Genomic DNA, 57,215 nt, shown 5'->3' with positions numbered 1-57,215 from the left:
CACACCTCTGGTATCTAATGCTTAAACCAAAAACAAACAGAAGGTGAGTGCCACTACGAAAAGGCATTGAAGCTTAGGGATGGCTATGCAGAACGAAACTAAAACTGAACTGGCAAGTGAAGAAAAACAGAATGCTGGACGACAGCAAAGACTTACTGTGGAGCAAAGACGGCGTCCACAAAGTACATCTGAACATGACATGACAATCAACAATGTCCACACAAAGAAAGAAAGAAACAACTGAAATGGTTTTGATTGCAAAAACTAAGCAGGTGCGGGGAATAAATTAAACTATGACGTTAAAATACCAACAAAACAGGAAAAGCCACCAAAATAGGAGCGCTAGACAAGAACTAAAACACGACACACTGGAAAACACCAAAAAACTCTAAATAAGTCACGGCGTGATGTGACAGGTCGTGATGTGCTCAGTGGCCTTGTGGTTAGAGTGTCCACCCTGAGATTGGTAGGCCGAGTCATACCAAAGACTATAAAAATGGAACCCATTACCTCCCTGTTTGGCACTCGGCATCAAGGGTTGGAATTGGGGGTTAAATCACCATAATGATTACCATGCGTGGCCAACGCTGCTGCTCAATGCTCCCCTCACCTCCCAGAGGGTGGAACAAGGGGATGGGTCAAATGCAGAGGGTAATTTCACCACAACTAGTGTGTGTGACTGTCATTGGTACTTTAACTTTAACTTTGACAGAACACCTACTTTGAGACAAGAGCTATAGTGATGCATGCTTGGTTATGGTTTGAATTCATATCCAACAATCGCCAGAACAACTTTTTACTGTCAGTATCGGCTGCTGAGTTTTATTTTTTAATGTTTTCTGCTGGTAGTGTGCCTCCGCATTTTTTCAATGAAAAAAATGTGCCGTGGCTCAAAAAAGGTTACAAAAAACACTCGCCTAGTGTGTGAATGTGAGTGTGAATGTTGTCTATCTGTGTTGGCCCTGCGATGAGGGAGCGACTTGTCCTGGGTGTACCCCGCCTTCCGCCTGAATGCAGCTGGGATAGGCTCCAGCACCCCCTGCCACCCCAAAGGGAAAAGCGGTAGAAAATGGATGGATGGATATATCTGGTGAATTGTTTTACCCATGGCGTTTCCCCTTATGTAATGCTTACTTCCCAGTTGTCTGGCGTCCTCTAGTGGTCACATTCTCCCTGCAGTGTCAGGCAGCAAGCAGGGGTCAGTGTTGCTCAGCTTTGACGCTGCAGGGCGAGTCTCTCGTTGTCTGTGGTAAACATCCCATCTTCGACTTCAACTACAAGCTTCAGGACTTTGGACCGTCGTTACAATGGCAGGTAAAAAAAAATACACGTTCTCTTTGTCACGTTTTCACAAACTTTTAAATCGCAAAACTGATGTTTACTCTTAATTGATGAACTCCAGATGTCCTGCTAAACTTCCGCTGGAAAGGGGATTGCAACACTTTGTTTTGCAGCTTTCAAATGAGGCAAAAATGGCGTAACGGAGGTATTTTTTGGATCGTTTTAGATGAAGTGCAAGTGCTGGAGTCCAACCAGAACCCACTGGTGACAGTCAGCTTTCAGAGAGACGCCAACAGGAAGCAGAAGTACCTGGAGGCTGAACCAAAAGCTCTCGGGGTCTGTGCATGTGCAAAATGCATGCTTTGATTTTGCTTTAATGCAGTGGTTCTCAAACTTTGTTCACCGAGTACCACCATAGATAGATAGGTCTTTATTGTCATTGCACAAGTACAACGGAACTTTAAAACCAACATTAAAATGCAGTAACATAGTACGCCTAAGTATTCATTAAAAACAAGGCAGAGGTTTTATTTCACAAGTATATATACTATTTTTGGCCACTATAGCATCAACAAACAACAATGATACTCCATATACATTACATATTTACAGACGTCTTTGGCATACCACTAGATGAAGCCTGTGTACCACAAGAGATGCGCATGCCAGTTTTAAAATGACTGCTTTATTTAATTAATTGTATTGTTACATCTTGGTTGCAGATAACCCAAATCGGCATGAGTGTGTTTCAGATTACTTCTACAAGTGTGTTTCACAACCTAAACCTTGGCACAAATGAAAAAGACATCACTTTCATCATTTTGTCCCTTCTGGTAAGTCAGAGAATTATCACATTGGATGTATAGATAAGTGACATCTGGTCTTACATTAAAATAAACCAGCTTGCAAAATACATTTTGAAATGGCTGGTCCTTGAGTACTTTATTACCGTTACTTATTGTAATTTAAAACATTGGTATGCTCGTACAACACTTAAAACCTTGAGCATATCTGTATGTGCAATCAAATTATGGAATGGATTAACCAAATAAATCCAACAAAGCACCAATATGATTCAGTTTAACAGACTGTTCAAACTACATGTGTTCACAAAGTACACAGAACAAGAATTATGATTTTTTTTATTGAGACAAATATTATTTATGTATTTAATATTAGTTTGCTTAAAAAGTTAAAGTTAAAGTACCAATGATTGTCACACACACACTAGGTGTGGCGAAATTATTCTCTGCATTTGACCCATCACACTTGATCACCCCCTGGGAGGTGAGGGGAGCAGTGGGCAGCAGCGGTGGCTGCGCCCGGGAATCATTTTGGTGATTGATGGTATATTATTTATTTGTTCACTGTTCTGTTACAGAGAACAAGGAAATTGGATACAATTGCTATGGTAGGAAAAGGGATAGGATTAAATAAACTCTGCTTCTTCCTACTCCTTTTCGGATGTGCTGTAATGAAACAACTGGAATTGTGTGATGCATTACATTGTATCGTATGCATGTTCGAAATAAACTGAAACTGAACCGAACTGAAACTGAACTTAATGTAATTTAATGTCTAATTTTTGTCCTGACAGGTGGTTATAGCTGGGAGTGTAGCTATTGCGGCAAAGAACCTCCACCTGCCTACGGTAAGTAGGTAATTTGCACATGTATCTGTTTTTTTGTATTACAGACAGTGGGAAATAAGTATCTTCTGATTTTGTAAGTTTATCCCCGATTAAGTTTGACGCCATTGTATTATATACTTGTGTCAAGGAACTGATCTTATGTCCATGAAGTGGTTTAAGTTGGTAGGGGAACACATATTTATTTCCCCTCAATGAAATACAAATGAAAGTACTTCATAATCCATATAATAATAATTTTGCAAATGTATTAAAAATAAAATAAAATAAAATAATCATATGTACATAAGTATATTCACAGCCTTTGCTAAATAATTTGGCATAAATTACAGCATCAAGTCATTTTGAATACAATGCCACAAGTTTGGCACACCTATCTTTGGGCAGTTTCACCCATTCCTCTTTGCAGCACCTCTCAAGCTCCATCGGATTGGATGGGAAGTGTCGGTTTTCATCCAGGATGTCTCTGTATATTGCTGCATTCATCTTAGTCTAGTCAGGGAGGTGACCGAGAACCCAATAGCCACTGTGTCAGAGCTACAGCATTCCTCTTTGCAGAGAGGAGAACCTTCCAGAAGGACAATCATCTATGCAGCAAAACAACAAATCAGGCCTGCATGGTATAGTAGCCAGACAGAAGCCCTTTCTTAGTAAAAAAAAAAAAGTTTGCCAAAATGCACCTAAAAGACTCTCAGACCATGAAGAAAAAAATGATCTGCTCTGATGATGAGACAAAGATAGAACTCTTTGGCGTGAATGCCAGGCGTCATGTTTGGAGGAAACAAGGGACAGCTCATCACCAGGCCAATACCATCCCTACAGTGACGCATGTTGGCGGCAGCATCATGCAGCACTCTAAAGAGGCATGCTGGATGAAAACCACTACTTCACATCCAAATTGAAGGAGTTTTAGAGGTGCTGCAAAGAGGAAAAATAGGCAATAAGGAATGGGCGAAATTACCCAAAGATAGGTGTGCCAATCTGGTGGCATTGTACAAAGTTTGTATTAAAATAACATTGCTGCCAGAGGTGTATCAACGCAGTATTGAGCAAAGGCTGTGAATACTTATGTACATGTGATTTTTGTTTTGTTTTTAATACATTTGAAAAATAAAAAATAATAATTTTCACATTGTCATTATGGGGTATTGTCTGTAGAATTTTGAGGACTTGAATGAATATATTCTATTTTAGAATAAGACTGTAAAATGACAAAATGTGAAGTGCTGTAAATACTTTCCGGATGCACTGTACAGTATGCTGCCTAGAACAAACTTTGCAAAGTGTTTTCTCGTTGTCAGCTGATGGCCTGCCTAGGAATGCAGATTGTGGCCTGCTTCGCCAGCTTCATTAACATAATCTTCTTACTGATTAATATCGATCAGTATTCAACACACTGCTGGTACTACTCTCACGGCAACCAGACCAGTGACAAGAGTAACTGCCATATTCTCGAGGTAAGTTAGCACCGCCGTGACAATGTCAAGGTGTTTGGAGCACAGGTTATTGACCTGACTTCCTCTCTGTTGCTGACAGCGCACAAGGAATCACCTATTTGCAGAGAGCATAATCATCCAGGTCACTTTGTTGGCCATATCAATCACTCTGGCCGCTTATTGCTGCAAGGTGGTCAACTGCTGTGCACCGGCTCCCAAAATGGTGAGTCAAGAGTGGGTTTGTTAATTTGCTCGAAGAAAGAGAAATAGCATCTCCAATTTAGTAGTCATTTGTAAAAATAAAAAAAGTTATATTAAAAGATAATTCAAAAAAAGAAAAGTGTCGGAAAAGGAGCAGGAAGAATATACTCGGATATAGTAATCTTAAAACAATACATAATCACCTGATTTATAACAATATTCAGTATATACATTACATCCACATATACTTACGATAATAAACCCTCTCATCATTGTAGCAAATACACTTTGTTTAAATACATTACACCTTTAAGACCATTTGTTTCCTTAGGTTTGTTGTACTACGTAAAACATGTTCTTTATATCTTTAAATTGTATGATGGTATTACCTGGTTTGGTTTCTTCGTAAAATTGATTCCACAGAGTCACCACACAAACTAATGCATGTTAACGCAAGGCCACTTCAAACTCAATTGCCATCTCTATCTTTGAACATTTTGGGAATATTTGGTGGAAGTAGATTATTTTGAGTTTTGACTGTTATTTGTGCAGTTTTTTATTTCACCGGACCAAAGAAGTTAATTATGTGTGATTTTACAAGTAGTACATTTGTGTGTCCTCAATTGTCAAAATTGTTTATTATTCCCAGTGCTCTTTTTTTCAAAATGTGCCTAACTTTTAGAATGTGCTCTTGTATGTGTTTGCCCAGACTTCCATGCTGTAATGAATATATGGCAATAAGAGAGTACAATACAGTGTGTGTAATGTCTTATGGTTCAAGATGTGTTTGTTTTTTCCTAAAATGTCAATACTTTTTGCTATTTCGCCACAGATATTTTACATGAGGTTTCTTGCAATCAATTTCCAACTTTAACATTAATTTGTACTTTCCGTTCTTGAACAACATGAATTAGGTTTTGTTCAAGTTTAGAGATTTATTTTTGTCAAACAAATATTTTAATGTATTAATTTCTTTCTCCAGCCGGTGATCACCTTGCAAACCCAACCTGCCGAGCAGTGAGGACGGACATCAATGAAAGATTAAGGATGTGAAAATGCATACCCTAACATGGCAATTTCAAGTGTTGCCTTCAGCCTCTGTGATCTTCCTGCCCTGCACCAAATTTTGAGAGCAGAGATCATAGCCTGTATACAATATATATACCAGCAATTCATATTTTTATATTCACAAAATTGTTGTTATTGTATAATCTGATTACTATCACCAATTTTTAACACTTTAAATAGTCACTGTGTATTTTACTATCGCTACCTGAATAATATTTTGATTATTTTGTTTCTGTAAAACATGTATGAATTATTATGATCATTGGAATAATTGCAAGCCCATACCCCATCCATATGATTTGTTATTATGTAAAGGCTCAAGGACATGTATTATTCCTATTATGCTCGTTTTTTTATGCTCAACTTCTTCCACATTTCTCAACCCATTCATTCAACTCCAACATTAAAATATTTAGCTCATTCCGGGCATACAGGCCTGGAAAAAGTCACACTTCTCATAAGTCCACATGTTTCCTGACAAACTCCCATTAAAAAAATGAATGAACAAGTTTTTGGGTCACACTTCTTACTTTTATATTCCTCAATTTGCGGTTTTCCCAGAAATCTGAATTTTCCAGCCCAAAAAAATCCTATTGAAATAAATAGCATTTTTCCACCCCCTTCTCAACCAATTCAGCATCAAAACATTCAGGCAATTTTCCCTGCAATTCCCAATTTGTTGTACAGCATTTTAATTCAGTGTCAGTTCAATTGCATTGAAACATACATACTGAAATTGTCTTGTCTAGTTTCCTTCTCTAATTCATACATATTGTTACTTTAAAGCTCCATATGCTCAGTTGACATCAAATACAACACATTTTAAAGTGCATTAAAACACAATTAAAGGGGCCCTATTATGCATAACAAACTTTTTTTTACCGATTGTTACTGATTTTGGGGTATTTTGGATCCCCATAAGTACCGAAAATGTGAAATCAAACCAGACGTATTTATAAAACAATCTTGTCTTCTTCCGAACTTGCCCCAAACAAGTAGTTTGGACTTTCAGACTGTAGTGACGTATTTTGCCTTAGTTACGTCAGCGGATATCTTCATGTATGGTAGAAGACCCGAAGAGCTTTGCACAAGTTTGCCATATTGATTCAGTTGTAGTCAAATTTCTTATTTTACCTGTCTTCTTGATGTGGGGCATACTGGCTTATAAATGTGCAATTGCGCATGCATGCTAAAATCCTCCGTAGTTGCTATTTCTAATTCAAACTAGCGTTCACCGTAGTCCTAATTTATATCTGTCAGTAGATTCGATATGGAAGCGCTAAAAACTACAACATGGCTGACAGGGTGGAGACGTAGTCAAAGGGGGCTAGGCCTGGAAGCGGATTTCGATAAGTAATTAAAACCGCCCACAAAACGACGCATTCTATTAAGACGGCCAAAATGCCGATCTGAAAAACATTATCAATGCAAAATTTGGAGCAAAGCACCACAAAGAAGTGTTGTAAATGCAGGGGGAAAAAATCATAATAACGCCCCTTTAATATGTAAAACCATGGTTTTAAAAGATATTTCAAGATCACAAGTATAAAAAATATATAATGGCATTTGATAGACATTTATGTACAATGCATTCTGCATAAATTGGAGACAGCAGTCATTTCAGTTCATTTCTTTCATAGTTGATCTGCCCAGTGATTCTAAGGAAGACACAAAGTCCGCAATGAGAACGTGAAAAGGTCCCCTAATCTCAGCGACATGACTGTGTGGAAGACAAAGCTGAAGTACCTTACTTGGGATCCAGATGAAGTGAACTCCTCCAGGTCTCCTAAGCAGCCTTGTTTGAGGCGGATGAGAGTGCCCCACAGCATGGAGCGCCAGCAGGACGGGCACTTCCCCACCACGGGCAGGAGGTGTGATGGCTCCGCCTTCAGGAAGTGCTTGGCTAGGCAGATCACGTGGCTGCTCATCCCGCAAGACGGGCGGAAGCAGCGCAGCTTCTCGGATGTCTGAGGAGGAGGAGATTGAGAGGTCGCTTGGCAAATGTTCATTATATCAATCCAGACAGGAAATGAGTAAAGCAACCTACCTTGACTGGTCCGTTACAAAGAAAACACCTGGAAGTCTCCAACTCGTCTTCAGGTTGCAACAGACCTTTCTTTTTGGCTCTCACGCCTCCGAAGACGACGGGAATGTGCAGAGGAGGCTGCAGACTGGCCTCAAAGTCCATCCTATACTCGGGCTTGAGCCAGCGGGACATCAGCGGAAGTCGGCTCCACGGCGCCACCCGCAGCATGTTGGAGACAACGCGCCAGTGGAACTGCAGACTGGACTCTTTCCTGGTGCGACGGGAGATGTGGGAGAGACGCCTGGAGGAGTGAGGGTTCTGCCACGCCCACTCAAACTGACAAAACACCATGGCGACAGTTCGGTTCAAACAATCATGAACTAATTGTCCCAAAAGCAACTCCATATTCTAAACTTCAGAGGGCTGTTTGCAGCCTTAAAGGGCGCCAACTTTCCTCCCTGCATCTAAATGTGGACAAGACAGCGGATTCATTTTATTGATAAAATTGATCACACTTTGGAATTTGGATTAATCATGGTCAATCACAGGTGATTACTCGTTTGCATAATTGAAACTGGCTTTAAAAAGCCCCCAATATTTGTATACAAATGCAATTTTAATGACAGAATGTCATCCGGGAACATTTTTAAACATTTTACTTAGATGCACGTCAGTTATTTGCACAAAATTTGGGAACAGTTTAATCTGAAGTTCTTTCAGAATGTATTTTGGAGTGAACTTTGCGAGCGAGCACACCAGTCGGAGTCTCCGCACTCATTTTTGCACTGACAAATTACTCAGTGGCCTAGTGGTTAGAGTGTCCGTCCTGAGATCGGTAGGTTGGGAGTTCAAATCCCGGCCGAGTCATACCAAAGACTATAAAAATGGGACCCATTACCTCCCTGCTTGGCACTCAGCATCAAGGGTTGGAATTGGGGGTTAAATCACCAAAATGATTCCCGGGCGCAGCCACCGCTGCTGCCCACTGCTCCCCTCACCTCCCAGGGGGTGATCAAGGGTGATGGGTCAAATGCAGAGAATAATTTCGCCACACCTAGTGTGTGTGTGACAATCATTGGTACTTTAACTTTTTAACTTTATTAATCCGATCACTGACCATATAGCGATTAAGGTAGAAGAGCTTGTACAGTCAAGACAAATTGCATGATTAATCTAAGTGTGTTCACGTGATTAATGTGATCATTTGTTTGTGATTAATAGCATGAGTTAACTCATTCATTTTGACAGCCCTAAAAATTAGTAATGTGAAAAATAGACACTTTAAAATGTGTTCTGTTAAACCACTAATGGCAACATACGCTGGCAGCAGAACAGGGGTTAGTGCGTGTGCCTCACAATACGAAGGTCCTGGGTTCGATCCTTTGCTCGGGATCTTTCTGTGTGGAGTTTGCATGTTCTCCCTGTGACTGCGTGGGTTCCCTCCGGGTACTCCGGCTTCCTCCCACCTCCAAAAACATGCACCTGGGGATAGATTGATTGGCAACACTAAATTGCCCCTAGTGTGTGAATGTGAGTGTGAATGTTGTCTGTCTATCTGTGTTGGCCCTGCAATGAGGTGGCGACTTATCCAGGGTGTACCCCGCCTTCCGCCCGAATGCAGCTGAGATAGGCTCCAGCACCCCCCGCAACCTCAAAAGGGACAAGCGGTAGAAAATGGATGGATGGATGAATGAATGTGGGTGTGAATGTTGTCTGTCTATCTGTGTTGGCCCTGCGGTGAGGTGGCGACTTGTCCATGGTGTACCCCGCCTTCCGCCTGAATGCAGCTGGGATAGGCTCCAGCACCCCCTGCCAGCCCGAACGGGACAAGAGGTAGAAAATGGATGGACGGTAACATAAGCTACCATAAGCTGGTGTTCTTACACGTATGTAACTTTGAGCAAGTTTCATTTATTCGAATGACTTCTGTCATAACATTGCAATTAACGATGCTTGACTATGTAATTTAACACAAATTCACTTACTCTCAAGGCAGCAATGTCAGAAGGAAAACCATGTATGATGAGGACCATCTCCCTAAACAACAACAAAGGATAGCATGCAGAATATCAGCGATATCAGTGATCATTAGTAGCGTAAATAAAACAGTAGAAAGGTGCACAATACCATGGTCCTCTCCCACTAGTCCTCTTTGCTCCTCCTTTGTGTCGTCCAGCATTGTGTTGTACGATCCTGCGCTCAGGATTCACCGTGAAGCCAATGTATATTCTCCCTTTAAATTTAGGGTTGAGGCAGTAGAGCATATACACGCCATAGAAGCTCTCCACCTCAGCAACCATTGCTGTGGCGGGGGGGAACTACACCAAAACCCCAGCACAAAACGTCATCGAGGCAACGATTTGAAAATATGCACCAGCTGAGTTGTCCGAATATTGTCACTTTTTGGGGCAAAGCCTAACAGAGTGACACCAGCATAGACACGACCATAACATTGTGCCGACCGTTTAAAGCTGTCGCTAATTATGGAAACGTTCAAACGACACTCCTACTTAGTAGTCCGTGAAACTGCCTGATGAGAATGAGGAAACAAAATATTTTCTTTTCGAGTACTAATAAATGTTGGAACAAATGATGATGATTAACACATCTCTCAGCCCTTTTAAGTTCACCATGTATGTTTATGTTCACGAACTTCTGATTTAAACTTCACCCACGTTGTCAGGCGTTCATTAGTTTGCTGTTTCGAACTCAGGACCCCGCAGCGAATTTAGGAACCCTGGCGCAGAGCAGGGATGACCACGCCCCGCGCTCCCGGAGCTCATTTGATTGGCCGCTGCAAACTCTCTCGCTTGTGCCTTCACTGCAACCTCATTATACTATTGGCTAAGTTTTATATTCATAAATGTAAGTTTCTCAATACCCGACCTGTTTTTTGTGTCTTTAAAAAAGAATTAAAACTCTACGTTCAAACATTCTCTACTTCTAACAACCAAAAAGCTGTGAAAACGATGATGCTGTGTTCCATATGTAAATTATTTACTGAATTGGTATGAGCCTATGGCTTTGCACTTTGTTTTATATATATATATATATATATATATATATATATATATATATATATATATATATATATATATATATATATATATATATATATATATATATTGCATTCTATTTTATTTACTTTATTGAGTCGACAACCCCCTGGCGCTGTTTTGTACTGTTTTTGTACTTATTTTGTACTTATTTTGATTATTATTTGTCAATTTTTTGTAAATGTTGCAATTTATTAATAAAGGTTTATAAAATAAAAAAAAAAAAAAAAAAATGCAACTCTACTTTTTTTCGTAGATAACATGCATAACTTGCAAAATGGCCGAAATCTGTAGTTTTTCTCACATAAATCTTAGTGAATGTCTAATATTTGATTACCTATATTGTTGCACAGTCTAAAAACACATATCAACTGCCTGTGGAACAAACTCCAATCATCAGGGTTCCTAATAGTTTGTGAGGGAAAACAGCATTACAGCTTGTGAAGAAGTTTTCACAACAAAGGGCCACATAGCGATAGTATAGACTACTAGAGCAGTGTTTTTCAACTACTGTGCCGCGGCACACTGGTGAGCCGTGAGATACAGTCTGGTGTGCCATTGGAGATTATCTAATTTCACCTTTTTGGGTTAAAAATATTTTTTGCAAACCAGTAATTATAGTCTGCAAATGATGTGTTGTTCCTGAGTGTCGGTGCTGTCTAGAGCTCGGCAGAGTAACAGTATAATACTCTTCCATATTAGTAGGTGGCAGCCGCCAGCTGATTGCTTTGTAAATGTCGGGAACAGCGGGAGGCAGTGTGTAGGTAAAAAGGTATCTAATGCTTAAACCAAAAATAAACAAAAGGTGAGTACCCCTAAGAAAAGGCATTGAAGCTTAGGGAAGGCTATGCAGAACGAAACTAAAACTGAACTGGCTACAAAGTAAACAAAAACAGAATGCTGGACGACAGCAAAGACTTACTGTTGAGCAAAGACGCCGTCCACAATGTACATCCGGATAAAAACAACTGATTGCTAAAACAAAGTAGATACGGTAAATATCACTCAAAGGAAGACATGAAACTGCTACAGGAAAATACCAAAAAAGAGAAAAAGCCACCAAAATAGGAGCGCAAGGCAAGAACTAAAACACTACACACAGGAAAACAGCAAAAAAATGAAAATAAGTCACGGCGTGATGTGACAGGTGGTGACAGTACACCTACTTTGAGACAAGAGCTATAGTGATGCATGCTTGGTTATGGTTTAAAGTCATATCCAACAATTGTGACAACAACTTTTTACTGTCAACGGAGTTTCGTTTTTTAATGATTTCTGCTGGTGGTGTGCCTCCGGATTTTTTCAACGCAAAAGATGTGCCTCGGCTCAAAAAAGGTTGAAAAACACTGTACTAGAGCAGTGGTTCTCTAATGGGGGTACGCGTACCCCTGGGGGTACTTGAAGGTATGCCAAAGGGTACGTGAGATATTTTTTTTAAATATTCTAAAAATAGAAACAACTCAAAAATCCTTTATAAATATAAATAAAAACCTATCTTTTTTCCCAAATAGTTCAAGAAAGACCACTGCAAATGAGCAATATTTTGCACTGCTATACAATTTAATAAATCAGAAACTGATGACATAGTGCTGTATTTTACTTCTTTATCTCTTTTTTTCAACCAAAAATGCTTTGCTCTGATTAGAGGGTACTTGAATTGAAAAAAATTCACAGGGGGTACATCACTGAAAAAAGGTTGAGAACCACTGTACTAGAGCATGCAGTTGGCAATCACAATTCAATCCTATTTAACAATATTAATATCGTGGTCTAACCTACCCCTAAAAGTGGATGTTCCTGCTTCCTGGCTGCTGGGAGTGTGTACATTTGGCATGATGACGACTGGCGAGTGTCAACTTTTCATCACATCTTTACCTTACGAATGCTTCCTTCATTCAGCAGGTGTCATATTGAACAAGACAGCGAGTCATTTTCCCTCAGCGACCGATGGGGGCATAAGTGGCGCGCTGCATGAGAAATCAGCGAGCGCAGCTAGAAGAAGAAGAAACGACTTTGCAACGACCAATCAAATGAGCTCTGGGGAGCGCGGGGCGTGGTCAGACCTGCTCTGAGCTAAGGTTTCTAAACTCGCGTACAGGAAATACAAGAAATATCAGGACATACAATCTTCCGTATGTACAATATGTTTGTTTGTAAATATATAATGTGTTTAATTAGGTTTATGCTTTAAATCAAACCAAGGGTGAAGAGTTAAAACGGGGGTATGGGGAGACGTGTACTTTCGGTTCTGGTTTGGCTAACAAAACGCATTGTGAATAAGCCGTTTATGCAGGGAGATGGTCCATTTTAAACAAAAATAATCAATTTACTTTTTCTGTCATCGCTTGTTTTGTTGTTCTAGAAATGGCCGTAACCTCCGATCATATCCGGGACAAACTTAAAAAAGAGCTTACGGCAGAACACGTGGTAGGTTTCTGTGTGTTGTTTGTTATTAGTATGGTCGTCATTCAGTGTGTCATTTTATCTATGGATGTTATCATTTATCACTGTATTCTCTGGGCATTCAGTGGATTGCAAGTGTATTGCTCAGTTTATTTTAGGAATAGGGCTGTCAACATTAACGAGTTAACTGATGTGATTAATCATTTAAGTGGATTAATCCTGCAATATAGTTTGACCATACATTCCTTTACCTTATCAGACTCTACTCGCGTTCTTCGATTGAACAATCAGAGGCCAGGTCTTTCAACAAGTCACAGGTGGAGAAAATCCTCAGTGCTGAACTTTGTAGAATTTGCACCTGGCTCGCTGACAAGCTATCCATACACTTGGGTAAAACGGAATCCATCCTATTTGGGTCCCACATCAACCTTAAGAAAGTCAGTGACTTCACTATAAAAGTGGGTGACATTGTTATCACCAGCAAAGATGAGGTCACCTACCTAGGTTCCATTCTAGAGGCTAATCTTTCCTGTGATAAAATGGCAACCAAGGTAATCAAAAAGGTCCACCAACAAACGAGATTTCTCTATAGAATCTCCTCTCTGGTCAACAAAAGCACCATGAAGATTCTAGCGGGAACTCTCATTCAACCCTTTTTCGATTACGCTTGCACCTCCTGGTACCCTAGCACCTCCAAAACCCTCAAATCTAGACTCCAAACATCCCAGAACAAGCTAGTCAGGTTACTTCTAGACCTCCACCCCAGATCACACCTCACTCCTACCCACTTCTCCAAAGTGGGCTGGCTCAGGGTGGAGGACAGAGTAAAACAACTTGCACCTAGTCTATAAAATCCGCTACACCTTCCTGATACCTAAGTACATTTTAAACTACTTCCTTAACGTAAATGACCGCCATAACCACAACACCAGGGGGAGCTCCACTAACCACGTTAAACCCAGATTCCGATCTAACAAAGGTCTTAACTCATTCTCCTTCTACGCCACATCAATATGGAATGCACTCCCAACAGGTGTAAAAGAAAGGGCATCTCTATCCTGCTTCAAAACCACACTAAAAGAACACCTCCAGGCAACTTCAACCCTAAACTAACACCCTCCCTTCCACATCCTACCTCCCCATTTTGTAAATAACCAAATGTAGATACTTATTCTTATGCTTTCTGATCTCTCTCTCTCAATATGTCCACTACTTGCTGTACATATCCTACCAAGTCAGTCCTACACTGTTCCAATGTCCATTTCTCTGATGATGCAATTGTTGATGACTGAAGTGTTGATATCAACCAAACCTAACCCCCTCCCCCCCTCCACATCCCACACACCGGATTGTAAATAATGTAAATAATTCTATGTACCGGTATATACTCTGATGATTATCTTGTGTGATGACTGTATTATGATGATAGTATATATCTGTATCATGAATCAATCAGTGGACCCCGACTTAAACAAGTTGAAAAACTTATTCGGGTGTTACCATTTAGTAGTCAATTGTACGGAATATGTACTGTACTGTGCAATCTACTAATACAAGTTTCAATCAATCAATTTATTCAAACAGGCCACAGTTATATGTTACAGCACTGGTCTCTCATCGGCTGCGTACGTAAGATCCACTGGCCAGCAAAAGTGAGCCCCCATCACAAATTGTTTGCTGTTCTTATATATAGACCTTGCCAGGATGGCATCTTTAGGGCCAGATTGGGTTCTCACGTTGGTGGGAGCGAGTCTTTTCAAAGGAGGGGGTGGGAATCCAGGGGCCAAAACAGTAACAGTCCTTGAGAAGATGGCCATCATGAGACACCAGAGTGCTGCCATTGTCAATACAAACAGACAAACAAAAAAAAGTACCCATTCTGGAAAGGCAGGCCAGATGTACGAAAGAGGAGTGAGGGAAGCTATCTATGTCAAGGTTGAAAAAACATCCCTGAACAGAAGAGGTGTCCTTTGAACCATTCCCAAGAGACTCTGCAATTTAGCCTCCTACAAATAACAGGAGTTAGAAACATTCTGGTCACAGAAGGTGACTACAGTGCAATGTGTTTACAACTGAATAGAATGATTCAGACTATTTTGGACTGGTAGTAGTCGATCCACAGCGATCGTTCTGCCACACAATACCTCAATGCTAACGAGGGAAAATTAGACTTCAACGACTGTCACTGGCTTTGACAGTCAGGATTGTAGGATCTTAGCAGTTGTTTTTCTCACTACGATAGGGCGAAACCATTTTTGCCTAGGCACACCTTCCAGGTTTGGGAGTATTATTATTTGGGGTTTTGGCACCAGTCGCCAGACTAGATCTGACCAATCTAAGTCTATGAGCATGAACTAAGGAGGCCGACTGAGGTATCGGCACCAGCCGTTAGACAAAATCTAGGTCTTATGAGCATGAACTGATGAAGCTTACAAGGATGAGAGGCAAAACGTCTTCTCAGACAACCCAAACAATCCAGCTGCAATCGATTGAATGCCCTGAGATGACAATGACCTGGATGAATGAGAACATCCATAGACAAATATTAGGCTCTTTTTCAAGTTATTTTAAATTATGCCAGCAACTAACAACCTGTGATTATTCATGACTGATCCAAATTTAAAAGTGTGATTAATCAGATTTTTTTTTTTAAATAAGACGTTTCACCTCTCATTCAAGTAGGCTTCATCAGTGCATGCCCATAGACTTAGATTGGTTAGATCTTGTCTAGATGCTCGTGCCAAAACCCCAACTATTTATCCTTCAACACAAGGAGGGATGTGCAAGAAGGGTTTGGCCCTATTGTAGTGAAAAAACAACTGTTGAGATGCAAAAGAGCAACCCTTTAGTCAATGCCAACGTCCGTAAATAAAATGAAAATCCCCCTCGTTAGCATTAAGGTATTGTATGGCAAAACAATCACTGTGAAACGACCACTACCATCCCCAAATCAATTGTTAGACTCACTAGAATCACCCACATAACATGCTACTATGGGGCGGAACCATCCTTGCCCGGCCCCACACTCCTTGTGTTGAATGATAAATAGTTGGAGTTTTGGCACCAGCTTCTGAACTAGATCTGACCAGTCTATGAACTGAGAAGCCTACATGAGGCGTAACGTCTTCTAAGACAAACTGAACAGTCCAGATGCGATCGATGGAATGCCATGAGAACATTTTATGTATTACTATTACATATTACATTTGGTGCTGATCACTTGTCTTGTGTTCTCCAGGATGTGGAGGACACATCACCCAACAGATGTGCAACTAGCTTTAAAGTGCTTGTGGTTTCCACCCAATTTGAGGGCAAGCCACTATTACAAAGACACAGGTACTACAACATAGCCTACACACGAATCACAGTGGCCATTTAAGTGCATTACTCTGTTCTATAATTGTTTAATTGCAAAATTTTGTTTAGAAAATGTGTAAAAAAACAAAACCAAGAGAATCATACAATATAAACAAATTAGATGATCAAAAATAGACATTTAGCAATTTTTATGGGTGTAGCCTTTATATGTTCTTTTTCACCATTTGCAGAGGTGCCTTGGAACGTATCCATCCTCTTTATATTGCTGGGTTGCATATCACATCACATCCATTTTTCTTCTTCGCGGCTTAATTCACATGATGGTCAACCGGCTTGAGCGTACCATTGAAATGAGTACATGTAGAGTTTGAATAGAAAATGCCATATTTCTGTTCTGCTCTTGGGTGTTCCAGTTATTCAAATAGAGAGATAGAGTCCCGAAAGAAGTGCTCATAAAGGTAATAAAGTCAGGGAAAAAACAAAAGTACATTGAAGAAAATGGCTTTTAGAAATACCACTTTCAATATTTGGTGGAATACAATCGGACATGCCTGTGTCTGCAGTGATCACTTTGTAAAATGTTTGTTTGAACATATGCTTTGTTTGAGAAACTTTCTGTGATTCAATCAAGTTTATTCTCTACTATATTAGTAGTGTTTGAGAGCAAAACCAAACGTAAAGAATGGACAAGAGAACGCATTAGTTTGTGTTCTTTTGTGGTTGCTATATAATATAACTTCGAAGACCTGCTTGTGCAAATAAACTATTGTCATAAATATTGTAATTGTTGGTTCAATCCACCGTATTTCTATTGTCTATTTCCATAACGGAAACTAAAATCGTAGTTGTTTTGCAGGAAAGTCAAATGTCGACAGGGATGACCACAAAGTGTCTTTGGTGATATTTGTTAGCATCAAGAAAACATCCTTAACAGTATTAATCAACTAGATGAATACATCTCTCAACAGCATATACAGAATCTTGATATTGGTAGCAAACAATGCTGAACAACAGGGACATATAAAGCTAAATAAGACAAAATATGAACTTCACACTATAAAAACAACTGCAGACATGAATTGTAGATGGGACTAATATTTGAAGCAAAAATCTTTTTTCTCAGTGTCACAATCTCAGCACTACGGCACTCGTTATTTTAATCAAATACGTTACTTTCATGGATTAGTGGATTAGATGTAACGACGTGATGTGCCTTCAATAGTTTCTTCTCTAAATCCATGTGAGTGTCGAATGAAGTGAGGCTGTAGCGAGCAGTAACGCCTTGCTGATGATGTATGGTTTAAATCTTTCAAAAATATTTTTTCTTAATAGTGTATAAGTCCACTCCATCCCATTTAAAAAATAAATAAATAAATAAATAATAAAAATAAAATAAAAAAATTAATGATCGCTTATATATATGCCTCTAAGGCCATGTCTACACTAAGTCGTTTAACCCCTTAAAAAAATAATTATTTAGCCTAAGTCTCGTTTCAGCCACACTAAACCAGCGTTTAAAAAAGCATATCACAATATCAACCTTAAACTTTTATTTTACATAAACACAACAGTAGCTGTGCAATATGACTGCACAGTGCATGAGTGCTGCTGTCACGTGACATTAACAAATGTATCTGTTAACAGGATGGTGAATAGCTGCTTAGCGGAGGAACTGAAAGACATCCACGCCTTTGAACAAAAGACCCTCACCCCAGAACAGTGGGAGAAACAGCAGCCAAAATGACCCAGACATGTAATGTGATGCATTACATACATAAAACAAACAAGTGCCCGTCCCATCAGTTGATTATGTGCAGACTATAGAAATATATTTCAATATCCTGTTTTCCCTTTTTTCTGCTTTTAAGATAATATGTATCAGTTCCTTATATTGGCGGTCCAGCATTTGCTCCCTCACATATTTGCTCTTTTTTTTTTCTCTGCTTTAAATTGTAAAATTAGAAAAGTATATTGAAAGTGAATTGACGGCGCTATCTGCGGGGGGGGAAGAGTGCTCCAGCGTTTTTGTAAGTGCAACACTGCATCCTGTCATTGTTTTTTTAATGTGCGAAACAATTTAAAATTTTATGGAAAACAGTAAGAGGATTAAAGTATAATCAATCAATCAATCAATGTTTATTTATATAGCCACAAACACTTCTAGGGCTTTTAAAGGTTGAATCCAGTGTTAGTGGACGCAAACAATGCAAAAAAAGCACAAAACCTCCAGAGTCCAAATAAAACCTCACATGCATGTGTGTGAATAGAACATTAACCAACAATAGCATTTTAATCAAAGTGAAAACCAAGCAATGACTGCTGAATATCAAGTAGATGAACACTTCACTGCGTAGTGCACTTGTTAAACCGAGCAGAGGTGTCCCTAATAGTGGACAGACGACCCCCTGCCTGTGCAACACATTAGCCTTGTGTACTTTGTTCGGTCAGGAGCTCCTCTTAGGGATCTATTGATTTCACAGTCGGCCATCTGAGGTTTGATGACGCCGCTGCATTCACTCACACCATTTTAATCCAAGTTATTAAGTACAAGGTAAACATTTTCATTGTGAATCCACAGCAAATTGCTGGTGAATAATCTCATTACTTTCACAATAATATTTATAGTATTTTACTTTAACTGCGTGGCTGTGATTTTACGGTTGATTACATTAAAGCTTAAAACTATCAGAACTGTGATTTTACAGCTAATTACAGTGCCTTGTTGTAACACAGTTAAGTGCCTGTTGTTTTACATATTTAATGTGAAAGTAATGTAATTATTAGCCGGTAATTTACTGTGAGTATACAATTATGCAAATTAATTTCTGGAATTTACCACATCAGGTAAAAAAAAAAAAAAAACAATGTTCAATTTATCATCTTAATTACAGTTCAAAACATGTTTTTGAAACATACAACCATCAAATAAATGCACAGAGTTCAAACACGTCAGAATGTTGCAGTGGAGATTTGAGGCTGTCTCCAAGTCAAAGATTGCAAGTTTCAAACAAGGTCTGCATGGTTCTGCAAATCATGGGAATCCCAATTTTCTTGCTGAAAACACAGCCAATGTTGGGGCCATGTGTTTTGGTTGGAAATCATTTACTTTTTTTGTTATCATTGTTGTTGGACTTCTCATTGTCTTGTTCTGCTTTAAAAAAAACAAACTTCTAATAGGAAGTCGCAGAAGGACAGTTGATAGGGAACTTTTGTTTTTTATAGAAATGAATAGAAAGACAAAATAATCCATCAAGTCAAAAACATAACAGACTCACTCAAAAATACATTTGTGCCTGAATAAAGAAAAGTCAATTAAATAATGATTGTGTCTCCTGATAGCTGATAAATAATAGCAAAAGTGATGGCACTGCCTTTAGCACCCTCTACAACCTGTACAAACAGCGTGCCAGCCCAGTCACATGTTGTATTTGGCTTCTGTACACACGTAAGTGACTGCAAGACATACTTGGTCAATAGCCATACAGGTCACACTGAGGGTGGCCGTATAAACAACGTTAACACTGTTACAAATATGTGCCACACTGTGAACCAACACCAAACAAGAATGACAAACACATTTCGGGAGAACATCCGCACCGTAACACAACATAAACACAACAGAACAAATACCCAGAACACCTTGCAGCCCTAACTCTTCCGGGCTACAATATACACCCTCGCTACCACCAAACCCCGCTCCCCCCTCCGTGCGTCGGTTGAGGTGGACGCAGCATACAACATGTGACTGGGCCGGCACGCTGTTTGTATGGTGAAAAAGCGGACGCGACAACAGGTTGCAGAGGACATTAAAGGCAGTGGTATCACGGCACACCCTTAATATTGTTGTCCGGGTGAAAATCGGGACAAATTCGGGAGAATGGTTGCCCCGGGAGATTGTCGGGAGGGGCACTGAAATTCGGGAGTCTCCCGGAAAAATCGGGAGGGTTGGCAAGTATGTTGCTAGGGCGGGATAGCAATTCAAAGAAGGTGAATTCATTAAAAAGTGCATGTTAGATTTTTTTAAGACATCTTTTCTTGCGGCCTAGCCTCACCCAGTTTCTGCATCCAGTGGCCCCCAGGTAAATTGAGTTTGAGACCCCTGCTGTAAGACCAGATGTTTTGCGCAGATTTTACGATGTTCAATGGGACATTTGTTACGCCAATTAATGACTGGGATGCTTGTAACTCACATTGCTCGCAAGTTAAAGCATAACAATTAGTCGAGAGACAGCTCTTATCTCAAAACACTTAAGTTTGGTCACACTTTAGTTGAGGTACCCCTGTATTTTTTTATGAAATCATTACTATTTAGAAATTTGCAGGTTGCAGGTTGAGTCAAGGTTGCAGTTTCTTTTCGATTTTTTTGTGTAGCCCGAATTCACATATAAGTTGAGCAGGGCTAAATTGGGGCCCCAAGGAGAATTTCACATAACAAAAAATCACACTTTGTGTGAAATTTTTTAATGCTATTTTTAAGCAACCTTGAATTGTATTCGATGCATGTTTTGTACTAAAACTAATTAATGGGAAATAAATTGTTCAATTACCTTATCAGTGCAAAATAACAAATTTAACATAATTTGCCTATCTTCCTGTGACAAAAATATAATCGCAACACTTTTGTTTTTGCTCCCATTTTTCATGAGAAAGATCTAAAACTTTTACCATATACACAAAATACATATTCCTCTAAAATACTGTTCACAAATCAGTCAGTGTTAGTGAGCATTTCTTCTTTGCCAAGAAAATCCATCCCAACTCACAGGTGTGGCATATTTAGATGCTGATTAAACAGCATGATTATTGCACAGGTGTGCCTTAGGCTGCCCACAATAAAAGGCCACTCTAAAATGTGCAGTTTTATCACACAGCACAATGCCACAGATGTTGCAAGTTTAGATGGAGCATGCAGTTGGCATGCTGACTGCAGGAATGTCCACCAGAGCTGTTGGCCGTGAATTGAATGTTCATTTCTCTACCATAAGCTGTGTCCAAAGGTGTATCAGAGAATTTGGCAGTACATCCAAATGGCCTCACAACCGCAGACCACATGTAACCACACAAGCCCAAGACCTCCACATCCAGCAGGTCCTCCTCCATGATCGTCTGAGACCAGCCACCCGGACAGCTGCTACAACAATTGGTTTACATAACCAAATAATTTCTGCACAAACTGAGAAACCATCTCTGGGAAGCTCATCTGCATGCTCGTCGTCCTCATCGGGGTCCCGACCTGACTGCAGTTCGTCGTTTTAACGAACTTGAGTGGACAAATGCTCACATTCGATGGCGTCTGGTACGTTGGAGAGGTGGTCTCTTCACAGATGAATCCCGGTTTTCCCTGTTCAGGCCAGATGGCAGACAGCATATGTGGCGTTGTGTGGGAGAGCGGGTGGTGGGGTTATGGTAAGGGCAGGTGTATGTTATGGACAACGAACGCAAGTGCATTTTATTGATGGCAATTTGAATGCGCTGAGATACCGTGACAAGATCCTGAGGCCCATTGTTGTGCCATTCACCCGAGACCATCACTTCATGTTGCAGCATGACAATGCACAGCCCCATGTTGCAAGGATCTGTACACAATTCCTGGAAGCTGAAAACATCCCGGTTCTTGCATGGCCAGCATACTCACCGGACATGTCACCCATTGAGCATGTTTTGTATGCTGTGCATCTGCGTACACGACAGCGTGTTAAAGTTCCTGCCATTGAAGAGTGGACCAACATTCCACAGGCCACAATCAACAACTTGATCAACTCTATGTGAAGGAGATGTGTTGCACTGCGTGAGGCAAATGGTGGTCACACCAGATACTAACTGCTTTTCTGACCGCCCCAAGAGCCCAATAAAGCAAAACTGCACATTTCAGAGTGGCCTTTTATTGTGAGCAGCCTAAGGCACACCTGTGCAATAATCATGCTGTTTAATCAGCATCTTGATATGCCACACCTGTGAGGTGGGATGGGTTATCATGGCAAAGACGAAGTGCACAGATTTAGACAGATTTGTGAACCATATTTGAGAGCAATAGGTATTTTCTTTATATAGTAAGCGTTTTACATCTTTGAATTCATCCATCCATCCATTTTCTACCACTTGTTCCTCTTGGGATCGGGGTACACCCTAGACAAGTCGCCACCTCATCGCAGGGCCAACACAAATAGACAACATTCACACATTAGGCCAATCTAGTGTTGCCAATTCTTATGAAGTGGAATTGATTTTAAATCCTACCAATATGTACTTTAATATAAATGCACAGGTCAATGTGTGTGCACAAGATTGTTTATCGCACTCTTCACGGAGTATTAGGTGTGCAGCCGAGTATGCCAGCGTTCGGTGCGTGTGCCGTGAATTTGTATGACAAATTATGTTGATTTTATTGCCGCAAAATTGTCCAATCGACATAACCTACACTCGGCCACCAGGACAAAGACTCTCCTGTCTTCCATTAGTGAAAGTGGTGGAAGTAATCCTAGCACACTCGCTCGCTGCGTGTGTAACACCTTGTTCACTGACTTGTAAAATTAAATCAGTGTGGGCACTTGCCTTTTTATCATGCTTTAAAAATCCATGTAAACGTTGACATCACTTAAAGGTTGTTCAATATGGAGGCTGTTAAAAACATGTATCTACCACTGTTACCATTGTTGCCCAAGGATTGCCCATTAAATATTAATGCATTATAAAGATTAGTTTTAAAGATAACATGCCTCTGATTACACGTGAGATGAACTTATGTTGAAACTTATGACCTGACTTTGAACAATGGCTAAGCGGCTGCACAGACCTTTGACTAACTTTTAGTTTGATGTGCAGTATCTAGTACAGCGGTGTCAAACTCATTTTAGATCGGGGGCCACATGGAGAAATAATCTACTCCCAAGTAAACCGGTAAAATCACGGCACGATAACTCAAAAGTAAAGACAACTTCAGATTGTTTTCTTTGTTTAAAAATAGAACAAGCACATTAGAAAAATGTACAAATCACAATGTTGTTGGGGTTTTTTTACACTTACATGTTGCGGTTAATAGTATTCTCTTTATTTGTCGTTATTTATACTTTTTGAATGAATTATGTGATAATGTTCATCAGTCAACTCATTGGTGTTCATTTGCAATCCATTTCCATTTTCTACCGCTTATTCCCTTTGGGGTCGCTGGAGCCTATCTCAGCTACAATCGGGCGGAAGGCGGGGTACACCCTGGACAATATAAAAAAAAAAAAACATCAAAATCAAATTACAGGATGTTTATTATCTAGTTTGCTCATTTTCCTCGACTGGTGCACTAATGTGTTGTTTTTTGTTTTTTACACATGTAGCATCATCTACAAAGATACAAAGAATTGCTATTGTGACATCTAGTGGTCACATTTAGAACAGCGGTTTCTTTCATTAAAAAATGTAGGCTCATTTTTATACCTGACAAACTCATCCCGCCATAAGTTTGACACCCCTGATCTAGTATCAGTATATAGGAAACAGAAATTAGACAGGCAAATTTTCTTCAATAGACTGTAATGGACTTTGCTTTGTCACTGATCAAATCTGTTTGGTTAAATCACTGGCCAGCACTATGCTCAGACGAGACTTGTAAAGTCATCAATAAAGAGACAGAGAAAGTCATCCGAATCAGAATTTGACTGTCGAAGTGCTTGCCCACACACGCTCCAGCAAAGGCTGGTGTTGTGTCAACAACAACCCAGAGAGTCTCTGTAAGTATATGTATGTCTTTGTGTTGATGCAAATAAATGTAACAAGTGGAATATTGAAAAGAGTGTCTGACAAAGTGTCTTCTCCCTCTGATCAAAAGGAACATGTGGCGAGTGGATTGAGTGCAGGTTATAGGAATCCGTCGCCGAACACCGCTGTGGCTCAAAAAGTAACGGAAGATGTGTTTTCAAGCGCTACAATCCAAATGACTTTCGGGATAAACCACCCGTCTCGTTTGGAATGAAATTTTGATCCGAATGTCCGTGATCGGGTCAGAATATTCCGAATGGCATGTTTACATGAAGCATTTTTATTCCGGTTAGGGTCTTAATCCGATTAAATGTGTCCATGTGCACATATCTGATGTGTATGTAAAGTGACAATGCTGCTCGCGCTCACGTTTTCGTTAGCGGGCCTTGGCGCTGATGTCCAACATGGCGTGCAACTCGCCTGGCTCGTATCCCAGCAGCCCTTGCAGGTTGCACACAAAGCGGTAGACGTAGCGCTTGCCCGCCGTCTTGCGGATGATGTTCTTGTCGTAGTAGTAGCGCAGGCCGCGGCTCAGCTTCTCGTAGTTCATCTTGGGCTTGTGCTTCCTGCGACCCCACAGCAGCGCCACCTGCAGCAACGAAACACTTTTGACCGTGTGTACTTTTGTTGTGGTCCGCGTGAGCTAACAGGTTCTACCTCATCCGGGTCGGTCAGCTTGAATTCCCAGCCGTCTCCTGTCCAGCTGATACACGACTGACAGCTGCGGTCGGTCAGCAGCTCCAGTAAAAATTGCCACAGCTGAATGGGACCACTTCCTGTTGACCCATCAACAGTCAGCTAAAATCAAGCGGGATCTTGACTCTCACAAGTGACTCACCAGTGTAACCAGCGAGGATGGCTGCCGGTATCACCGCGTTGCCCACCTCGGTCTTGTCTCCCACGTACTCCTTGAAGCTTTTGTACGGGTGTGCTAAAGTAAATATGTCTTCACACTGAACCCCGGTGCTGGTCCACATCAAGTTCCCGCTGGGAAACGTCTCTGCTTCGGAGTCGCTCTCTGGAAGGACAGATTTCATCAGATTTCATGCATTCAGTTATATATTAGAGCAGGGGTGTCAAACTAATTTTAGATCGGGGGCCACATGGAGAAAAATCCACTCCGAAGTGGGCCGGACTGGTAAAATCACGACACGATAACTTAAAAATAAAGACAACTTCAGATTGTTTTCTTTGTTTAAAAATAGAACAAGCACATTCTGAAAATGTTGAAATTATGTTTTTTTTTACACTTACATGGTGTGGTTATAAGTATTCTATCTTTATTCGTCGTTATTTATACTTTCTGAATAAATTATGTGACAATGTTCACCAGTCAACTCCATGGTGTTAATTTTCAATCTATCAAGATAAAAAAATATTAAAATCAAATTACAGGATGTTATTTATGTAGTTTGCTCATTTTCCTCGACTGGTGCACTAACATCATGTGGTTTATTTTGTACATATGTAGCAGCTTCTACAAAGATACAAAGAATTGCTATTGCGACATCGAGTGGACACATTTAGAACAGCAGCTTCTTTCATTCAAAAATTTTGGCTCATTTTTATACTTGGCAAACTCATGCTGCGGGCCGGATAAAACCTTTTCAGGCCCGCGGGCCTTATGTTTGACACCCCTGTATTAGCGCGACTGTACTGATAACTACTGAAGCGACAGTAGGGAAAAAAGAGCTGTCTCTAATTGTGCTTTGGGTTTCGAAAATTGGGGTTAAAACCCTCCCCACCACTTGTTGGTGTAGTAAATATCATAGTGAACCCCAAAACATGAGGTTTTACTTGCTAGCATTATCTTATAGCAAGAGAGCGACATAACTTTATTTTGCCAACCATGGAAATGTGACAGTGTGAGTTCCCTCCGGCTTCCTCCCACCTCCAAAGACATGCACCTGGGGATAGGTTGATTGGCATCACCAAATTGGCCCTAGTGTGTGAATGTTGTCTGTCTATCTGAGTTGGCCCTGTGATAAAGTGGTGACTTGTCCAGGGTGTACCCTGCCTTCCGCCCGAGTGCAGCTGGGATAGGCTGTGACCTCGAGAGGGACAAGCGGCAGAAAATGGATGGAAACGAAGAAAGTGAGTGTGGAGAAGAGTGGTGAGGAGAAGAGGCGGGTGATCTTCAATGAATTAAAGAAAGAAATCATCAAAAACATGACAGAGCGTGTAGCTCGCTAACTTGGTGAAGCAGTTGGTGTATCACTGCTCGTCTGCACCATACTGAAGCAGAATGAGTCAATAACACCAGTGAAGGACCTTAGAATCATTTCTAAACGACGAACATGTATTCATGAAAATATGAAGAGGCTGCTGGAAGGAGATACCGTACAGAAGTCCGCTTTCCAAGGTAAATGCTGTACATCATTTCATAAAACTACTGTAGTCATTTTGTACATATATTCTATATTACAGACAATTTATTTATTTTTTTATTTGGAAACAAATATATTTTACTTTTTTAAATGATCATTTTTATTTACTTAAGTAATTTTAATGTAAATCACATAGGGCCGTAACTATCAATTATTTTAGTAAACGAGTATTGATGAGTTTGTTCGATTAACTGAGTCATTGGATAAAACGCACTTTCTAGCCTCAATGTGTAATTTATGGAAAATAGTTAATGATTTTTTTCTTATACATGGCCCATTTAAATTGTACTTTTTAACAAATGTGCATAAATAAAGAATAAATAATTTTTTTTAAACTCCACCTCAAAGATCTCGGCACCCACCTACGTCTCTCATGTGCGCTCCATTGCAGCATCCGTGCGGAAACAGTGTATGCATATTTAAATTTCCGGACTCCATGCGGTCCGAATTGTATAATTTTTTATTAGTTACACTCATTAAACGATTAATCAAAAACAACATAATATAAGTTTAAGCTTTTTTCATAATTAATTTATCGATTAAAAATTATAGTTTTTGTATGATTTTCAGATTTGAGGGACAAATAGTGCAGCATATAATTGCACTTGACTGAAACGTGTGCATTATAATAATGGTTTACAAACACATTTGCACTAATACAACAGACTTCCTGGCTGGTCCAACATGACCAAATATCCCACATAAATCATTTAAGTATTCTTGTATTATGAAATGAGTTTTTGCCCTCTTCTTTGCTTTTGGAGTGCAAATTAGACCCTGAAAACAAAGGCATCAGTACCTTTAGCATGTACTTACAGCGGTGAACCAACCCTTATTATTCATTATCATTGCCTATTATAGTGTTTGTGCATTTTTACCGCTGTTTGTTGCTGTCTCAGAAGCCTGCTTGTTCCTGTTTGGATGTTGGCTTTTGAGCAGATAGTATTGATGCTGGGCTTCCTCCACAGAATTGTGCTGTGTCCTCTCAAGGTACTCCACTTGGTAGCTTTGCTTGTCTGAGATAATAAGCAAGGAATATTCATTGACAGCTTTTAAGTGCACACAATGTTGTGGAAGATATTCACCTTTAACGCTATGAAGCTGGCAGAGAGATGACTCTGTGCACGGGATCTGTGCAGCATTGCAGTCATTCTCTGCAGGTAAGAAAACACAGATGAGAGCTTTTGCATGATGGCCGAAGGTGTTGCCGCTTCTTTACCGCGTCTCATGATGTCCAGGTGCTCCCACAGGATCTCTCCAGCCGTGTAGTCAGACGTGAGGCCCAGAAACGCGTCACGGTCAAGGCCACACAGCTCGTGACCCTGCAGGCCCTTCAGGTCTGACCCCAGCGAATGCAGCCCAAACTCGGCCCGGCACCATTCCAGCCAGTGGTTCACCTCCCACTCGGACCATAAAGTCAAGTCTGGAGGACAATTAAACCCACCCCCCACTTTAAATCTGCTCATGGAGGCCTCTTGAAGGTTGATGAGGTGTTTCACCTTGCGGGAAGCGATGGGTGAGCCTCTCCTGAGTGAAACCGGCAAAAGTTGCGCTCAGGGCCTCGCATAAAACCTCCTTACTGGTTGGGGTTAGAGGGGGAACCTCCAGGGGGTCCATCTCTGTCACACACACACGCACTGATATCACATAATACCCCTTTAGCATGTACTAATCCCCATTTGAACAGGTTTACAAATAATAATAAAAAATGTAAAGAATAAAAAACCTTTTGGCAATGTATTTTTCAACAATTGTGTAAATCGTATATTTTGTACATTACAAATGCTCAAATCAATCTATATAAATGTATGCTTTAAAAAAAAAAAAAATCTAGTTTTGCCTTTTTGTAATAATTCACCTTGTATACGAATTGTGCTCTATAATTGTGCCTTACCTTGCCTATAAAATATCTTAACACCACACCTTAACTTCATTTGATGGGTGACAAAGCAAATTAGTATATATAAAATATCTCATTAGAAATGTATTCAGTTCATTTTTAACAATATGCCAAATATAAATTAGCTGCAGGCTGACACTATTTATCCTTTTTATTCGTGACATTTCATGGAAATTTAACCAGTATAACCCAGCAATACAACAATAAAACACAATGTTTGTAAAATGCAATTTAGAGATGTCAAATTGGTAATGTATATAAGATAAAGCCATAACAAATAAAAACAACATATGGCATATTTTTAAGACAAACTGTGTATAATAAAACATCACACTTCCATAACTCTATTCAAAGCACACACACACACATACATATGTATGTATATATATATATATATATATATATACATATATACACACACACACACACACATATATATATATATATACACACATACATATATATACACACACATATATATATATATATATATATATATACATATGTATATAAAATAAACTTAATTCATTGAAACCTATATATATATATGTATATATATATAATAAACTTCATTCATTGAAACCTATATATATATATATATATATATAACAGTAAAAAAAAAATGATACAAGCCTAACTTCAAAATATTTATTGATAAGAAAACCCAGCAATGACTTACCATAAGCGCTGCAATCCATGTCGGAGTGATGAGCAGCCTCAACAAACGTGGTGTTGGGGTGGGGGATCAGGTAAGACCTCCAATAGTTTGATGTGACAAACAGGGATGGTGGGAGAGGAGGGGTCATGCATTGACTGACAACTGTCAATCACTGGGTAGTGGGCAGGGAATATGTTAATGGATTCATTGGCTCCACCTGCACAGCCCGATTGTGGTTAGGATTGGGCTTGTCCGACTGCACCAATTGTGGGTTTTTTTAAGATTCTATAGAAACCAAGACATAATCCACATATGTCGACTAATTTTGTCATTTATTGACCAAGAGACAGTTTAGTATTACAGTACTGGGATTAAATACAGACACACACACGTGAGGGATAGACAGCCACATGCATTAAACGAGGGACACCAGAAGACAGCAGGAAATCACGTCGTCCTCCATGGAAGACCTACAGTAGACACATCACAGTGGAGTACACTCGGCGTTCTGGACTGTTTTTAAAAGGCTTAATGGGCAGGGAAAGGCAATGTGGTCCCAAACGCATTCACAACACATGTTTGAATACATGGATTAGTGCTACACAGTGAATGCTAACAAGCTTTATAAAAGAACTGCGCAGGGGTTTGGGGGTGCGTTAGAAGTGGGCGGGGCTGGGGGAGTCTGCGTGCACTTTAGCGGGGATCATCTGGGGCGCCCAGCTTCTCCAAACTGGGCTCGATGTTCCAGATCTCCCTGGCGTACTGGGAAATGGTGCGGTCGCTGGAGAATTTACCAGAGGCGGCAATGTTCCGGATCACCATCTTGGTCCACTCTTTAGGGTTCTGGCCAAAAAAAACACACAAAAAAACAGGATGAGGCTGAGCATGGCATGGGATGGGTGGGTCCATCCAAACAGCGATATTCATACAGAGATGTAAAATGCAGTGCACTACCAGTAACCACATGTTGCAAAAGGTTGAGTGTGCAGCGCTTGCCCATATATCACCCCCAATAGTCGCCATCTTAGCTACACAGCTGAAGGAGAGAGACAGACTATGCATTGCAATGCATTTTGTAGTGCTGCACTTGTATGCACACAAAACGATGTTATACTAAAAGATTTGCGTGTATTAAACATAGGCAAACTTGATAGCGCAAACTAACCTTGTGTGCAGAGGATTGTCTCTAATGAATGAGTGAAATAAAGAACGAAATCCATCTAGCTTTCTCTGTATTCATGATCATCTGAACGCCCACAATAGTAGGAAGAGGAGACACAAATATAATCATTTAGCACTCGCAGTGTGATTTATCAAGATTGAAACCGTTTAGCAGCCGCTGTTTTGTGCCTATATTTAGCGCGTTTTGAATATGCGTGCAAAATATTATTTTTGGGCGCGACCACCGCTGCTGCTCACTGCTCCCCTCACCTCCCAGGGGGTGAGGGTGATGGGTCAAATGCGGAGCGTAATCTCACCACACCAAGTCTGTGTGTGACAATCATTGGTACTTTAACTTAATTAACTAGCACGGTTACACACAAACGGCCTTGCTGCATTCAGAAGAAGGCGATACAATATGAGAGACTCTTCCGTGCTCATGTTGACGATCGACATATTTCTGGCAAATAGTCTGTCCAGAAATTCCATTTTTAAACTGATAAATTAAGGACTGATTTGGAGACACAAAAACAATGTCTGCTGGTGTTTCTTTGTTTTTAATAAAGGTGTTCCTTTTTCATATGTTGGCTATAACGCCTGTGTAGGAAAAAGAACAACTTATTGCAACATGCATTTTCATTCCAGTGCGCTATCGCAGTTACTGCTGGTGTTGTCGTGCAGTCTCTTAGAGTGCATCTTCAGCATGCTAAAAATAGGTTTGGTTGTCTAGACTGGGATTCTGTATTGCAGAAAGGGTGGTACAGATTATAGGATATAGCATTGTGGGGACTGGCTAGCCATTGTTGCTGGACAAAGTTTTTGTTTACATGGCTGTACTCTAACAGCGGTATTGTAAGAGAGCAATTAATTGGGTTAAAATGGATCGTAGTGAAACAAACTGCACCCTGTTCCAAAAGCTTGCCACATTTGAGCAAGTTGCCGAATTTGTCCCGTATGTCGATCGTCAACAGAGTTTTTACACAGGTGAAACATTTCGGAATGCCAAGTCGGTAAAGGCTCTTTGGGTATATGCAAAACCTTGGGATTTTGCATCAGAAAGAGATGTAAGTCAACAGTACTTTATGTCAAACTAAATATATTTCAAGTCTGAAATACACTTTGCATTAGTTTGGGAAATATTTAAAGTCTTCTCAGTTATTGATCTATGACAAGGGTTTAGGTATGTATATTAATTACCATACAGGTAATTTGTGCAAATAAAGATGTGAACATATGAGGTTGTGCACCGACCGGCAACATCATGATATCGCTTCTCACAGCAGGGAAGTCTTTTATAAACACCTGCTTTTTAGGTCTTAAACAAGTTAACCGTACAAGGTGCAATGCAGTTATGTAAAGACCACACAGATCTATCACTGTGTTTCTATTAATTACACTCACTATATACATCCATCCATATTCTACCGCTTGTCCCTATAATAACATTTAAAATACCGTAATAGTAATAAAGACATGAATAATAATATCAGGCCTGCTATACTCGGTTGTTTCTATCAAGCATTTGAGAGTCTTGTGAGTGTGAATGTTGTCTGTCTATCTGTGTTGGCCCTGTGATGAGGTGGCGACTTGTCCAGGGTGTACTCCGCCTTCCGTCCGAATGCAGCTGAGATAGGCTCCAGGACCCCCCGCGACCTCAAATGGGACAAGCGGTAGGAAATGGATGTGTGTTTTTCTTTCATTTGTTGGTTTCACCGTCTTTCAGTTAAAGACTGAAACAGCCTGACTAGTATTGTTAAGTCTTGCTCTAAAATTACCGGAGTAAAACTAAGAGACTTAAACTTCTTCTGCAACCAGCAAATCCTCTGAAAAGCAAAGAGCATTTTAGCCTCCCTGAGCAATGTCCTTGCAGGTGAATTGTCTGTTGCCTTCAGGGCGATGTTATGCCCTTTCTAGGTGTAAAACAAATCGCTTTTCCAAATTATTCGTCTCCTCTGCACTCAGACTCTTAAACTTTTAAATTCTTCAGAGGGTTGTATTGTTGTACTGTTTATGTAGTTATTGACTATTTATTGTAGGCCATGTGTAGGACAACCTGCTGCTCCAAATTGCTTCTTGAGGGACTAATACAGTTGTTTGAATTGAATAACAATGTTTAGTATTCATGTGTATTCATAGACCTTTAACATGATCTCATAATAAATATTTAATATAAATCAATACAATCAATTAACATGTTAGGTGGGTGTGCATTTTTTAACAATAGGAATTGTTATTCGTGTTTGTATTGCATACAAACCTATTTGAGTGACGGACCGTAGGCCAGTGTTGACATATTTGTGTCTGTGTCGTGTGTGTATTATAGAAATAAAAAACCCAGGGATTATTTCAAATGTTTTTTGACTGGATTAATATTGGCCTGTGGATTTCTGGATGGAGGCCAGTCGGGCTGATGAAGCGCCGTAGCTGCAGTCATATGTTAAATGGTGTTCGCTTCAAACTGACATTTTTATTATTCGCTTGTGTGACTTTGGGGACTCGGAAGAAATGTTGTGTTACAAACTTTGGCGTGGTGTTGCTTCCTTATTTGCGATTATTCCAAGCTGATTATCAACTACCAGCGTAGTAGCGGCACTTGAACCGAATATGACAGCGTGTCAAAATGATGACGGTCAGCTGGATTAGTCATTAGTCCAGAATTGTAACGGTCTTTCTGGACTGATCCAATTAGGAACTGGTACCGAAAAATACCAGTACTCTGTATATAATAAGGGTATTGCTTTTTTCACCTAAATACTGTAAGTTTTTCTTAACCGGCAGATAGTTTAGCAGCTATTGCTAACAGCCTACTAAAAGCTACATGCGCAACAGAATAAAACCGGCTTTGAATCAAACCTACCAGTGTGAAAATGCTATAAACACACCAACATGTACCAGGTGATGACGTTAAAAGTGATGTTTGATCATCTCACAGCTACTATCCAGGCTAATTATTGTCGCTTAATTATCTCACTGACCGGACTTCCTTGGCTTTGCTTCTACGCTGGAAATGAGACAATCCATCCATCCATTCATTTTCTACCGCTTGTCAAATCCCAAATTATTTTTTCATGAAAAGATCATGACAACCATTGTGGCAGTTAATTATGTTGCATGTTTGCACCATGAACTTGTTAAAAGAACACAACTTTAGGACTGAGTCCTGCATTCAGCCATTTAAAAAAGCTATTCCGACACAAGCAAGAACCACAATGCATTGCATTTCCACGTCACACTTTCGAGACGTGTGCTACATGTTCAAAAACGCTGCAAAACAGCACAGGTAGGAGAGCATGACAACTTGAATTTAGATGGGAAATGAGTGTCTCTATGATGACAGCTAGGTTTAAAAAAATCCTCATTGAAATATGGTGGTCTGCACTACTTTTGCATTTAATTGTACAATGTTTTAATAGATCTCCTGCAAGACACCCACTAATAACATACCATTTTACAGTTTGCACATGCTATTTGGCACTTGTTACTTGCATTTTAGTAGATCAGGCCCTAAGTGGTAGTACATAATTAAGACACGGGCTGTGTGGCCTAGAAATGTTCTGGACAAAGGCTTGGAATTAAAGGACTGTTGATACATTCACTGACCTTGTAGAGTACGTTCACTTTCTCCTGACATTCCATGTACGCCTCGTAGTCTGCAAACACCTTGAACCTGCAAACAAAGTCCACCCAGATCCAGTTATTTATGATAGATATTTTGGACTATTGAAAAAACTGAAAGGGCCAGGACCTGTCGTGGTGCATCAGCATGTTGACCAGATCTTTGAAAAGGTCCACTTGTTGCGGGCTGAACAAGCCTCCTGCTATCTGAGACATAGCCTGCTTCAGCTCAGGGATGCGGTTGTAGTACGCCAACGCATCATAGCTGCACAAGCAACATGTTGAGCTTAGTTGACACACCAGGAAGTAAAGTCCATGATTAGGAAGCCCCCTTCCTCACCCTTTCTTCTCCAGAGCCTCCACGTCGTCCACCCTCATGCCAAAGATGAAGAAGTTCTCCTCGCCGGCCTCCTCCGCCATCTCCACGTTGGCGCCGTCCATGGTGCCGATGGTGAGGGCGCCGTTCAGCATGAACTTCATGTTGCCCGTGCCGGACGCCTCGGTGCCGGCCGTGGAGATCTGCTCGGACAGATCAGCCGCCGGGATGACTGGAGTTCGGCAGATTTCGTCAAAAAAAAATTGTTTTTTTTTTTTTTTATAAATAAATGTGTGACGTGAATATGCCGGAATGCTTTCTTCACCTTTCTCTGCAAGAGTGACTCTGTAGTTCTCCAGAAAAATGACCTTGAGACGATCTCCCACCACTGGGTCGTTGTTGACCACGTCGCCGATTGATGTGATCAACTTGATGATCAGCTTGGCAATGTGGTAACCTGGCGCCGCCTGGACACAGAGTTATAAAGCTAATGCATGTTTCCAGTCCAAGTCACCTACTGTCTCTTCTACCTAGTAGTATTCTTTTATCATCTTATTATTATTCTCCTACCACCCTAGTAGTATTCTCCTACCATGCTTATAGTATTTATTAGTATTCTCTAGGGATGGAACAATATCAAAATCTCACTTTACGATATTATTGTGGTATACATCCAAAGGGGGAAAAAAAAGATTTAAAAATGCCACAGTGAAGTAACAGGAGTGTTTAGGATTAACAGTTACTGTAATTGAACACAAACAATGTTAAAATGTTCTAATCATATTTATTACGACAAACATCTACTGTGTCTCAACTTTTACTTTTAGAAAACAATATTACCTTTCCTCCGATCATGACGGTCCTCGGGGTCCAAGGTTTGTTGGGCTCCTTCCTGATGCCTGCAAGTGAACATAAAAACAGGGAAGATGTTCAGATCCTTTTCAAGCTGCTGCCGTCTGGCTGAAAAAAGGCACCCACGGTTGTAGAGCGTGATGATGTGCAGGCAGTTGAGCAGCTGCCGCTTGTACTCGTGGATCCTCTTCACCTGCACGTCGAACATGGAGCTGGCGTTGATCTTCACGCGGTAGTGCTCCTCAAGGTGGGCGGCAAACTTGATCTTGTTCTCCTGCAGCCCAGAAAAGACATCGCAGTTTTTGACTGGCAGCAAAACAATTGTCTTATTGGGGATCTTACTTGTTTGACTTTGGCGACGTCACGGATGAAGGCGTCGTCGTCTACAAAGTCCAGAAGCCCCTTCAGCTGGTCAAGATCCCTGATGTAGTCCTCGCCAATTCTCTGAAGAAGGTGGTCAAAACCCAAAATCAAAGCCAGTCAATATTTCCCGAGCGCGGCGCACGCTGCTGCTGCTCACTGCTCCCCTCACCTCACCTCCCAGGGGGTGAACATGGGGATGGGTCAAATGTAGAGGACAAATTTCACCAAACCCAGTGTCTGTGTGTGTGTTTGTGTGTGTGTGTGTGACACTCATTGGGACTTCAACTTTATAACTTAAAAGTTGAAACATGCATTTGTCACCAGGTGAAGTCTTGAAATAAACAGTGAACCAAGATTAAATAAGCTGTGCTTCTTCCTACTCCTTTTTGGACTTGAATTGTGCAAAAATGTGATGTCCCTCAATGAACCTTTGTGAAGCATGTTGGAAATCAGCTCAACCATTGTAAAGGAGGCAACTAGCTGTCATTTCAGTGGACGTGACACTGAAATGCTCAAAGATACCACTAGAGGGCGACCAAGTAAACTGACATACAGGATAGTGGACAATAGGAGTGATCAGATCAGCAATAAAAGTTCAACATTGTCAACATTTTTAAAGAGGGAAACATTACTGAAGGCTAACAAGTTCCTATTCCTGTCAATTTCAATATAATATCAAATAATTATCGATCGTATCTACACACACCTCGGCGATGATATCGGCTAGTCCTGGGTTGCACATAAGAAGCCAGCGCCTCGGTGTGATGCCGTTGGTCTTGTTCTGGAACTTGTGAGGATCCATGTCGTAGAAATCCTTGAAGCTGCCCGAGTCACAGCAAAGATTGGTTATTTGTTTAGCAAGCGCACACGAACAAGCACAGACGAGAGGCCGAGTGGTCCTACACAGTGCTTTTGATGATCTCAGAGTGAATGCGGGCTACTCCGTTGACGGCGTGCGACCCCACGATGCACAGGTGAGCCATGTTGATCTTCTTGACGTCCCCCTCCTCGATGAGGGACATGCGGCGTACGCGGTCAGCGTCGTCGGGATAGAGCTTAGTGATGCGCTGGAAGCACATCCCATGATGATGACGACGGCAAAGAAACAAAGCCAGAACTGCTGTACCTCCAGGTGCCTCCTGTTGATCTCGTAGATGATCTCCAGGTGACGAGGCAGCAGGTTGTGGAAGAGATCCACCGGCCAGCGCTCCAAGGCCTCAGGCAGAACGGTGTGGTTGGTGTAGGCACATGTACGCACCACGATGTCCCACGCCTGACAGACAGAGAATCTAAGTGGACTACATAAACGGTCGATATAAGCTGACAATGTTCAATAAAATAAGTTGACAAACCTTCTCCCAAGCGAGTTTCTCAACATCGACCAGGATCCTCATCAGCTCAGGGATGGCTAAAGCAGGATGTGTGTCATTCAGCTGGATGGCCACCTAGCAGACACACAAAGAACGTGACCCCCCCCCCCATGTCCACAAACAACTCTCCCCTCCTTTTTTTGACCACACCTTTTTGGGCAGCGCCGACAGATCCATGCGCACAAACTCGGTGGAGCCAAACTTAGAAGCTTTGAATCGGCGAATTATGTCTTGAAGTGTGGCGGCGACTACAAAGTACTCCTGCTTCAGACGCAGCTCCTTGCCCTCAAAGAACTGATGTAACACACAACATTCTTGTCAATCATCAAATCATTGCATGGGAACAATTGTGTCTCTGTGCTCCCATTTTGTAAGCGCTAATGCTACCAGACAGCATCTTGAAATTTTTCTCTTCAATTGACAATACAATAAAAAAGTAAACTTGGATGGAGTAATCAGTGTTCAGCTTGTATAAGACTATTCACTGGAAATGACTAAACACTATGATCGATTCTAAATAGTTTGCAACACATGCTAATAATAATGGATTAGATTTATAAAGCGCTTTTCTAGACACTCAAAGCGCTGCAAAGAACTGAGAACCCATCATTCATTCATTCACTGAGTATTGGGGGTTGGAGTTGCAGGTATATTCCTTTAAAACATACTTCATATGTCAGAAAGTAAAAACATGAGCGCTGTACTGCATTTTTTGGGAAAAGCTTATTTTTAAATGTCCAATTTTTAATGTGTACCTTTATTTTAAGAATTTGTATTAGCACCATGTTTCTTTACATTTCACATGCATGTCTGCTGCTTTATTGTGACGTGTGCCGGAGTCGTGTACAGAGAGAGTATGGACAACCCGATTTAAAGCGATCTCCTCAAAGATTGGTCAAAAGGCACCCATGTGACTACAGGGCGCCGTGCTACGTACCAGTTAGAAGCCGCAGCCAAGCTACACTGCTCGTCCTCATTATACATTTATTTTGTTGAACGTTTTCTGAGTGATTGTTGTGTAAACATGCCCTGTTGAGCGGCGTGGGGAGGTACCACAAGCCAAAAATGCGGGAAGCAATTGCATACGTTTGCAGCAAACCCTAACAGGAGAAAAACACCGGAAGTGAAGGTTCGCCAGGAAGGCTGGATAGCCAATAAAAACGGTTTCTTGTGTGAGGTAAGCAAGCATACATGCACATGGGAGAAGTGGTATATCACACTCTGTGACAGTGAATTAATACACTTTGCATGACAAAACTTTGCTTCAAAATTGCACCTTTTCTGCGTGTGTCACCAATAATCCAAACTAAACTAATAAATATTGTAATAAAAAGCAGCATTAGTTCAGTATTCAAGTTAATATGGTGAGAATGAAATCAGGGAGTCATGACTCGCCACAGCAAAACCTATGAAAAATAGCAAAAGTAAAAGAACAGACATATATAGCGCAGTGATTACAAACAATACATTGGAGGCAGACACCACAGTTGACATCCTTCACACAAAAGTCACAATTTCTCCGTAATTGTTGGTCCAAACCTAATGAGGATTTTGGCAAAATAAGGGTAATATGTTTATTTTTGGTCTTTTTTTTTTTAACGTACATTTTGCTGGCGAGAGCGTGCTAGAGAGCCGCTGGTCACTAAACATTGCATGATTATTATAATATATACACTACTTTCACCAAATAAAAGCATGTATTACGCAAAGTTTATGAGCCGCTGTATATTTAGAACTATATTTGAACTTATTATTTTGGTTTCTTTTTTTGCGGAAGCACAGTGCACCAGCGGTTAGTGCGTGTGCCTCACAATAAAGAAGGTCTTGGGTTCGATCCCTGGCCTCTGGGTCTTTCTGGGTGGAGTTTACATGTTCTCCCCGTGACTGCGTGGGTTCCCTCCGGGTACTACGGCTTCCTCCCACCTCCAAAGACATGCACCTGGGATAGGTTGATTGGCAACACTACATTGGCCCTCGTGAGTGAATGTTGTCCAGGGTGTACCCCGCCTTCCGCCCGAATGCAGCTGGGATAGACTCCAGCACCCCCGCGACAGACAAGCGGTAGTAAACTGATGGATTTTGGTTTGTTTTTTCAAGAAAACGAACATCAGATCGACTGCAATTGCATCCTTCCGGGCAGAGCCGCACACGTCCTAGTAACCAAACATAGCGCCTCTCATTTAGTTGCCCATACGCTCTCTATACACGACCCTGATATGTGCGCCTCACTGTTGCCTTCTGCAGAACATAGGTAGTACTGCACGAGTGAAGACCTCCAGTGAGACTGAATGGTTTACATTTGGTTGAAAAGTCTTGGCGGGCCATCTATTGAGGGGCCCTGCTGTATACAGCCTACTTTAAAGTATGTCCAAACTTACTTCCTTCCTCTCGCTTTTGTCAAAAACTGCCTAATACAGCAAGAAATGGCCCTCATACTCACATTATCGTTAGGGTAGAGGACCCTGGAGATGTTCTCAGCCAGGTTCCTATCGAGCACCGCTTGAATGTAGCCACCAACGTTAACTATAGTGCAACAACAACAACAAATGACTTTCTCACGCTATTCTTGAGGGCAAAGTGTTTGACTGACAGTCTTGGAGGTTGAAGTCACACGGAGCCTTAGCAGACCACAGCCTCATGGTGTTGACGATGTTGTTCCTGTATCCTGGCACGGGGGTGTCGTACGGGAGGGCCAGGACCACCTGGATCCAAAAAAACAAACACATTCCTATCAATCGTGGAAGTCTGATTGTTTACTAGAAGCACTTACCTGCGTGTCTACCCATTTGATGCCCTCGGCCGTGTGCTCCACTCGTCCGTAGAAGTGGACAGGGCGCATGTACTCGGGCCGAGCCTTCTCCCAGGGGTTGCCGTAACGCAGCCAGTCGTCGGCCTCCTCCACCTGTGCAGTTGTGTTGCTTTAGCTCCACAGAAAGCCTTGTGCATTAACATTTTTTAAAAGTACCAGTCTAAAGTTTGGAGACATTTTCTCCTTCAAACTTTGGACTGGTGTTTGTGTATTATGTGAATTGATGTATTAAATATAAAACATTATTTTATTATTTATTACATGCATATTTCTGAAGCCCATTCTAATGCCACGGGGTGTTTGAACAAACTATTGTTGGTTGTGTACTTTTTCCAAACAAATACATAGACATGATGGCAGGTCCAAGAAGGTCAAAGATGTGATCCTTGCAGGATGCCACCAAGGTACAGATAGCAACCAGAGTTACTCACCTGCCCAAGAATGACACCATATCAGTTCAGTTCAAAACTGGAGAGACGAACGATTTTGCAGCAAATTTTAAAAAACACCCGATTTCTCCTGTTTCTGATTTCTCCAAATGTGTGATTTGCATAAATGACTGCATTGCATAACCCTTTAAAACTCCTTTTTGTCAGTCACAATTGTTTTCGAAATGTGATTCATGTAACGAAGGAGTTGCTGTAACTTGTTTACTTCAGATGCAGCCAGAAATAATTTATCTTCTTCAATTACTGGTGTTCCTCAAGGTTCCATTTTAGGTCCTCTCTTTTTCATCATCGACGGAGTTATTCAACTTGTGGCCAACGAGTTAAAAAAGAAAATGCGTGAGACTAACATTTTTGCAGCAGATTCCCTACACTTAATGATTTTCGACTGCCTTTTTTGTAGTAGGACCTTGAAAACATTAAATCTGTCATCCGTTATGGCATCTCCACATGGTTTGGAAATCTGTCTGTCAAACTCAAAACTCAACTTCAAAACCTTATCAAGAGGGCTGGTAAAATAATTGGCATGCAGCCCCCTTGCTCCCTTCAAGAAATATTCAACAAGACCGTGAGGAAGCAGGGTCTTAAAATCACCCGTGACCCACACCACATACTTCACAGTGAAATTGTGTTGATGCCAAATGGTAAACGGTACAGAACAGCAACATACAAACTCAACAGGTATAGATTTCCCACTGGCAATCTAAGCACTTAACAGAAAACTACTGTAATAATAGGATGCAATAATAAGGAGTGCAATATTGGGATAGTGCAATACGGGAGGTGTGCGATACAGGGGAAGTGTAATGTGTGATCTCATAACCAACTGATATACCTGCGCACTGTTCACTGTATTGCCGGATGAACTGTATGTATGTATGTATGTATGTAAAACGCTGTGTCTTGATGTCCAAGACAAATTTCTCCTCGGAGACAATAAAGCTAATTATTATTAAATCAGCAGTGCACTCCTGTAACTCTGACAACATAAATTGACCAAAAGCAGAACTGTCCAGAAATGGGGCCCCTATTTACTTGAATAGCACTGTTGTACATCCTACAGTGTGTCCAAAGCAGCTCTAATTCCACCATCATACCTGTCGCCCGTCCACAATCTTCTGATTAAAGATACCAAACTCGTAGCGGATTCCGTATCCGTACGCAGCCAAACCCAGAGAGGCCATGGAGTCCAGGAAGCAAGCTGAAGACAGAACAAAAAGGTGCTTCAAAGAAACTTCAAAGACCATCAAAGGGGCCACCGAGGACAAGGAGGAGACTCGCCAGCCAGACGACCCAGACCGCCGTTGCCTAGACCCGCATCTTCCTCGATGTCCTGCAGCTCCTCCATGTCTAGGCCCAGCTGGGAAGACAGCACAGTGAAACCACAGCATCCACAACACATTGCCTCGACTTCCTCCCCCGCCTCACCTGATAGGTGGCCTCGTCGCAGGCGTTCTCCAAGGCCAAGTTGACCATGGTGTTCTGCAATGTGCGGCCCATGTAGAACTCCAGGGAGAGATAGTAGACCCGCTGCACGAAGAGGCGGGGGGAAAATAGGATATAAATAACACAAATATGCATCGTTTGTTCGCCCCCAAAAAGGGTTGTGTGACATTCTTTCTGGCAGGAAACAGCCGCAGACTCATCACTTCATTACGCATCATTACAAACTGTTTTTTTTGCTGTATAAAACCAGGTATTTGTAAAGTTGCCATGGTTGCCATTATGGGTTTCCTCTAGGGATGTCCAATAATATCGGACTGCCGATATTATCGGCCGATAAATGCTTTAAAATGCAATATCGGAAATTATCTGTATCGGTTTCAAAATTATCGGTATCTGTTTCAAAAAGTAAAATTTATGACTTTTTAAAACGCTGCTGTGTACACGGACGTAGGGAGAAGTACAGAGCGCCAATAAACCTTAAAGGCACTGCCTTTGCGTGCCGGCCCAGTCACATTATCTACGGCTTTTCACACACACAAGTCAATGCATTGCATACTTGGTCAACAGCCATACAGGTCACACCGTTACAAATATGCGCCACACTGTGAACCCCCACCAAACAAGAATGACAAACACATTTCGGGAGAACAACCACACCGTAACACAACAGAACAAATACCCAGAATCCCTTGCAGCACTATCTCTTCCGGGACTCTACAATATACACCCCCCCCCAACCTCCTCATGCTCTCTCAGGGAGAGCATGTCCCAAATTCCAAGCTGCTGTTTTGAGGCATGTTAAAAAAAAATAACGCACTTTGTCACTTCAGTAATAAATATGGCAGTGCCATGTTGGCACTTTTTTTCCATAACTTGAGCTGATTTATTTCGGAAAACCTTGTTACATTGTTTAATGCAGTGTTTTTCAACCTTTTTTGAGGCAAGGCACATTTTTTGCGTTGAAAAAATCCGGAGGCACGCCACCAGCAGAAATCATAAACTCGGTTGACAGTAAAAAATCATTGTCGCAATTGTTGGATATGACTTTAAAGCATAACCAAGCATGCATCAATACAGCTCTTGTCTCATCTGTCACATTACACCCGGACTTATTTGGACTTTTTTTGCTGTTTTCCTGTGTGTAGTGTTTTAGTTCTTGTCTTGCACTCCTATTTTGGTGGCTTTTTCTCTTTTTTTGGTATTTTCCTGTCGCAGTTTCATGTTTTCTTTTGAGCGATATTTCCTGCATCTACTTTGTTTTTGTTTGTATTTCAGTTGTTTTCATCCTTCTTTGTGGGGACATTGTTGATTGTCATGTCATGTTCCGATGTACATTGTGGACGCCGTCTTTGCTCCGCAGTAAGTCTTTGCTGTCGTCCAGCATTCTGTTTTTGTTTACTTTGTAGCCAGTGCAGTTTTGGCTTCGTTCTGCATAGCCTTCCGTAAGCTTCAATTACTTTTCTTAGGGGCACTCACCTTTTGTTTATTTTTGGTTTAAGCATAAGACACTTTTTTACCTGCACACTGCCTCCCGCTGTTTCCGACATTTACAAAGCAATTAGCTACCGGCTGCCAACTACTGATATGGAAGAGTATTATACTGTTACTCTGTCGAGCTCTAGACAGCACCGACACTCAACAACAACACATCATTTGCAAATTATAATTACTGGTTTGCAAAAAATATTTTAACCCAAATAGGTGAAATTAGATAATCTCCCACGGCACACCAAACTATCTCACGGCACACTAGTGTGCCACGGCACAGTGGTTGAAAAACACTGGTTTAATGCATCCAGTAGGGCATCACAAGATAATTAGGCATAATGTGTTAATTCCATATTGTTGATATCGGAATTGGTAATTAAGAGTTGGACAACATCGGCAAAAAAAAAAGCCTTTATCGGACATGTCTAGTTTCCTCACATGAAAATATGCAGTGGAGCGCCTCACACTCACAGTGAGGCCATTTTGGGAGGTGGGGAGGGATGCGGAGGGCGACCTGCTCCGTTACGTAACGCATCATCCAGGCTGCACTGCGGGGTAGCACCAACATGTCTGACAGCCAGACGCACTCATGCTAGAGTTAGCCACAAATGCTACACTCATTTAGTTTGACTGCATCAGCTGGCACACTGCAGCGTGGAGGCCAGTGAGCGCGCCCCTCCCCTCCCCTCCCCTCCCCTCCCCTCCCCTCAGCGGCGCGTACGTGCAGGATAGAACTGCGGCACTTATTGCTTACTTTGGGGTCCGTCTCATAGTAGTGCTGCTGCGTGCGGATCCAGCGGCCCACCAGGTGGTCTCGGACGGTGTTGGCCAGCGCGAAGTAGTAGTCCCGCTTGGTGGCCACATTCCTGTCCTTGACCAGCGTGAAGTGAAGATGTCGGTTGAAATTGACTTTGAGCTCCGCGACGTTTTCGACGCCGGCCAAACCTCGAACCGAGATCTGTTTCTTCTTCTCCTGGTCTGTCAGCGGCTTGGACATGTTGGCTGGCGACTCCCGGGTAGTCTGGCTGTCGAAGTGCGAGACGTAATAATGTCACCTGCTGACTGCACGCAGTTCGAGACTCCACTGGCGAGCAGGCGGCAGGAAGCTGGCGCCGCTATTTATTACTGCTGGGCAGTTCGCGAACGATCCGAAGGGAGCAGTACATGGAGGAGCCGGTCCTTTCAAAGAGCCGTTCAAAAAACTGGCTCGTGCGATGATCTATTAAAAAGAGCATGTCTTGTCTTGGTTCCCTCCGGGTACTCCGGCTTCCTCCCACCTCCAAAGACATGCACCTGGGGATAAGTTGATTGGCAACACTAAATTGGCCCTAGTGTGTGGATGTGAGTGTGAATGTTGTCTGTCTATCTGTGTTGGCCCTGCGATGAGGTGGCGACTTGTCCAGGGTGTACCCCGCCTTCCGCCCGATTGTAGCTGAGATAGGCTCCAGCGCCCCCCGCGACCCCAAAGGGAATAAGCGGTAGAAAATGGATGGATGGATGTCTTGTCTTTGTGTGATGATGTAAATGAGGTGTGGTTGTGTTGTATATTAAGTATGTGTCAATGAAAGGGCATTTTATGACTTTTCTTAATTTGATTACAATGATTTTATTGTCATAATTTTATTGCATGATTTTTTTGTATCCCTTTAATTTAGGTAGCCAGGGACTGTAGATGGAAATTAGCTATTCTAAATGGTAAATGGTGTTGTACTTGTATAGCGCTTTTCTACCTTTTTAAGGAACTCAGTGGCCCAGTGGTTAGAGTGTCCGCCCTGAGATTGGTAGGTTGTGAGTTCAAACCCCGGCCGAGTCATACCAAAGACTATAAAAATGGAACCCATTACCTCCCTGCTTGGCACTCAGCATCAAGGGTTGGAATTGGGGGTTAAATCACCAGAAATGATTCCCGGGCGCGGCCACCGATGCTGCTCACTGCTCCCCTCACCTCCCAGGGGGTGATCAAGGGTGATGGGTCAAATGCAGAGAATAATTTCGCCACACCTAGTGTGTGTGTGAGACAATCATTGGTACTTTAACTTTTAACTTTTTTTAACAAAGCGCTTTGACACTATTTCCACATTCACACACTGATGGCGGGAGCTGCCATGCAAGGCGCTAACCAGGACCCATCAGGAGCAAGGGTGAAGTGTCTTGCTCAAGGACACAAAGGTCGTGACTAGGATGGAAGAAGGTGGGGATTGAACCAGTAACCCTCAGATTGCTGGCACGGCCACTCTCCCAACTTCGCCACGCCGTCCCCTATAATCTGGTACAGAACATATCTGTCTTTGAGCTCAATGTTCCTTCAAATAAAGACTAAACTAAACTAAACATCTTTTAAAAGCAACTGAAGTAGTAAGAAGGAAACAAGCAGTTGTAAAATGAGATCTGGTTCAGAATAATTCAAATATACACATCCCACATAATCTCCATACGAAACAATATGGGTGCGCAAAAAAATCGATTCACATCCGAATCCAAATGAGGTTTTGGGAAGTCTCCTACAATTCCAGGACCAGTATTGTTCCGTCAAAGCAAGACAGTTTTTTTTTTTTAGTTTTTGGGGTAAGGGTCCCCCGCCAATTTGGAATTGGCATGAATAAGAATCGCGATTCAGATGTGAAACGATTTTTTGCGCACCCACTAAGAAATAAAGCTACAGTGGTATCTTGAATAACAAGTTACATTTGTTTTGTGAAGGAGCCCGTAACCCCAAAACGCTCAAATCAGTCTTCTCAATGTAAATACATTTATATCAAATTATTCCAGCTTGATAAAAATACCACAATTGTAACGTTCTTTTTCATAAAAAAATTACTTTTAGACAATACATACCGATATTATATTACATTATATTATACATTATTATAATATATTATACATAATATATTATTATTATTATTATTATACAATATGATACATTATATCTGTGCCAGTGCCGGCCCAAGCCTCCATGGGGCCCTAAGCAAAATTAGATTTTGGGGCCCTGTATTTCTGCCAATAATATTGATTGATCATTCACACACCTACTATAAACTCATTGCGGCTCTGGCAGTGTTGTTTACATTATCCTATTGTCAGCCTGGCATGTCTTTACAAATGACATGTCATTTATAAAGATATGGGGGTGGCCCAGTTTATAACATAAATAATACCAATGAATGAACGAATGATGTCCAGAGTGCCACATATGGTTCCTAATCTTAAAATGTAGAAAACATTCAGCTACAAGAGTGGCCTGGGGTTGAACAGTCCAAGTGATAAAGCTTTGCATTTACGGTAAAAGTGTCATCTTGTCTCATCAGTCTTGTACATATTAGTCTTTAATTACTAGTTTATATTTTTAGTTAATTGTTCATATTTAATGTTTACTTTGTACAAAGAGAGCGCAGTCTACTGAAGTTAAATTCTCAATAGTTTTCCCCTTTGAAAGACGCAAGTGAAATTCCTTCCATTTCACCATGTTGCTACAATGATCTTCACTGTTTTCATGCTGTTTCAGCAGTGCACCTATGTTGACCCAATCCAGCTGTCCCTCGGCTGCCAGTTTTTAGGACTTTTTGGAAAATAATTTGCAGCAAAAGCAATAGACTGCATCTTTACTTCTTGAATAAGTCAGCCAGCTATGCTTGACTTTTTCTCCATTGACTAGCTGTCTGTAGGTATAATGATAATGAAAACTTCGGCCATCATGCCGTTTGGGGAATGAAAGGTTCTCCTTAATAGACAGTGGTCCTCTGATCACCTGCTCAGTCCTGTCTGAATCTGAGAGGAAAGAAGGCCACTCAGCTGGGTCAACTGGCGGAGCTGATGATGGTCCATGGTGTGAAGGGGACGTTGTGGTGGAAGTTGCTGAGGAAGTGACCAAAGAAAGACAATGACTAAAAAAGAAGGACCTATAAGGTCATTAAATTGCACTGTTGGACATAATTATTAATCTCAGAATGTTCTGCAGTACAATGAGCAATTACAAAGGGTGTTTTGCAGTTAACTTACTAGATAAATCAGCTGTGGTTTCAGACATGGAGGGGACAGTGGGCACAGAGGGTGGAGGTGTGTGAGAGAGCACTGTAGAGGATGGAGATGGACCTAAGATGAAATACATACATACATACATATAGGCACACATATTAATGAGATACTTTGACTATATTAATTTCCCTTCAAGTGTAATGTTTATACTAAGAAATTAAATGTATACCGTGACAGTCTTTTCCTCACCTGATTCATCACTCACAGTTGAGCCTGAGGATGTGGACTGGCTCTGGGCTGATTCTGTGCCTCCAAAGTATTTTAACAATGCTCCTGGGGAAGTTTCACATAACTTATGAGTTGATGTAAAAAATAATGTTTATTTTACTCAAATAAATTACCGTGCTCTGCTGCAAACAATTTGTGCAAACAACATATCTCACTAGTAACCTGATGCTAAAAACATATTGCTAGCACCTGATGCTAAAAACATATTGCTAGCTAGCTAACGTCACCTAGCTAAAGCTAATTACAGCTACAAATCTCTTTGATAAACTTTTTATTACCAAGTCATGCAAACATACCTTTATCATGGCATTTTTTTCTCCTCTTCCACTTTCTTCTTCTTCCTTTTTTCTGCACCTGAAGGATATGTCCTTTTTTGTGACATTGTTTTGCCTCTATCTGCGCTTTTGATGCCCAGTGCGCACTGGCATTGCACGGCGGGCGGCAAACGTCACAGGTGCAGCAGAGGCAGTTTTACATTTAAAGAGAGGCAGGAAGAATCACTAGGCCTAGATCAGCAGCAGCACTCTGTTGACCTAAAATTGTGTTTTTGTACAATAATATATCTTTTATCATTTAGAAATCATCAGTCAGACTCGTACATGCAAAAAATAAAAAATAAGACATTTTTGTTAATTGCTTTTGGGGGCCCCCTGGTGGCCGCGGGGCCCTAAGCAAGCACATAGTACGCTTATGCCTTGGGCCGGCTCTGATCTGTGCCTTATTGCCCTTTTATCCTGCACTACCATGAGCTAATGCAACGAAATTTCGTTTTTTATCTGTACTGTAAAGTTCAAATTTGAATGACAATAAAAAAGAGGTCTATGTCGAATTTTATGCTACAATTAACTACAGGCTCATGATGTAATGTAATATTACAGAACAATATTTCCTTCGTGCTGCTTCTTCGTCAAACACACCATCATCAGCATCTCCATGTTTTAATGGATATATGTCTGCCATTTAAAAATATATTTTGACGTCTTTAGCTCTTTATCGACTCCTTTTGTTTCAGTATGGTGCTACTTGTAAAACAATGCGTGTACTGCTTTGATGAGTCATATTTTTGTATCATTTATTTTCCTAAATCCAATGAATATCATTCGCTTACACACGATGTCATTTTTACCAAGTCATCTTTTTTTAACAATACTACAATGATATCATACTGTGGCCTTAATGCTGTGACGATTAGGGATGGAATAAAAAACATTTTTGTCATAACCGGTTCCAAGCGTATCAATTCCTTGGAATCGCTTGCCATTTTTTTCCAAACGATTCTCTTAACGGTTCATGCAGGTGAGTATGATGCCATTACGCCACGTGCGCGTGGTGACATCAGGGAGTATCATGGTGCTCAACGTTTTACAATAAAAGATCGCAACAGCGCTACTTGTAAAAATTCCGAAGTAGTTATTTCATAAAGAGAAGGATATACAAGCAATATGCTGAAACATTTGAGCACATAGCTTGCAATAACTATAAATTGATGTGGTGTAAATACAACAGGTACTAATACCGCTTTTAATGTTGGCGCTATTACCTGTTACATTGAAATGAATGCCTTCTCATTCAGATGACCATGAGGAGACATATTCTGACTGCTTAGGTTGCATTTCACGTCTGCCGCTATAGCATTCACCGTGGCAGGAAAGAGTACCACTCGGACCAAAGTCACCAGGCAGTGACTAAATTTGTGGTCAAAAGCTTACAACACTTTGCCACATAGATGCTTCTTCGGTAAGTGAATGTTCAAATATAGTCAGAGAAAAGTAACATTTTCACTCAGTCATTATATTATACAGGTGAAACTCCATCCATCCAGTTTTTCTACTGCTTGTCCCTGTCGGGGTCGCTGAAGCCTATCCCAGCTGCATTCGGACGGAAGGCGGGGTACACCCTGGACAAGTCGCCACCTCATCGCAGGGCCAACCATGTAGACAAATGTGTATATATGTACCGGTATGTAAACTTACTGTTTTGTGTGTATATATATATATAGTATGTATATATTAGTGTTGTCCCGATACCAATATTTTGGTACCAGTACAAAAAATGTTTTCGATAAATAAAGGGGACCACAAAAAAATGGCGTTATTGACTTTATTTTTACAAAAAATCTTCGGGTACATTAAACATATGTTTCTTATTGCAAGTTTGTCCTTAAATAAAATAGTGAACATACAAGACAACTTGTCTTTTAGTAGTAAGTAAACAAACAAAGGCTCCTCATTAGTCTGCTGACATATGCAGTCACATATTGTGTCATTTATCATTCTAATATTTTGTCAAAATTATTAAGCACAAGTGGTAGAAAATTAAATATTAATCTACTTGTTCATTAACTGTTATTATCTGCTTACTTTCTCTTTTAACATGTTCTATCTACACTTATGTTAAAATGTAATAATGACTTATTCTTCTGTTGTTTGATACTTTACATTAGTTTTGTGCATGTTTTCCATTTTCTAAGTACCAATTCGGGCGCCATTTAAACACCGGCACCATTTTTAAAGTATCGATTTGGTGCACAACAAAGAGCGGCCGTTTGGCGCCAATGTTAGCGATGTAATGTTACCTGTAATCTGAACTTAAAACTAGAGGACAACACAGGTAAACATATTCACATTCTTGGTACACACATTCATTAATTAAAGACCTAATTTCTACCGAAAAACAAGGAAAAGGTCGGTGGGACCGTCCAACCAAGACTCACCCTCAACCATGTGGAACTTTTCTGTGAGGGGAGAAGGGAGGGGCTACACAACCCAGGAGAACTACAGGAGCTCAGGAGGGACAAAAAGATATCAAACCGCCCTCTCATAGGCGAGCAGACAAGATAACTATTTGGAGATAAAATTCACAAACAAAATATAATAAATAACAAAGGTGTATTTTAACTCCGTTACACTTCATATTTCACTCTTTCTATCTACTTACATGTGATCAATGGATGGCGCACCGTATTGCCTGAGTATCGGGATTCTGGAATTTGCAGCGTTGTCGAGCTTCGTCTTTGTCTCACGGAAGCTTCTACGCGCATGCGTGCAGCCTTGACTCAGCTCAGCTGACGTCAGATTGTTCGAAAAACACAACACGTTCGCGGAACGTTAGGGAAACGTTACTACATAATGTATATAAAGTAAATTTGCGAAAAAAAAACATTTCGAAAAGCCTAACGGTCGCTGTTTCCATTGCAGGCAAATATTTTGTGTGTCAGATAGGTTATGATATGTTCTGAGAATGTTCTTAGAATGTTCTCATCTTGCATAACCAAACGAGAACCATAGAGTAACGTTACGCTAACGTTAGGTGTTACCTGGGTAACTGTTCAAATGTAATGTGAATAATCATCCCTAAGTTTAACTGCCACACCACATGCAGGTCTCGGGATCTGCTCCCATATGACTGCAGGGAAGCCTGGTACATCTGCCTTATGGTCGCTGGTGTCAATGAAGCCGTTTCTTGTTTGGTATTCGGTCAACCTCTTCACTAGGATGGAGAAGAAGATCTTCCCTTCCATGAGTGCTTTGAGTATCTAATAATATAAATAATATATCAAATCTAATCCATTATTATTATTAAAGAGCGTGATTTATTTGGGATGAGGACTGTAACCCCTCTTTGCCATTCTGACGGGATGTTCTTCCAAGCCACTCTCAGGAGGTTCCACAGGACCCCTAGGCCAGGGGTGTCAAACTCATGCTAGCTCAGGGGCCGCATGGAGGAAAATCTATTCCCACGCAGGCCGGACTGGTAAAATCATGTCATTAAAACTTAAAAATAAAGACAATTTCAGATTGCTTTCTTTGTCGTACTTTGGCAAAAAATAGAACACACACATTCTGAAAATGTCCACATTACGAATAATCCTCTTGGCAAAACACTTCAAGTTAGCTGAAAATTATGAGGAAAAAATTGGTGCGGTTTGAAAAACACCATGAAGAACACAATGAACTTAGACTTTGTCTCTGTGTTTTTTTCAGCCATTAAACTTTAAGCGTTTTGAATTCTCATGTTGGCAGTTCATTAAAAACGTTTGGAAAAGCGATTGAGCGTTTCCTCAAAACACCGAATTGGTGAAATCTGCATACTGCCACAACACATTCATTTATCATCATTCAAATATTACACTCGTAATATAAACAAAACAGTTATCAAAATGACACACAGAAATCAAGGTAAGATAACTACAAACTTAACTAATGTGAACATGCTTGATTTAAATATCAAATAAAATAGAACAAACACAATACATCGTACATTCAACTAACTGCAAGCGCTGCATGGAAGTGAAGTGAATTATATTTATATAGCGCTTTTCTCTAGTGACTCAAAGCGCTTTACATGGTGAAACACAATATCTAAGTTACATTTTTAAACCAATGTGGGCGGCACTGGGAGCAGGTGGGTAAAGTGTCTTGCCCAAGGACACAACGGCAGTGACTAGGATGGCATAAGCGGGGATCGAACCTGGAACCCTCAAGTTGCTGGCACGGCCGCTCTACCAACTGAGCTATACCGCCCCTAACTACTACTAACTCTAACTACAAAGATGATTCTCAAGTTGACTGCAAGTCTTTGCATCTTACCGTTTCGTTAATTTATTCGTTGATCATTTACAATAAAAAAAAAAGGTATTGCACATCCATAATGCCACAGGAGCTGCTGATTGCTTTCACCTGCGCTGATTGGACTAGCGGCAGCCAATCCAGAGGGCGCTTAAAGTCAGTTGACACTTAAACACTGTCATGTGTGACGCGTGTTACACTTGAATTGCAATTGCGACATCCAGTGGACACATTTAGAGCAGCAGTTTCTTTCATTGAAAAAAATGCAGTTCATTTTTATATTTAGCAAACTCATCTTGCTGTTCGCGGGCCTGATACGCCCTGCAAGCCGTACGTTTGACACTGCTGCCCTAGGCAGGACTTGTACAGCTTATGAGGTATCCCATTGGGGCCTGGAGCTGAAGCTGAGCTTGCATTCCAGACAACGTTTGGGAAGAGCAGTGTTGAAGAGGACCGATGTGTGCTGAATGTGGAACATACCAGCGGTCATCCCAGCGGGGTTTGACTTTACTGCTCCCTGATGTAACACTCCAGCTCTGCTTGCGTGATCTCCAACTCCCCGCTTCTCTTGTCCTCCAGGCGTAGCCTCGCATTTGGTAACAGAAGAAAAGAAAGTCCAACACAAATACAAATAATCGGAGTAGATACTGACAGAGTAACAGAAACCACATTTTTGAGTGGGGAAATAGATGACAACATGAATTGGAAATCTCATATAAAAAATATGCAACATTGGTGGCAAGAATATTTATATACTTACCATGAATTGATTAACGTGGACCCTGACTTAAACAAGTTGAAAAACTTATTCGGGTGTTACCATTTAGCGGTCAATTGTACGGAATATGTACTGTACTGTGCAAGCTACTAATAAAAGTCTCAAACAAATATAATATATAAAGACCAAAAATCACTTCATATTCTTAAATGCTCAATAGTGTTACTATATCTGAGTTACTTTGTAGAAATATGAGGAAATAACTCCAAAAGTACACTTCACTCACTAACTGGGTTACAAGAGAGGTCAAATTCCCTCAATTCCCCCCAAAAACGGATTAACTGGCTGGAATATAAAGACAATATAACATACATCCATAAACGTGGATGCGTATGAAAAAGTGCAATATATTTATCTGTACAGTAATCTATTTATTTACTTTCTTTTTATTGTCATTCAAATTTGAACTTTACAGCACAGATAAGAACGAAATTTCGTTACATAAGCTCATGGTAGTGCAGGATAAAAAAGCAATAAGGTGCATATATAAATAAATATATATATATATATATATATATATATATATATATATATATATATATATATATATATATATATATATATATATATATATATATAAATAATGTATAAATATATATATAAAATAAATAAATATATATAAATGTATACATAATTAAATAAATAAATTACTGTACAGATAAATATATTGCACTTTTTCACATGCGTCCACGTTTTATTCCAGCGAGTTAATCCATTTTGGGGGGAGTTGAGGGGATAATTTAATTATGATGCGTTCAAGAGTCTTACGGCCTGAGGGAAGAAGCTGTTACAGAACCTGGAGGTTTCTGCTTCGGAGGCTGCGGAACCTCTTTCTAGAGTCCAGCAGTGAAAACAGTCCTTGGTGGGGGTGGGAGGAGTCTTTGCAGATTTTCTGAGCCCTGGTCAGGCAGTGGTTTTTTGCGAGCTCCTGGATAGGAGGAAGAGGAGTCCTGATGATCTTTTCCGCCGTCCTCACCACTCTCTGGAGAGACTTCCAGTCTGAGGCATTGCAGGCTCCAGTCCAGACAGAGATGCTGTTGGTCAGCAGGCTCTCTATAGTGCCTTTGTAGAAGGTGCTGAGAATGGGGGGATGGAGCTGTGCTCTTTTCATCCGACGCAAATAGTGCATGCGCTGCTGAGCTCTTTTTACAAGAGCTCAGGTGTGTAGGGACCAGGTTATATTGTCAGTTATCTGCACCCCCAGGAACTCGGTGCTGCTTACTATCTCCACCGCTGTGCCGTTGATGAAGAGTGGAGCGTGGCTGGACTGGTGCTTCCTGAAGTCAACGATGATCTCCTTGGTCTTGTTGACATTCAGGACCAGGTTGTTAGTTCTGCACCAGTCAACCAGATGTTTCACCTCCTCCCTGTAGTCCATGTCATTGTTGTCACGGATGAGGCCCACAACTGTCGTGTCGTCCGCATACTTCATAATGTGGTTAGTAGTGGATCTGGCGCAGCAGTCATCGACGTAAACAGCAGTGGACTCAGGACGCAGCCCTGGGGGGAGATGGCACTGGAGGTGTTGTTGCCCACTCTCACAGATTGGGGTCTGTCTGTGAGGAAGTCAAGCAGCCGGTTGCAAAGGGGGGTGCTGAATCCAAGGGGGGCCAGTTTGCTCACCAAGTGCTGCGGGATGATGCTGCACCATATTGCTCTTTTATCCTGCACTACAACGAGCTAATGCAACAAAATTCCATTCTTATCTGTGCTGTAAAGTTCAAACTTGAATGACAATAAAAAGGAAGTCTAAGTCTAAGTTAGTATAATACATTCCCTTTATTTTGGGAATCCAAACTATTAAAATGCAATAATTTGGTGCATTTGCAAACAGCTAAAATGATGCACAAATCAAACTATAACCTGCTACCCAAGAATGTAAAGTTAAAGTTAAAGTACCAATGATTGTCACACACACCCTAGGTGTGGTGAAATTTGTCCTCTGCATTTGACCCATCCCCTTGTACAACAATTCTTCTCAACAAGAGGAGAAATATGACCTAAGGGGAGCATCTAACGTAAAAAAAATAGTATATCAGTATGTGGAATTAAATTATGGAATGGGTTAAGTAAAGAAGTCAACCAATGTGCTAATATGATCCAGTTTAAGAGGCTGTTCAAGCTGCAAGTGTTTGTAAAGTACAGGGAAGAAGAATTATGAGAAATGTCTTGAACTTATTGAAAATAAGATATTATTCATCTCATGAGGTGAGAACTGAGAACAGAAATCGTTTGATGTAAATTGTGTTACAAATTGAGAACAGGAAGTTAACATCTGTGTTAGTAATTGCTATGAAGTGGAAAAGGGCTAGGAATAAATTGGCCTTGCTTCTTCTTACTCCTACTCCCTCTTGAAGGGCCGACGGGTTGTCTTCGTGGTTAGTTTCCTTTAAGGAGCTGTGGGTAAGGTAACGAGCCCGACACCCCGATGCAGTAGAACAAATCTTTATTACAAACTTTACATTAGTTCCCTGTAAGTATTGTACACTAACGTTACACAGAGAATCGATTTTACACAAAACAATTAGGACACTGATCAATTGTGACCTACAGCTTTCTCTTGTGGTCAACACGACCCACTAATGTCGTAATGGTGCCGTCTTTCGGCAGCAGGTTAGCAAATAATCCAACTTCGTACTGGTCCATGTTGACCAAACAGCCTTGCGTTAAACGTTAATAACGTTTAGACATCAGTGCAGCCAGGACGGCATGAGATAATTGCCCATTGCCCACATAAATACATCCGTCACACGATGACATCACAAATGGCCCACTGTTAAAAAAAAAGACTTTAAAACAGTTCAGAGGCATCCAGAACTGTTTGCAGGCTCACGTTCAAATGCATGAATCATATGAGTAGTATCCAACATTCTAACAAGTCAGAAAAAAAGACATTCATCATAGGTCCACTCAAAAAATTGATCGGCAAAAATTACACAATTGTTCATGGAGGTTACAAAATGTCATGTAAAAAGTATGGGAATCTGCAACTGTATTTACAGATCTATATAGCAACATCTGCAGTATCACCACCCCCTGCTATTTGCATGGCACTTCTGAGTCAAGCTAGAAAGCTATTTTGCAATACTGGCTTGGGCCCGCCAAAACAAAAGCACTTTGGGTGTTAAGAATGGAACACATGATGAAGAGTGCCACTTGTAGCTACTTTACATACTAAATGCTCTTTATGAGGCAGCCTAGAATGATGATGGGGATGATGACAATTTGTGTAGCTATTTTACTGTTTTTTGGGAATGGGAGTGTGAAAGTTGTCCGTCTATCTGTGTTGGCCCTGTGATGAGATGGCGACTTGTCCAGGGTGTACCCTGTCTTCCGCCCGATTGTAGCTGAGATAGACTCCAGCGCCCCCGAAGGGAATAAGTGGTAGAACATGGATGGATGGATGTATGAATGTCTCACTGCGAGCCACATTTACCTGTGGCTATAAATTAAGAAATGGAATCAAATCTAATCTTACATAGCAAAGTACATCACAAGCCTCCCCATGAACAGCAACCACCACTATATCTATATACACATCAGCATTTACAAATGAAAATGTTTATATTTTAGCCATATAACCATTGCAATGCTAAGACTACGCCAACATATAAAGATGGAGATTTGAGTGTCGTTTAAGTCAAGTTTGTGGTTTGATGAAAGGGTCCTCTCCCCCTGGTCTTGCACATCAAATACATTCACTGTAACAAAGTTACTACTTAAAAGTCAGAAAATAACAAGCTCAAATGTTCAGGAAGGAGTTTGTTCCCTGAATAGTTGCAATCCCAGGAAGAGATTACATAATGTTTGAAAGCTTACTTAAGGACAAGGCGCTGCAGTCAAAGGTCTAATGAATCACTTTATTTCTAACCAAGCAAGTCATTCAACAGACCGAGTCCAGAAAGGGAATAAAACCAACATTTAATCGTTGTGAAGCAACACAAGCGATGTCTGACTCTCCCTTCTATTCATGTGACAACCGAGACTACATGCACATTGAAAAAAAGAGCATATAACACTTCACATCTTATTACAAAAATATTACTCTTGATGAACTCAAAGCTCTTGAAATGGATCATGCAAAGCTTCTATTTGAAGGACTGAACAAAGATCGATCGTGTTGCTTTGTAAAAACGAACAAATGTGTCCAACATTAATTAAACTTAGCGATGCCAATATGAGCTTTTTGTTATTCAGTAGACTAAACAACATAATGCATGCCTGAGAGCAAGTGTTCGCACGCACACGCACACGCACACACACACACACACACACACACACACACACACACACACACACACACACACACACACACACACACACACACACACACACACACACACACACACACACACACACACACACACACACACACACACACACACACACACACACACACACACACACACACACACACACACACACACACACACACACACACACACAGCTTTGCATTGATGTTATGAAAAGGTGTGATTTTTCAATTTGGACAAGTTAAAGTGAATTAATCCTGGTTTCAGACACGTCTTGACAATAGAAAATAAAGCACTGGTTATATTACTGAGCAGGCAGTCTATTGGATATGATGCAGGGTGGTGCTTCTCTCCAGACT

At 40.9% G+C, this 57,215-nt stretch overlaps 5 protein-coding genes across 7 annotated transcripts in view; 1 reads left to right on the top strand and 4 right to left on the bottom strand.

Moving 5' to 3' along the window:
• Window positions 1–7,173: 7,173 nt before the first annotated feature.
• On the bottom strand, window positions 7,174–10,364 carry slx1b (SLX1 homolog B, structure-specific endonuclease subunit). 2 transcript variants are annotated; one of them, XM_061960023.2, is made up of 5 exons: window positions 9,788–10,364; window positions 9,646–9,697; window positions 7,682–7,996; window positions 7,386–7,601; window positions 7,174–7,292 (listed from the first exon to the last, which is right to left on the bottom strand). In XM_061960023.2, the coding sequence occupies exons 1-5, from the start codon at window positions 9,958–9,960 to the stop codon at window positions 7,269–7,271; spliced, it is 780 nt and encodes a 259-aa protein (XP_061816007.1). In that variant the 5' UTR covers window positions 9,961–10,364; the 3' UTR covers window positions 7,174–7,268. The 2 variants fall into 2 exon arrangements, with proteins under 2 accessions (XP_061816007.1, XP_061816006.1); XM_061960022.2 differs by having other exon boundaries at window positions 7,381–7,601; window positions 9,788–10,360.
• Window positions 10,365–12,716: 2,352 nt separating this feature from the next.
• On the top strand, window positions 12,717–18,566 carry LOC133605934 (bolA-like protein 2). Its single transcript, XM_061959340.1, has 4 exons — window positions 12,717–12,848; window positions 13,079–13,143; window positions 16,358–16,455; window positions 18,082–18,566. The coding sequence occupies exons 2-4, from the start codon at window positions 13,081–13,083 to the stop codon at window positions 18,179–18,181; spliced, it is 261 nt and encodes an 86-aa protein (XP_061815324.1). The 5' UTR covers window positions 12,717–12,848; window positions 13,079–13,080; the 3' UTR covers window positions 18,182–18,566.
• A 3,836-nt stretch (window positions 18,567–22,402) lies between these two features.
• Window positions 22,403–29,312, bottom strand: LOC133606983 (protein C-ets-2-like). Of its 2 annotated transcripts, none has more exons than XM_061961487.2 (8): window positions 29,153–29,312; window positions 28,073–28,210; window positions 27,793–27,996; window positions 27,659–27,727; window positions 27,452–27,589; window positions 25,025–25,204; window positions 24,844–24,962; window positions 22,403–24,775 (listed from the first exon to the last, which is right to left on the bottom strand). In XM_061961487.2, exons 1-8 carry the CDS (start codon window positions 29,277–29,279, stop codon window positions 24,563–24,565), a joined length of 1,188 nt encoding a protein of 395 aa, XP_061817471.1. In that variant the 5' UTR covers window positions 29,280–29,312; the 3' UTR covers window positions 22,403–24,562. The 2 variants fall into 2 exon arrangements, with proteins under 2 accessions (XP_061817471.1, XP_072769353.1); XM_072913252.1 differs by having other exon boundaries at window positions 28,073–28,192.
• Window positions 29,313–29,446: 134 nt separating this feature from the next.
• On the bottom strand, window positions 29,447–44,108 carry LOC133605933 (glycogen phosphorylase, muscle form). The gene is made up of 20 exons (XM_061959339.2): window positions 43,752–44,108; window positions 41,492–41,593; window positions 41,345–41,423; window positions 41,161–41,264; window positions 39,579–39,710; window positions 39,399–39,510; window positions 39,249–39,331; window positions 36,959–37,102; window positions 36,791–36,883; window positions 36,565–36,711; window positions 36,342–36,505; window positions 36,145–36,259; window positions 35,418–35,519; window positions 35,202–35,349; window positions 35,064–35,122; window positions 34,549–34,690; window positions 34,248–34,455; window positions 34,038–34,172; window positions 33,893–33,959; window positions 29,447–29,974 (listed from the first exon to the last, which is right to left on the bottom strand). The coding sequence occupies exons 1-20, from the start codon at window positions 43,992–43,994 to the stop codon at window positions 29,825–29,827; spliced, it is 2,529 nt and encodes an 842-aa protein (XP_061815323.1). The 5' UTR covers window positions 43,995–44,108; the 3' UTR covers window positions 29,447–29,824.
• Window positions 44,109–57,077: 12,969 nt separating this feature from the next.
• sf1 (splicing factor 1) overlaps window positions 57,078–57,215 on the bottom strand; it is a 17,416-nt gene continuing 17,278 nt past the window's right edge. The window contains exon 14 of the mRNA XM_061959336.2: window positions 57,078–57,215. This exon is cut by the window's right edge and continues 329 nt beyond it. The gene's annotated coding sequence lies outside the window, so the exon portion shown is untranslated.

The sequence above is a fragment of the Nerophis lumbriciformis genome, linkage group LG05 (assembly GCF_033978685.3).
Source record: "Nerophis lumbriciformis linkage group LG05, RoL_Nlum_v2.1, whole genome shotgun sequence".
Classification (NCBI taxonomy): Eukaryota; Metazoa; Chordata; class Actinopteri; order Syngnathiformes; family Syngnathidae; genus Nerophis; species Nerophis lumbriciformis.
Note: the sequence above shows the minus strand (reverse complement) of the source record. Positions and strands in the feature narration are given on the sequence as shown.

Coding starts and splice junctions, on each gene's coding strand:
- LOC133605933 (XM_061959339.2), bottom strand. CDS start 43,994: ATGTCCAAGCCGCTGACAGACCAGGAGAAGAAGAAACAGATCTCGGTT. Junction 39,332..39,398: donor TGACTTCAACCTCCAAGACT/GTCAGTCAAACA, acceptor GTTGCACTATAG/TTAACGTTGGTGGCTACATT. Junction 36,712..36,790: donor AGAAACTCGCTTGGGAGAAG/GTTTGTCAACTT, acceptor TCTGTCTGTCAG/GCGTGGGACATCGTGGTGCG.
- LOC133606983 (XM_061961487.2), bottom strand. CDS start 29,279: ATGACCCCTCCTCTCCCACCATCCCTGTTTGTCACATCAAACTATTGG. Junction 27,728..27,792: donor CCTGGACATCATGAGACGCG/GTAAAGAAGCGG, acceptor TCTTACCTGCAG/AGAATGACTGCAATGCTGCA. Junction 25,205..27,451: donor TGAGACAGCAACAAACAGCG/GTAAAAATGCAC, acceptor CTGTCCTTCCAG/AGAGCGACTCCGAAGCAGAG.
- slx1b (XM_061960022.2), bottom strand. CDS start 9,960: ATGGTTGCTGAGGTGGAGAGCTTCTATGGCGTGTATATGCTCTACTGC. Junction 9,698..9,787: donor ACTAGTGGGAGAGGACCATG/GTATTGTGCACC, acceptor GTTGTTGTTTAG/GGAGATGGTCCTCATCATAC. Junction 7,602..7,681: donor TTTGTAACGGACCAGTCAAG/GTAGGTTGCTTT, acceptor CCTCCTCCTCAG/ACATCCGAGAAGCTGCGCTG.
- LOC133605934 (XM_061959340.1), top strand. CDS start 13,081: ATGGCCGTAACCTCCGATCATATCCGGGACAAACTTAAAAAAGAGCTT. Junction 13,144..16,357: donor AGCTTACGGCAGAACACGTG/GTAGGTTTCTGT, acceptor TGTGTTCTCCAG/GATGTGGAGGACACATCACC. Junction 16,456..18,081: donor CCACTATTACAAAGACACAG/GTACTACAACAT, acceptor ATCTGTTAACAG/GATGGTGAATAGCTGCTTAG.